This window comes from Argentina silus, assembly GCF_951799395.1.
Source record: "Argentina silus genome assembly, chromosome: 11".
Taxonomy (NCBI): Eukaryota; Metazoa; Chordata; class Actinopteri; order Argentiniformes; family Argentinidae; genus Argentina; species Argentina silus.
Genome location: NC_139665.1, coordinates 16592988 through 16664023, shown reverse-complemented (window position 1 = coordinate 16664023; position 71036 = coordinate 16592988). Strand labels below are relative to the sequence as shown.

The 71036-nt window shown below is 43.4% G+C and overlaps 6 protein-coding genes across 6 annotated transcripts in view; 3 read left to right on the top strand and 3 right to left on the bottom strand.

Moving 5' to 3' along the window:
- Positions 1 to 458, bottom strand: part of rbbp4 (retinoblastoma binding protein 4) — a 4857-nt gene extending 4399 nt beyond the window's left edge. Inside the window, exon 1 of the mRNA XM_083680483.1 lies at positions 347 to 458. Coding sequence (XP_083536609.1) covers positions 347 to 362 — 16 coding nt within the window. The 5' untranslated portion in view covers positions 363 to 458. The remainder of the gene's footprint in view (positions 1 to 346) is intronic.
- A 2444-nt stretch (positions 459 to 2902) lies between these two features.
- On the bottom strand, positions 2903 to 8187 carry ndufv1 (NADH:ubiquinone oxidoreductase core subunit V1). Its single transcript, XM_083680258.1, has 11 exons — positions 8148 to 8187; positions 7020 to 7136; positions 6806 to 6888; positions 6499 to 6669; positions 6091 to 6274; positions 5810 to 5999; positions 5261 to 5473; positions 4420 to 4586; positions 4117 to 4198; positions 3785 to 3930; positions 2903 to 3248 (listed from the first exon to the last, which is right to left on the bottom strand). The coding sequence occupies exons 2-11, from the start codon at positions 7125 to 7127 to the stop codon at positions 3174 to 3176; spliced, it is 1419 nt and encodes a 472-aa protein (XP_083536384.1). The 5' UTR covers positions 7128 to 7136; positions 8148 to 8187; the 3' UTR covers positions 2903 to 3173.
- Positions 8188 to 11458: 3271 nt separating this feature from the next.
- On the bottom strand, positions 11459 to 18920 carry hcn3 (hyperpolarization activated cyclic nucleotide-gated potassium channel 3; the record flags this gene model as incomplete). The annotated part of the gene is made up of 7 exons (XM_083680504.1): positions 18775 to 18920; positions 15976 to 16402; positions 15617 to 15778; positions 15101 to 15319; positions 12447 to 12593; positions 11933 to 12173; positions 11459 to 11643 (listed from the first exon to the last, which is right to left on the bottom strand). The coding sequence occupies exons 1-7, from the start codon at positions 18897 to 18899 to the stop codon at positions 11459 to 11461; spliced, it is 1506 nt and encodes a 501-aa protein (XP_083536630.1). The 5' UTR covers positions 18900 to 18920.
- A 3011-nt stretch (positions 18921 to 21931) lies between these two features.
- On the top strand, positions 21932 to 26328 carry LOC310811602 (uncharacterized protein). The gene is made up of 6 exons (XM_083679814.1): positions 21932 to 21962; positions 22681 to 22836; positions 23111 to 23226; positions 23411 to 23554; positions 24100 to 24222; positions 25036 to 26328. The coding sequence occupies exons 2-6, from the start codon at positions 22725 to 22727 to the stop codon at positions 25642 to 25644; spliced, it is 1104 nt and encodes a 367-aa protein (XP_083535940.1). The 5' UTR covers positions 21932 to 21962; positions 22681 to 22724; the 3' UTR covers positions 25645 to 26328.
- Positions 26329 to 26911: 583 nt separating this feature from the next.
- On the top strand, positions 26912 to 53031 carry kmt2ba (lysine (K)-specific methyltransferase 2Ba; the record flags this gene model as incomplete). The annotated part of the gene is made up of 37 exons (XM_083679820.1): positions 26912 to 27214; positions 29709 to 29775; positions 30117 to 31838; positions 32194 to 32378; positions 32694 to 32789; positions 33108 to 33264; positions 33806 to 34034; positions 34312 to 34376; positions 34556 to 34828; positions 35196 to 35299; positions 36572 to 36682; positions 36816 to 36929; positions 37256 to 37402; positions 37629 to 37721; positions 37905 to 38022; positions 38194 to 38307; positions 38741 to 38925; positions 40400 to 40504; positions 40795 to 40905; positions 41071 to 41147; positions 41445 to 41629; positions 43075 to 43172; positions 43377 to 43511; positions 43722 to 43880; positions 44068 to 44185; positions 44992 to 45070; positions 45265 to 45425; positions 45577 to 45741; positions 45902 to 48404; positions 48631 to 48807; positions 49234 to 49355; positions 49600 to 49731; positions 50068 to 50320; positions 50646 to 50759; positions 50973 to 51056; positions 51189 to 51318; positions 51730 to 53031. The coding sequence occupies 37 exons, from the start codon at positions 26912 to 26914 to the stop codon at positions 52003 to 52005; spliced, it is 9267 nt and encodes a 3088-aa protein (XP_083535946.1). The 3' UTR covers positions 52006 to 53031.
- A 2730-nt stretch (positions 53032 to 55761) lies between these two features.
- Positions 55762 to 57950, top strand: LOC310811606 (trypsin-3-like; the record flags this gene model as incomplete). Its single annotated transcript, XM_083679819.1, has 5 exons — positions 55762 to 55801; positions 55965 to 56127; positions 56490 to 56743; positions 57392 to 57528; positions 57801 to 57950. 5 exons carry the CDS (start codon positions 55762 to 55764, stop codon positions 57948 to 57950), a joined length of 744 nt encoding a protein of 247 aa, XP_083535945.1.
- Between the last annotated feature and the right edge of the window lie 13086 nt (positions 57951 to 71036).

The window sequence follows — 71036 nt, the reverse complement described above, 5'->3', positions numbered from 1 at the left end:
AAATAATATAGCCCAAACATAATCTAGCTTGCTGAATTAAAATATTAGAGCGTCTCAATTTCTGGTTCAAGTACCAGAAGCAAAACTGCCTGTTTTGACAATTCAACCAGCGGATTTATTGACGCATAGCTAGCTAACTTGGAGAACCAGAGGAATGTCACCAGATCGGCATAAAGAATTGTCTTCTGCGTTAGCTAGCATCCATAGCTAGTAGCGGACTGGCAAGCATGCCTTAAATCTTGAGCTAGCTGGTTAGCTACTACTAATCCAGCAAAGCTCTTTTAATTACTAAAACATAGTAGGAAAAAATAAAAAAAATAAAAAAAATAAAATAAAAAAACATTACCTTCCTTGTCTGCCATTGTAGCACAATAGACGGTAAACGCGTAGATAGCAGTTCCAATAAATACTGATAGTTAGCGAGCTAATTAGCTAGCTGATAGACTGACTGCTTTGTGTCTCACTCCAGCACACCGTCCGTGGATACGTTCGCGCCAACCCCGACAGGCAAAGAGGCGTTTCGTTACCAATGACAAAAGACAACACCGCCCATTTCTCTGACAGATTTCAGTTACAGTTGGCAGCCAGTAGAGGGCGACAGTACATGACATTGTGTCACTACAACCATCATTGATGCACTACTGCTGGTCACTACCCCTGTATTTTTCATACCTGGGAAAAGGCTACGCTGACAGTGATTTAAAAAAACACATACAGAACATAAGCATTTAATCCAAATAATCTCAACTGAAACAAACGTGACTGTGCATCTTTAAAAGTACATTCCTATGAAAAAGTACCTGTGCATCTTTAAAAGTACATTCCTATGAAAAAGTATTCTCCCCCTTGCTGATTTTCTCTATTATTGCATATTTGTCACACGAGATGTTTTCAGACATTTAGACTGTATGTGCCAAACAGAATCATGTTCATATACTTTCACACAACACAGTTCAGCTGAATTGAACAAATATATAAACGGGATGATCTTATTTAATCCTATTAGTGACTGTCCTACAGTAATTAAGATGTTAGAGGTTCTTACCAGTGCAAGGACCAGCACCAGGCTCCATTCTGCAATCATTTGGGGACAGGCAAGCAACTGTGGATTCCAATGCAACCTCATCCATAACTTCTGTAGACTGGTGTCCATCATCTGGTGGTCTGTGGGTGGTTTCATTCCTTTTTCTTTTGCTCTTACATCTGATACTCAGAGAACAGTCAGTACAAAACAGTTCATTTGCTCGGTTGACCACAGAAGTTTATAATGTCCCCAAATCAAGTCAAGTGTAAATCACACAGCATGCCTCAAAGGGCTTCACAAGACAATGCAGACATAACAGATACGATCTGTCCAAACTTGAGTAACAGATAATCTTGACAAAAAGATAGTGACATTAAATGACTCACCATACCTTCTATGCACTTTAAGGAATGCTATGTGATCCCAGTGAGCAACAAATCAGGCAAAAGTGACCATATTTACCTCTCAAGTTTTGCATCGCCTTTGTTGGTTTCACACTGGGTTGAGTAGGAAAAGAGAGACGGGACAAAGTCGGGACTGTTGAATTCCATAGATACCTGTCCTGTACAAATAACGTTTATTTTAGTGACTGACAATACCATATTGTGTAAGTCTAGTTAGTCTGAGTTTGCCATAACAGTATTCGTAGGTTAGTTAGGTTTAAGTAATTAAAAGTGATCCCCAATGCGAGTTGATTTGTTAGCTAGTTGTTACAACGCCGGGTAGCACTAACAGTGCCTTCGGAAAGACCTCAGACCCCTTCACTTTTTCCACATTTTCTTGTGTTATAGACTCAATTTAAAATGGATTAAATTTAAAGAATTTGCCATCAATCCACACACAATACCCCTGAATGACAAAGCAAAAACAAGTTTAGAAATTTTAGTAAATTTATTCAAATTGAAATACAGAAATGTACATAAGTACATTGTAATTGATTCCTTGCAAATCAGAGACCCTATAAAAACAAAGATATTAATTCCAAAATTACACGAACTATTATCCTTGTATTACGATGGACTCAACTCAAACTGAGTGATTTGTTGATGACATTGTTGTATTTTAGCTAATTTCAAGTGTCATAGCAAAGGGTCTGAATACTTATGTACATGAGGTATTTCTGTATTTCAACAAATGTATTTGAACAAATTTACTGAAATTAATTCTGGGGTATTGTGTGTGGATTGATGGCAAATTATTTTAATTTAATCAATTTTAAATTGAGTGTATAACACAACAAAATGTGGAAAAAGTTAAGGGGGCTGAATACTTTCCGAAGGCACTGTATGTGGCAGTCTGTTAGCTAGCTAATATTAGCCTAATAGCAAGACAACACAAAATTGAAAAGGTAAGTTAGCTACTAAGCTAGTACGACTCAAACTTGTACATACAGTTATTCTGTAACTTACAAACATATTGTTCGTTAGATATGCATAAAACTCAATAATTGATTTTGTTGTTAAACAGTGATGTGGCTGATTTAGCCTAACTTACCTGATATGAAATGAGCACTGCAAAGTCGGGCATTTTTAATGAGGTTCTCGTTCCAATCTTTTCTTCCGAGGGCTTGCAACCAAAGACGTCTGCGGTTAGCATTAAAATGAGTGTGAGTTGATGGTATTCGGTAAAAATTGAGATCTTTATTAACAGCTTTTCGATTCTGGCATCCCACTGCACAACACGACATGTTTTCGGACTTTCGAACTATTTTTGCAACCGACATGCGCATTTAAACATGCGTGATGTCAGTGTGACGTAGTCAGATAATTCACCCTCAACAGCAATATTGTAACACGCTCCTCGTATCTTCTTCTATCTGTTTTTGTTCTGTTAGATTTCAGACAGATACTGATCACTCAAAACAAAGACACAAGTGGCAACTGATATTATTATTCAATTTTATGGGTCTTAATTGAACAACAATAATAATATATATACAGTACAACCTTTGAATATTAACCTAATTTAGGGTTTATAGACCTTTATTGGCGAGGTCAAACAAGGCAAACACAGGAAGGCAATGGATCACAATGAAGTGACAGTCAACACATTCTTGTTTTAAAATAACAATTTGTGAAGGCAAAGGTCGAGGTGGGATGTGAGACATGAGGCAATACACATGAGGAGAGGAGGTGAAGGAAGGAGTGATTTAGGCCCTGGCTTGCTCCTGCTGGAACTCTGCAATTCGGGTCTCCATCACCGGCCTGAAGTGTCGGATCAATCCCTAAGAAGAGAGGATGGGTGTAAAGAAAACAGAAGGTTATCCAAATATACTACTATTATATAATATCAAACCAATTACAGTTGGTTTAAAGATCCATCCATATCATTCATCAATTAATTGATGACTTATTTGACCATTTTAGAGTAGATGGTGAGTTAATTTGCTTCAATAGGTGAAATCAACAATACACACTCACATCCAACCAGTGTTGGGGGTAAAGAGTTGCACAAGTAATGCATTCTAGTAATACATTACTTCTAAGAATAACAGAGTATGATTTGCAGTTACTGTGTTCAAAGACTAGAGGAAAGTACTAAAGGAAAATCTACACCTTCGCTCATCTGTTACAGGTAGGCCTAAAGTGGCGCTCTGTACTGAATGAACAGAGTGAAAAAAACAAGTAATATAACAAGTAATATGTAATAGATCTCTTTTTCAAGTAATGAATCCCAACACCCAACACATACAGTAACAACAGAACTAAGTGAGGGCTCTCTGTGTGTGCCATGTGCGTGGATGAGTGTGCCTCATGTTACCTGCACAGGCCACGCAGCACCGTCACCCAGGGCACAGATGGTGTGGCCCTCGATCTGCTTGCTGATCTCCCAGATCATGTCAATCTCAGCCGCCCGTGCGTCCCCCTGCACAAAACGCCACATCATTTTGTTCATCCAGTCCACTCCTAAGGACAAGAGAGAGGATTGGTGAGACACGCACATGGGAGTCAGATGATTCATAATAGAAGGGATTTGTTGTCACGGTTTTTTACAGTCCAACTTTTGAATAAAAAAATATTATTATTTGCCATAATAACAGCAAAAAAAGGGGGTGAACTAGAAATATGGAATTGAGACAGTTCCTTCCTTACCCTCCCTACAAGGGGTGCACTGTCCACAGCTCTCGTGTTTGTAGAACTCAATCAGCCGGGCGATGGCTCTGATGACATCTGTCTGCAACGACAACAACATATCTTTCATTCAATTCAATGACTGGAAGCCGACCAGAGAACTTGCCACTGCTAACGAGGATAATTTGGGTTCTCCTACTTTTAAGAATCATTTTCCCATCACTTCTGTATTAATCAGAAATGTTGATTATTATGCATTGTCCCTGTTAAATAAATACAAATATAAAAAATAAAAAAAAGTGTTTCATGAAGCTGATCACTTACAGATTTGTCCATGACAATGAGAGCAGCAGTGCCTAGACCGGTCTGAGCTTGGACGAGACCGTCAAAGTCCATCAGCACCGTGTCACACACCGAGCGTGGGATGAGGGGTGTGGAAGAGCCTCCAGGGATGACGCACAGAAGGTTATCCCAGCCACCACGCACTCCACCTGGGAGAGAGACATTCATGTTTGGTTTGCTGAGCTGAGGTTGCATGCATCTCATCCAGGGGAGGATGGTGGGGGTAGAAATCCAAGGACAGGCTCATTGTAATGCATGGAATGGAATGAGGAATGGTATCAAACTCATGTGGTTGATTCCATTCCATCATTAAAATGAGCCTGTCCTGTCCTAGCTGAGCGCTACCATTCAAATGAAAGGTCTATTTTGGTATTAAATGTGTACGAGGGCTCTCAGATTCAGTGCTTTTATATAAATCACTTTTTGTAGACAGATGTTTGTACACTGGTCAAGAGAGGTCAAGGCTGTAATTATATTTATTTTTTTGCACAGCCACCACCTCCGTCATCGGAGGACCTAAGTACTTTGTTATATATATATATATATATATATACACACATTATTTTTTTACACATTACATTTTTTTCACATGGTAATTTCAGTCCTTTATAGTATATTTGGTATTATTTCTGGTGTACATACTAAGATTTTTTCATTTTAACTGTTTAACAGTTTCATTCTAACCATCACCTGCTCACAGCCCATCCCACCCTCTCTTGGTTTCCTTGTGCCATATATTGTTCAATTGTGCTGTGATCTCTCATGTAGTTCATGAAGCTTTAAATTTGTTTAAAAAAATTGTCATGGCTGTATTTATATGTACCTGCGTGCCTCTCGACGAGCTCCTTGAGTGGGATGGACATCTCTTCCTCCACGGTGCAGGGGGTGTTGACGTGGCCAGAGATGTTGAAGAGTTTTGTGCCTGAGTTTCTCTCTCTGCCAAAGCCCAGGAACCACGAGCCGCCCCGACGGCAGATAGTGGGTGCCACGGATACGGTCTCCACGTTAGCAACGGTTGTCGGGCAGCCAAACACACCTGCATGAGGTCAAAACAGTCAGAACGTTTTGAAAATTATCAATTACAACTAAGTTAGTAAATGTAATTGGATGTTTCAGATCACAGTAGAATTGTTATTTTGTATTTTACAGTTGACCATATTGACAGGTACATTTTTGTGATTTGATCTGTTTCATGTGTGATCATGTGTATTTATTGTTTGTTGCATAAATCATTTATCATTGGAGGATAATAACATTTTCTCATCTAATGCTGTTATCGGAGTACTGCTGTTTCAGCATGTGTTCACATAATGCATGTTCATACATCATGAGGAAGACTCCCTCTGCCCATTACCACCTCAGTTTCACTCACCAACATCAGCAGGGAATGGGGGCTTCAGACGGGGCTTCCCCTGCTTGCCCTCCAGGGACTCGATGAGAGCTGTCTCCTCTCCACAGATGTAGGCACCAGCCCCACGCATCACAAACACGTCAAAGTCATAGCCAGAGTTGCAGGCGTTCCTGCCAATCAGCCCAGCTGCGTAGGCCTCGTTGATGGCCACCTATTGTCAACACAGTGAACGAATCATGAGATTCAAAGCATGCACACACAGTAAAGAATGGGGTTTCTCTATCGATCCAGTTTCCCCTTACCTGCAGGTTGGAGGACTCGTTGTAGAACTCTCCCCTGATGTAGATGTAGGCGGCGCGGGCTCCCATGGCCCTCCCTGCGATCAGGCAGCCCTCCACCAACTTGTGGGGGTCATGACGCATGATCTCTCTGTCCTTGCAAGTTCCAGGCTCTCCCTCATCAGCATTCACCACCAGGTACTTTGGTCTGAAGGACAGATGGAGGAACGATTGGAGATTTTGTTTTAAGGTTCTCTAATCAGGTAACAATTGACTACGGCTGGATTCCAAATCAGCCCCTAACCCCTTTCGCTACATCACTTATCCTGATCCAATCCCTTTCAAATCTACAGGAGTGAATAGAAAGAGAGGCTAGGGAGCGATTTGGAATTCAGCATTTCAGGTGCAATGAGTGGGGCGGGTGTCACTGACCTGCCGTCACTGGGCTTGTTCATGAACCCCCACTTCATGCCGGTGGGGAAGCCAGCTCCGCCCCTCCCACGCAAGCCTGACACCTTGATCTCGTTGAGGATCCAGTCCACTCCCTTTAACATGATCTCCTTCGTCTTGTACCAGTCACCACGACCCAACGCCCCCTTCAGCCTGGGAGAACACAGGGACGAGTGATGGAGCGGAGGGTTAAGTATGACAGCTGAAAATACTAGTACATCACCATTAACAGGCATACACATTATGCGTATGCATTAAAGGTAATGTGAAAAGCAATGGGTGGTCATACTTCCAGTCGTGTCGGCCATACAGGTTGGTAAAAATCCTATCCTGGTCGCTCAGGGGTCCAAACGTTGTCTTCTTTGGCTTTTCCTGATGAGACAACAGAATAAACACTTACATACATTCACAAAATGTTTGGCGATACTGTATGAGCAATCTTTTCATACTTTGAAGTCAACCAGAGAAAAAAAAAAAAAAAGACTTGTGAAGAATCAGCCTACCTGTGCGACTGTGCTGTTGAGTCGTGTGATAGCAGTCACCCCGCCTTGACTCACCACCGCCGGGGCGCGCGTGACTCCGCACACCAACGCCCGAGACAGGGACAGCATCCTGATAGACTGTTTGCACATAATAAGTAAAAAACATAATAAGTGCTTTGCTCGGTCAGAATTATTCGAACCGGTTGTTACCGTACAATTCCTTGCTGTTGGATAACATTCAAGCCATCTGACCACATATAATAAGTAAAAAACATAATAAGTGCTTTGCTCGGTCAGAATTACTCGAACCGGTTGTTACCACACAAGGCCTTGCTGTTGGATAACATTCAAGCCATCTGACCACCCAGTGCCCAGAGAGCCTCATTACAAAAAGCAATGCAACATGACTATTGACGACAGCACCAAAACATTAGGCAAGATGCTGTTATATGACTGGCAAAACCACAAGGAGACCACATATTCATCACATATGATTGAAAGGAACATTTGAGAACAAGGTCCACACTGACAATGCCTATCTTATCTCAGCTCACCAATCCTATTCTATTCAGTTTGGTAACAGCATCTATGCCCAACAGCCAGCTATCATCATAATATCCATATATCAACATTTGCTAAGATTTCACAAGAACTGTTAAGAATAAAAAATAAAAAAAAGTGCAAGACATATAAAACTTCCTCTCTGGATGTTGACCAATGATCTTGCCACTGAAAAATAGTTTGTTGTTCTGCACTTGCCACTATGTTCGCATACAAGATGCTAGGTTAGCAGAGAGAGAACATGTAACACTATAAACTCAATAACACTTTATGGATAACATGTCAAAAAGGGTTTAAAGACAACTGTCAATGTGAAAACACATTCTAGTTAGATCGTTCCCCCCCCCAGCACTGCACTGGCTGGACATTCTGCAAACGTCCCACTGTGACCTCCATATTCACTTGACAAGCTAGCATGCTGCTATTTCTTAGGATATCAATCGGTTTCTGGGTTATAAACAGCATCAGATCTATCAAATTAACTCATGACAATCTCGCCATTTTCGATATGTTTTGTATGAACCAATTATGTTACAATCAAAACCACAACACGCAGATTGTCTTGGTCGCGAAAGTCTGTATCCATACCTTGGTTTAATGTCCCGAGCTTCTGGGTTACAAAATGTTGAACGGAAGCAAATGACTACGCGGCCCGGAAGAAGTCACTGCCAAATTGGTCGTTGGGTTGGTGCCGTAGAGCATATAGTATTCAAAAATCTCTTTCTGAAAATTAATTCATGATATATGGCCAGCATTGGGCACCACTCCCTTCGTGTTCTACAATATTCAAAGCAAGCATTTTTGATTGCAGGCACTTTCCTTTTGTAATAAAGGACAGTCACCACTGTCATAGTAAAACAAAATAATAAATGATTATAAAAAATATAATCATAGTTCTACTGATTCTGTGTGTGTGTGTGTGTGTGTGTGTGTGTGTGTGCGTGTGTCAGTCTGTCCCCGTAGTTCGCAAATTGACTTAAGCTTTTACTCAGTAGGCTCTTTTTTTTTCCACGACTTCTCGCGTCCTCTTTTCCATCCTCTAATCCGATTGGTTTCTAAATCAGTGGGCGGAGTTGAACAGAGGCACTTCATGTCAACCTGTTCCCTGCAGCACTGTACAGAGCAGTTGCCATTCAATGCCCTGGAGTAAACGCATATTTTGTTTTAGTATCTTGATATTGGCAATGTTAAAGGTTTATTTCATTTCGATTGCTTTATTGTGGGAATTCTCACTCTTCTACAGGTGCTCCTGGAACAAGGCTGTTCCTTTTACACCTTAAAAGTGTACATGGTTGCCTGCTTTTTTTTCACTCGTAGGCCTAACGCACCATATGTGACCAAGGTCTTTATGTACTAAAGCATATTAAGCCCGAGAGTTTAATTTGCTGCCATCGAAATCATTACATGACAGAAGCTTATCGATGAATTGATGTCCAAGTTCTGGTATTATTCGCGGTAAGCTATTAGTATCTGTGGACTATTCAGTAAAGTACTCTCTAAAGTAGAGTTGCAGGTGACTCCAGCACACTGTCCTGGTCTAATCAACCAAAAGTCATGGCTGGTGATGGATGATCAAATCAAATCAAACTTTATTTATTTATTCTAGCACATTTCATACACAGAGAGAAAATAAAAAGATAATGAGACAAAACGATAAAAACTATAATAGCCATGGGAGTTAAAACAGTAAAAGCAGAGAACAAGTGAGGGCTGTGGAGACTGTATGGACGGTAGCTAATAAAATACAAATAAAAAAAGGATTCGCTAAAGGAACTAAATGACAAAAAGACTAAAAGCACCGTAAGTAAAAGCAAGGCTAAAAATCGCCACAGTTTCAGTCCCCCTCAGGTTCTCTGGCAGGCTGTCCTTGGCCTCGGAACAGTTAAAAGGCCAGCACCAAAGGACCTGAGGAATCCACTGGGTACATAGCTTAAACGTTTGTCTGTCATGTATTGGGGTGCGTGACCATGAAGTGATTTATAAACCAATAAAATAATTTTATAATTTTATCAATTCATCAATTTATCAAAACAGGCAACCAATGCAAATACTTTTTTCTTTTTTTTGTTTAAAAAAAAAAAGCAATGTTCTTCAAGTGATAAAAATATATTTTAGTCATATTCTTGATATGGGTTTCAAAATGAAGATGAGTCAATGATGGAGATACATCACCTGTGAAAAGAGGCTAGGGTAGAACTGGTTGCCAACTGGTGCATTATTGTGTAAAGCAGGATGGTTGGGAGGATGGATGGTCAGAGGGTAGCATATAGGCATAGACATTCCCAAAAAATTGGTAGAAGGAGGAATAATAGGTATGAAGCAAGCCCACTAATAGTAAGTAGTGTTAAGTATGAGGAAGAACAATAGTTGGGCTTGCTGAAGCCCACTAATAACAATAATAAAAGTAACATATAACAATAACATTATACAATTATTTAAAGATGGTTAGATGCTTGCTGTTCTTTAACCAAGGATTTAACTTTCTGTTTTTATTTATTTATTTTTCCCAGACATTTCAAATGATCTGGAAGTGAGTTTCAGAGATGGACGCCTTTTACAAAGAAGTCTGATTGGGTGCTGTTTCATTTAGTATTCTGCAGTTACCATGTGTAACACCTACAAGTACATGCACTTGGGTACTGTAATGTTTTCACTGTTCCACGAAGGGAAGGTCTGTGCAAGTCTGTGTAAACATTTGAAAATAAGCTTTACATGAGCACACTTGCAAAAACTTTCAAAACGAAGCAAGTCATATTTCTTTAGAATTTCCCAATGGTGATGATTTCTAGGTTTCTTATCTAATATTTTTAATGCACACTTATAAAGAAATTGCAGTGGCTTTGTTGTAGTCTCTCCACCTAGTGACCAACTTGGAATGCAATACAACAGGTGAGAAAATACCATAGCATGCACATACAGTACACCTTGGCTGCATTAGAGGTGAGGCAGTTTCTTAGGAAAGGTTGTCCAAGTTTAATTTATATATATATTTAAACAGAGACATGACTGTTCAAGCCATTGTGCTACATGGGCCATAGCTACATTTAACTTTGCTGTAACCTCTTCTGTAGTTGTGTATATATATAACAGTATCATCGGCATACATTTCCATGGCACACAAGAGGTAGGTAATAAGCTAAGTAGTAGAGGCCCCAAAACAGATCCCTGGGGAACCCATATGGTACAGTTGCAATGAGTGTTTGTTATTTATTCTCATGTGTCATCTTGACATAAATATGTTTCAAACCATCTGAAGCCCCCCCCCCCCCCCCCCCCACGCCGACTATGTACAGTGGTTTGCTCTGAAGCCAAATTGCATAGGATGTAATGGGATTCAAATGATCAATTAGTTGCTCAGCAACTACTCTCTCTGCAACCTTTGAAATGATTGGCATAATGCCAATTGGTCTATAGTTACTAACTGCTACACGATCTCCAGACTTGAAAATGGGACGAACAATGGCTGACTTCGATGCCTGTGGAAATAAACTTTGTTCTATGGATACATCAATCAAACGTGTTATTGGATATGTTAAAATGTTGTTACCTTTCTTGAATAATACATTATCAAACCCATAAGCATCCTTGGCTTTACATTCACTCTGATAGCATTATACTTTACACATGTTTGTAATTTGATGTCTCTTTGTTTAGTTTTTTGTCCGTTTCTACAGTTTCATTGGATCTCTTACAGTAATTTAATTAAATAGATTAAATCTATTTGGACCATGTTTCCAAATCCAAAAACCTTTTACAATATAATCTGTCCCAATGTCACTCCACTGTTGGATGCTCTGTCGGAGGTCCATCTTGTCACATGTGACCATAGGTGTCCCTCCACTGTGCTGCCTGCGTCAGCTCCCCTCTGTGTGCACAGGTCTGTCTGTCTATAGAGGGGTTCAAAAGAGGACCTTGGTGCTTATACGGTCGAGGCGGTCCACAGCCACACTCTCAAAGGCCCTCCTCATCAGTGGGTGCTCCTCCAGGACCTCGTTGAAGTGGTCCGCTCTCAGGGAGTAGAGGCGGCAGTAAGTGTCAGCCCTCACACTGGCCGTCCGACGCCCACGGGTCAGCAGGCAGATCTCTGAGGGAGGAGAGGAGAGGAGACACTCTATCCCATACTAAACACTCACGAGACAGAAACTTTGCACTCTCTGCAAAAAGTTATTTAGGTCTAACAGGCTTGATTAGCCTTTAGAATCAACTGAGAATGGGAGAGTAAAGGCAAGGTGAGAAAAGGTAGAAACATTAGTAGAAAACAGAGGGATGAGAACGGAGAGTAGATAAAAGACAAGAAGAGGGTGTAAAACATTATATATAAGGATTTAGCAGGGAGGGGGGACATTTTCTAGCCCAAGAAGTGAACAGCTCACCCCCAAAGTAGGATCCATCGCTAAGACTGATCTCATTTTTGTCGTGGGGCAGAACGGTGACACAGCCGTGTTGGATAAAGTACATTTTCCGACCCAGGGTACCCTCCCGTACGACAAAGTCCCCGGGCTGGAAGACCTCGAAACGCAGCTTGGTCAGGATCACCGTTACAAAGTGGGGGTCCGTATTAGCGAAAAGGGGCATGTTGGCCACCAGCCCACGACAGTTGAAGCTCACAATCTCCTAATGAGGAGGAGGAATAGAGAGGAATCATTTAGAAAATTATTTCTATGTGAGGTGGAGACATAATGTTGGTAGAATATAGAGGGATAAAATGTTTGTTTGAGTGTGTGTGTGTGTGTGTGTGTGTGCGTGCGTGTGTGTATGTGAGTGTGTGTGTTGGTGTGTGTGTGTGAGTGTGCATATTGGTGTGTGTGTGTGTGTGAGTGTGCATGTTGGTGTATGTGTGTGTGTGAGTGAGAGAGAATGGCGGGGATTGGTATTGAGCAAAGAGACCTCCTTGAGTGGATCGCTGAGTTCTTCCAGGATGCTGTCCTCGTCAAACATCTTGCCCTGAAAGCGGTGCTCATAGTACTCGTGAATCCTCTGCCTCACTTCCGCTGGCAACTTATGGAAAGACATGTACTGCTCCACCTGTTTATACTGAAGACATTTGTTGCAGAAACAATACTGTAAGTGGATCTGTTTAGGAGCATGTTTGTTGTTGAGAATGTGTGTGGCCTCAAATTGGACTAGCCATCTGGCAACTCTGACAAATGGCAGATGGGCCGGTCCCCTTTTGGGCTGGTCTGTCCGTCACATTTAATCTTGATTGTAGGTCAGATTGGATTACCAAATCCGAATCCTTATGCGAATGATCAGAATCTAATTTTTCAGTTTCGAAATAAGATTTAATCCAATCGCATTGTATAAATTGAAATCCGATCAGATAAGTTTTTAAATAATGGGCCCAGGTTATCAAAATTCAAAAAGAAACCAGGATCAGCAGCCTGTATCAAAGGGCTCAACCTTCTGTGTACTCCTGCAATAAACGCATTCCGGGACTTGACTGCCGGTGGTGGGAAGTGCATTTCATGTAAGGTGAACTTGTGATGAACTACTGTACCTTATACAATGCTGCCTGAAAGTTTGTGAACCCTACAGGGATGGTCATTATTTTTGCATAAAATATAAAAATGAACTTATAAAATCTTTATCTAAACCCCAATTCATAATAAAGACATTCCAAATAAAGGACACAAATAAAAAAATATTATATATTTTCATTGTTTATTTAACGAAAGTGGTTTAGTTAACAAAAACTCAGATTTCATGTGTGCAAAAATATGTGAACCTCTTCAGTCAACAGCTTGTGGCACCTCCATTAGCAGCGATAACTTGGAGTAAACATCAGTAATCAGTCTCTGACATCTGTTTTGAGGGATTTTTGCCCACTCCTCCTTCAGGTCCTGCCAAAGCAACTCGATTGGATTTAGGTCAGAACTTTGATTTGGCCAATCCAAAATCTTCTTTCTCCTGAGCCATTCTTTGGTAGATTTTCTTGAATGCTTTGGGTCGTTGTCTTGTTGGATCTTGACATTCCCACCTCCATGCTTGACTGTTGGGATAAGGTTCTTTTGGTGGTAGGCAGTGTTGGGTTTCGCCAAACATAGTGGTTTTGACTGTGACCAAAAAGGTCAATTTTGAACTCATCTGTCCAGAGACTTCCAGAAACCTTCAGGCTTGTCCAGGTGGTCTCCGGCAAAGTTAAGATAAGCAGTTCTTTTTTGACAGCAGAAGCTTCTTCCTAGCAACCTTCCCGTGAATGCCATTTCGATTCAGTGTTCTTATTATTATTGAAGCATGCAGTTACCTGAGATGCAGCAAGGGAGGTCTGCAAATCTCTATATGTTATGTTTGGGTTGGCTTTTACCTGATTTATTATTTTTCTTGTGGCTCTTGGGGATGTTTTGGAAGGGCGTCCACTTCTAGGCCGAGTCGCTGTCATGTTAAATGCGCTCCATTTGTAAATTATTTGCCCCACAGTGGACTGATCTCAAATCTCAAATCTTGTTGAGATGATTTTATAGCCTTCCCCAGCCTGATGTGCTCTCACTACCCTCTTCCTGATGTCTTCTGACATCTCCTTTCCTCTGTGTTTTGCATTCACCTCTATGGGTAACACAAAACTGACCAGGTTTCTTATCTCTATTTATCAGAGTCCCGCCCAAACTATTTCCTAAAATCTCTCATTTTATTGGTTCATTTTGTACCCTATTATTTACCCAACTGATTCTACTTACCTACTTGAGTTAACCAATGCAACTTGGGGTTCACTTATTTTTGCACCTGCACTAATTTCTTTATAATTTAGTTTTTCAACTATACGCATGATTTCCTCTAAACCAACATATGGAATTGGTAAATATAAGCCTGTTATGTCAGATAGAAACGACTGGTTCTGATTAAATAAAGATTTCATGGTAAAAAATAAAAAGATCTATAATTGCACAAGGGGTTCACATACTTACAAGCAGCATGTATACTGTAGGTGAGAGGTGCTAGGGTTCAATATCAGAGAAGGCACAACAACAACATGTGTGTTTTTTACATGTCTGTTGTTTGAAATTGAAAATTGAGCCGGTCTAAAATTGAGCCGGTCTGCGCATGAAACGATCTTTTGTCCCAGTTCGGCTCTGGTCTAAAACAAAGTACATCAAAACATAAGTTCATATGTATGTTTTAAGCATTTGTTCCTGGTTTGATACTGTATAATGTGTATACAGACTGTGCACATTTAGCACAGATAACCACATCCAGTGTCCATAAAAAACCTATGCGGACACATCAGAGTGTGAGTTACTGATTCAAACTTGAGACAAGCGGTGTGTTCAAATGTCCACACTAGCATACCACTTTTAGAACACATGGCCAATATATTGCCTCATATGCTACGACCTAATTAAAAAATAATCATCCCTTTTTCTAGCATTGTGCCTGCCAATGGCACCTAGCATAGATTTTTGCCTATGATGACTGATGTATAGATGATTCACTTACTTCAGACAAATGTACTTCGCTTTGGATAAAAGTAAGTCGCTTTGGATAAAAGTTTAAAATAAAATGGGGTGTGGATATTGGACCACAATCAAGAAGGAATGGATTCCTACCTTATCCTGATACTGGCGGCGGGAGGAGTCTAAGGACTGGACGAGGTTGGTGGCATGGCCCAGGAACATGGCGTAGCAGGTGGCGCCCACTATCATACTCAGGATGGTGAGCCACACGTCCGACAAGCCTTCAGGAGCCTGGGCACCGTATCCTATACACAACATGTGACTCATCGACATGAACACGGCATAGGAGTACTGTAGGTGCCATGTTGAATTCTGGAATAGAGCGAACAAAAGGGTGCATGTTGTGAGACTGGAACTGCAGTAGTAAAGGCATAGAAGTAGAATACTAATTCCCTGAGGTCTTATTGAATAGAAATTATAAGTTAAAGGGATAGTTGTTTTCTTGTTGAAGTTTTAACTGCTTCCTACTGTTTTTAGTACCATTGCTGAATAAAGAAGTAGGATATGAAACTGTGAAGAAAAACTGTAGGATAAACGGAAAACCCCCCTAGGTAAGTCAAATAATAAGGTCATAGTTCACTCTTTTTGAAGTATCACTTTATAACTCACCACCATTTTGTTCTTGGAGACCCAGCAGTTTGAGGGGAAGTCCTGCAGCATGGGCACCATAAACTGTAAACAACCGTCCCAGTGGCACAGCAGCATCATCATGCCAATCAGGTTCACGATACGAACCACCGCACTGGCCAGGTCATAGGTCATGTGGCAGATCTGAAGGAGGGAGACAGTGACAAAGGGGGAATGTGAACAATAGCAATGGAGATTTACATATTGTTACAGTAGCTGTATAAGAGTGAGTGTGTGTGTGTGTGTGTGTGTGTACGTGTTTGTGTGTAAATAAAATTAACACATTTTCCCATATCACTGCCGATATAGCCCAAGGGGGGTCACAACATCCCCTCCCTCACCTCCTCCCACTGGTGGATGTAGCGGATGAGGCGGGACAAGCGCAGGAGGCGCAGCAGGCTGAGGATCTTGGTGAAGCGTACAATGCGCAGGGCGCGGGCCGTGCGGTACACATCGGATGACTCCATCCGTGCCTCCAGGTCCACGATGAGGAAGATGTAGTCGACGGGGATGGAGGAGATGAAGTCGACCAGAAACCAGCTGCAGAGGTAGCGCCGGCGGATCTCCTTCGGGTCCAGGATGATCTGGTCTTCCTCCATGATGCCCGTCCGGAAATTGAGGAACAGGTCGACCAGGAACAGTGTGTCGGAGATGAAGTTGAAGGAGATCCAGGGGATGGTGTTCTGGTCTTCGAAGAAGGTGATGCCCCATGGGAGGATGATCAGGTTGCTCATCATCAGGAGAAGCATCACGATGTCCCAGTAGAACCTATGGTCAGGGTAGGGTGGTGGGAGTGTTCGGAGCAGACAAGGGAAAATTAGTGAGTTAGTTAGTTGGTTAATTAGTCAGTTAGTCAGTCAATCAATCATTCAGTCAGTGTCAGTTAATGAGTTACTTAGTTAGTTGGTTAGTTAATTAGTCAGTTAGTTAGTTAGTTAATTTGTTAATTAGGGAAAGTCTGGAGGAAGGACTTAACCAGTAGTGTCCATCATTACAAAATTCTCTAGTTTCACAGCTTGTAAAGTTACAGTGTCCAGTCTAATAAAACTGATGTCATAAAATCTATGACATCCGCCTTTCAACTGTTCTATTGTAAATGCCCATGTATCTTACGACACCTGCCACTCCATTTGAGTGTCTGTTAAGTGTGAACTAAAGTAACAACTGTTGCAGGATCCCTTGACATGAATAGGAGGTCAAGCAAGCCCATCCAATCAGGAGAGCGATAGGTCGTAGTTCAGTGACCCATTTCTGAGTGCTGACACAGAGAGCCCCTGCTCTTAAAAGAAAGCTAGTAATTTAAAATGCCCATCACTCCAAGTACAGTACCATCAATAAATCACCATCAGATTATCAGCAGAAGCTCTGCATTCATGCAAAGCCACATTGCAGGAAGTATACCTTTGATTTATCAATGGCTGATTGTCTGGTATGCTAAACTCAGGGACATTCATTAAGAGACCTACGCTCATACATACAACATTGATCATTGATGGCCCCATGTTACACAAGCCCTCATTGTTCTACTGTATGGGTCTCCCATTTCTAGGTGTACACTATGTGTTGGGTTTCATTTTTCCAAAGCAATGTCAATCACTTCTGGGTCTCTCTTTGTCCTTCTCTCTCTTTCTTTTCCTCCCTCTCTCTGTCTCTTGTTTTAATTACATCCCACATCCAGAAAACATCCCTCCCATTCAGCCGGTAAGAACAATAGGGGCGGGGGGAGGGGCAGGAAGTGTGTGTGTGTGTGTGTGTTGTGTGTGTGTGTGTGTGTGTGTGTGTTTGTGTGTGTGTGTGTGTGTGTGTGTGTGTGTGTGACAGAGAGAGAGCTCATATCAATGTTTGTGGAGCTTATCTCAAATGTGACCTATTGTGCTACACCACCCGCTCTGAAGTGGGGCTAGAACATAAGGTGTAAGAAGGCAATCCTAATCCCATCCTCATCTGTCTCAGTATTTATGACATTGTAGGGCAAGATTGGAATGGTGGGGACTCTTGTTGGCAATAATCTCTCAGCATGGATTTATCTCTACTGTCTGGCATTATCCTATATATAGCGCTAGAAAATGTTGAAATTGTATGGTATTTATAGCTTCAACCAAACTGGCTTTGCAAAGATAATGTTCCATGAAAAAAAGCGTTTAGTCAACATTCTCTATAAGGAAAAACATCAGAATGGAACAGAATAATTTCCGTCATTCCTTCTGACATTCCTGCATGGGTGCTAGGGGGAGTTTCCAGATCGGGTGAGAGACAATGGCAGACGATAGCACTGGTAATCCAGATGATCTAACTCAATACAGTATACTGTATCACTAATCAAATCCCCTTCATCTCCTTATCATGTTCCATCCACACGGTATGACACCAGCTGCTGTATTACAGGCTGCCCTTGGAGAACCAAGCCGGGTTACCCTCTAGTCTCTCACCATACGTAGGTATGTGTGCAGATCGTGTGTTTCTGATGTCACCTCAGTCATTGTGTCTCATCTTGAGAAAGGCTATGGCCGAGACGTCTACCTGTCCTGTCCACCACCACTGTTTGGCATAGAATAAAGGATATTTGATATTTATTTTTTGCCAGTCAGCCTTCAGTTCTGCTTGAGGTACAGTAGCTTGGTTGCAGCAATTAGTTGATAGTTATTTTCTTATTGTATCTATGTCTTGTCTGTTGCTGTACGTCATTGGATGTTGTTTGTTTTACTATAGAGGGCCACATCAGAAAGAAGTGTTTTTTGTAATGCTTTCATGTGCTTATGCTGTATGTATATTTTAAATCCCAAATAAAAATCAATCAATCAATCAAACTACTAAATCAATTGTGGAGGAATGAGAGGGTACTGGCTTTGTTGCATGTTGCGGTATTATGTACAGTAGGCTATGGTTCTAATTGGAACCAGAATCTCGAATCATACTGGCCTCCAACAAGTGACTTCACACAAGGGCCTCTTTTTTTCAGATGTTATTCTGTATTATGTGTTATACTGTATTTGGTGTTTTCAAGAAATGTGAGTAAGAATTTCATTCAACTGCCATACACTCCCCTGTATCCAAGTACATATGAAAATAAAACTTTTCACCTCTCATTCCTCCTCGACATTCATCCCTCTCCCACGCCCACTCCCTCTACTTCGGGGTACCTGAAGTCGCTGTAGGGGTGGATGATCCACACTCCAAAGGACTTGACCCTGTCCTGTTCATCAGTTACCCCCTTGTGACTGCCGAATATGCGCAGGGAGAACTTGTTGACCCCAGGCTGAAACATCGGCCCAAATTGCCTCTGGAAGTAGGTGGCCTGGTCCGTGTCCTCCGGGTCCTCTGGCTCTGGCATCTGAGACTCATCAGGGATCAGATTTGGATTATCCCCTTTGGTGCATGTGGTGGTGGTGGTGGTGGTGATGAAGGTGGTGGTTGCATCTTCTTCTGCTGACACCACTAGGCCCTTGGGGTCGGCAGTCTGGTGGTCATTGTGGGCATTGACCAGGGAGCACAGTCTTTTTGTAACGTCGCCCCCCAGACTTCTAGTGGACGACTGTCCCAACCTAGAGAAGCAGAAACTCCCTCTTCTGTGTTGCTGCTTGGGCTCTCCGTTGACCGTGGCTGGGCTCTCCTGTACACCTCTCTGCCCATCAGTAGGACTAGTAGGACTTGTCATCTTTAGGCCTACACTTAATATGAAATGAAATAGGAAACCTATACCTTCACTTCACCAGCAGCGGAATGACAGGTGTTGTCAGTATCATATTTTTCAGAAAGACTTTTGTTAAATATATCTTTTTATCTGTTTTGTAAATGTAATACAACATTGCCAATGAGAAAAGTATTGTGAATCTCATTAGACCTACCTGTATCCAGGACCAAATGCCAAACAAAAAGACCTATAGCTCAATCCGCAATTACAAATAATAATAAAGATTCAAAGCCCCTGTATTTAGGTTCGATAACTTTCAAAACTCCGTCGGTAGACTGAGAAGCAATATACCTTTCGTGTCTTCCACAAAATAAATCTTCCTGGAGAGATGTGCCTATGTATTCACCCATACATTCTGATTGGGTTCATTTGAACTCCTTCTTAAAAGTCCCAACAAGTAGTACGTCAAGCTTCAGAAGTAGAAAAATATATATATTGTATATATATGTAAAAAAAAAAGAAAAGAAAAGAAAAAAAAAGAAAGAAAAAGAGCTGTGCACGCGACGTTTCTTTCTTGCGCTTTAGCGCTGCGGTGAACGCAAATAAATAGCTTACATACAGTAGATAAAGGTCCTATAATCGGCTTGTCATGACGGCGGCGTTCCTCATCCTGTTACTATGGAATGTCCTACTCTCTCGAGACTCGCGAAGGGGGAGGTATGATGGGCACGTGTCAGATTGCCAATCGAAGGTTTGTGAAATGTTCCAAATTTGACAGGAGAGCCAAAACAAAACATTGATTCTGAGCCGATTGTACTGTGACGAGTCTTTGTTTATACACTATATTTCATGAAGCCCTTTGTATTGATATAGGCTCATTTTGGCTCTAATTGTCACTTAGACCTGCGCACCAAGCCCTTGCTATACACCTGTTGGAGGTGAGAGACAGCAGATGACTCCATATATGACAAGGAGATGAAGAACTTCATCAAAGCAAAAATAGGGAGGATTTCTCTACATGTTGAATTGACTGTAGGCCTACATAGCCTGAACATAAATATCAATAGCACACCAATATTATAAATTGCCATGTAAAAGAATAGCTCTATCAATAAAGCAAATTAGCTATATATCTTGTGTGTGTCGTGTTGTGTGTGTATGTGCGTGCGTGTGTATGCATGCGCCTTTCAAAATAACTGCTGCTCAGTATTATTGTTCTGTAAACCATAGCGGTGCTCTCCCCTGGTCAATTTACTATCCAGTGACCAGGTCAGTTTCCTATCCATCCTGTCTGTATGGTATCATGTTGCTGGATTATTAGTCCCCTTTTCTGTGAAGTGCAGGTGTCATGTTCTCATGTACAAGAGTGACTCAGACACTTTAATTGTCTCATTGAGGTGCAGTAACAAGGTAATTTGCTGATTGGGTCTCCCGCAGTGGCACGTTTTGTTAAATGCACAAAAAGGTACCACTTTGAAGAGGTGCATTTGGAAACTATTTGAATAATTATGTCCATTTATTGTAACAAAAGTCGTCCTGTTATCTCCAGCAATGGTTGAGTAGAATGAGTGAAAAACTCATTTAGAAAAAAATAGAAATCCAGAATTTGAGACATATCATTTTTGAGAGAACAGAGCTATTCCAGTAGTTCGTTTTAGTTTAGTTAATTCATTGCACAGAAAAATAGAGAAAACCTAAATACATAGAGAAAACAAACAAAATATTGTAGCCTAATTGCATGGGTGGATGAAGAAACCCATAGGATTATAACAGAGCCTCTTCAAAACACAAATTACACAATTACAAATATACATAAAACATTAGGGAACACACAAATACAGATTGGTTCGATTTGATATATCATCCTAGGTGATTCCACCAGCATCCAGGTAAAGCAAGCTGATTCCTTGTGATCGATCAAATAGCTAAACCTGTATCAAATTTCGTCCTACTATGTGTATCCTACCTCTCCACCTGTCTCTCGCATCCTCTGAGGTTTTAATTACCATGGAGACTGAGTCAGGTAAATGACAAAGGGGAATAATACCTGTTGGGCCTATTGATGTGCTGCTGGGTATGATTTTGAAAAATAGACTTTTGTTCTGAAAGTTAGAGTTATCTGACAATTAATTGTGAGAGTGGTGCACTTTTACAAGTAGGCCTATGATTTATGAATGGTGACGTCTCACGACACCTCAAACCAATGAAATACCTGGCGGAGTTTAAAAAAAACATAATTCTGTTTGTCTTCAGGTTTTCTTCCACATAACAGCAGGCAACCATTCTATGGGCATGTGGGGGATTGTTCTTGGAATGTAACATCCAATGAAATTGCGAGCACATTCTCCCATCGCTCTGTCCAGTTCAATACAAGCTAGATCGGCTTCGTAAAATTCTCCAGACCTCCAAAGGAGGCGTGAGAACGTAACTTGAAGGTATGATTACGCGAGGCTAGAGAGAGAGTTAACCACCTACAAACTTGTGACGGGGGTGGAAGTGGAACCCTAACCATAACCTAACCCTGAACCAAACTCTAACCATCTTTTAATCAATTCGGAAATTCAACATCGGTTTGCTGGTCAGACAACAACCACTAGGAGGCGGTAAAGGAGTATGGAATTACCACGGATACGGTCAATGTCACGTGACGTGGGTCTAGCGTTCACAACTACTTCAATTCGTCGGACGCTTTCAAAGGTAACGGCTACATCAGGAATTTGTTTACATATCTTACATTGCATGGCCTTCCGTTTTCATTCATACTATCGCCAAATTAGTCAAATAACCCTTACATGGACACCAAATGCAACAGCAATTAGAGGTTGTTTTTTAAATCCCTGATGTAGAAAATTCCTCTGCTTCCAATTTCAGACTCCATCATCATGCCCCCCTCCTCTTTGTCAACCTTGTTTTGTCTGCATTGCCTGAATAAAGTTTCTATCTATTCAATATAGCTAGCTAGCCATCTAATGTTTGCGTTGCATTCTGAGTTGTTTTCAATGTATTTCTGTCTGAATTAGTACCTCGAAACGTTGAATCATGTTTGCTAACTAGCTTAGCTGTCCAGTCAAGGTTTCGCCATAGCAAAGCCCGCGCCACAGGCTCCAGCAGCAGCTGTGCATCTGTAATCTAATTAATCACTTCACTTGCAAAATAATGAACCAGCCGCGTTTTTTTCCTATGCTTTTCAAATACCCACAAGTTCAAATTGGTTTAAATTGTATTCTAAGACAGGCAGATCAGTCTTACTTGGTAACCAGACTAAATCTTACGGCATTTTACATAAATTAACACAGTGAAAATGTTTTATTTCTGCAACGATATAGACTATGCCTATTTGATTGGCCATACAGTTTGTTCAAAATTCCTTGTATGTACAGTAATTACATCAGATGCCTATATTTTTGTTTTGCAGCCCTGTGGGTGTGTTTGCGTGGCTGGAAGGATTCACATGTCAATATGGAACTGGGACTGTTGAACATAGAGCAGGTGGTCGTTGGGGAAGAAATGATGACCAGCACCATAGAGACCATCAAACAGGAGCCTGTGACTGCCCCCCCTCTGCAACCCTGTAAACATACATTTGATCTTATACATTTCACACATCTCACTGTGGTTAATGATATGAGAAATATTTCATGTTGATAATAACTGCATGATGGTATTTGTATTTTTACTTACACCAGTGATTCACTTCAAATTCACTCCCTATTATGGGTAGAGTACACACACACTATGCTACAGAACACACTTACTTACTTTCTGTGAACCCAATCAGCTGTTGTAGTATTTCTGTCCAAAATGTAATATTGTTGACCTTTGAACCTCCTCTCCTCTCCCTGTAGATCAGCATGACAGCCTGCAGTGTTTCCAGTGCTTCATCACATTCTGTAACTCCAAGGCCAAGGAGAGGCACATGAGGAAAAGCCACCGTGAGGAGTACAAGCAGCAGCTCCAGCAGGTACGAAACAGCAGAGAAAAGTACTACTGCATGAACATGTTTCTGCGTGTAGACTGATGCATTGCATTTGAGTCAATGAAGTGACACTCTTATGCAGGGCGACTTAGAACACCTGCTGCAGTAAGGCCGGTAGCTATAACTATGAATGTACACAACCAACCTCACACACTTTGTTCATTTGCAGACTGACACGTTGTTCACCTGTTATGTGTGTGACCGGGACTTCTCATCCTCTGATGAGCTGACGCGGCACCAGGCCGTACACAGCCAGGAGGACAAGCCCTTCCGCTGCCCCTACTGCCAAGGAAGCTTCCGTACCTTCTCTGAGGTGAGATAACAGGGTTGAGGTTAATGCAGGTGCTCTGTAGTGTGTCATGTTATGGAACTAGATCACTAGCATAATGATGTAAGCATGCAGGATGTTTGAAACCATCAATCTTACTAGCCCATGTGCACATCATCTGCTGCATGTTTATATAGATACTTAGCTCGGTAGTCTATCCTATGTCATACCTTAGTTATTAACAGGGCCCCAATTTGCTTAAGCAAATAGTGGTGAACCGATCTAAATACCTAACAACTCAGAATACTCTACAGCATGATTTTGAATCAATGTTTTTGAGTTTTAGTAAAGAGTCTGAAAATGCATTGCACATCATCCAAATGCTAGTTGACGTATTGAAAACGCCCCATTGGATTATGTCTATTAGAAATATTATGCTAATGAAGATGGCCGACTTTTCTCACTTCTTTTGCACATTTTTGTTCATGCCAATGAGTGCCTGCACAGTGTTTATTTCCTACTTGGTGGTCTGGGTCTCTTTAGATTTGTTTTAATTTAACTGTCTGTTTGTTGTTGATGTCTGTTATCAGCTGACAATCCACCGGCGCCAACTGTGCACGGAGCGCTCCAGTGTCTGTAAGGAGTGTGGCATGGTTTTCCGGGGGCCCGCCCAGCTACGCACACATCGCCTCACCCGACACCCCCAGCCTGAGGTGTGTAGTATTGCACATTACGTAATACAAATTACATTTGTAGTTTGCTGAGGGATTTGTGATTTTAAGTTTCGCTAGGCTATACTTTTACTTCTACTTGAATACATTTTGAATAGAATAGAGAGGGAAAATTATTGTTTTAGCTGACACAATACCCTACACATACACACATACATGATGCCTTGCTCAAGGGCACATCGGGCATTGGTTGGCAACTTGAATAGTAATGCCAGCAACCCCCCAATCTCCGGCTTACATCCAGCCCTACCTCACCTACCCAGCATTGGGGATCAAACCAGCGGCCCCGGTTTACTTGCCCGCCTCTAACCGAGTGGGTACCTGCCACAACAAACATACTTTTTTTCCCAGTTACCTTTTACTACTTCTCCGCTACTTTTTCTCCTCTGTGGGCATTGGATGGTGGTGAAACCTAAATTATATGCACAGGGTGTGGATGCTATCGTCTTTATAGTCCAAAATCACTTAATGGCCATTTGTTTGAAATGCAAGGCGATTTGTAGATCAGGAATTCTGTCCAGTGACTTGCTCAGGGCCACACTCCTGAACACCCCTCACAAAAACTATGCAGTCTGGCCAACTACATAGGTATTAATCTCCCCCCCCTATTGACATTGCACATCACAGGGGTTAACCAGGCCCAGTTTAGAAGAAACCAAATAGAATAATCCGTTCTATCATTTCATTAGACATGACTCAACCTTTTCATCTAATTTCATTAGGCTGCTGCTGAACGCCACAGTAATGACTCAAGCTTGCTATTGTCTCTGTGACTCTCCCAACCTCTGCCCCCAGACCCTGGAGGAATCTGCCGATGACGACACACACACCCACCGATGCGCCAAGTGTGCCCGTCGGTTCAAGACTGAGCAGGAGCTTGTGCAGCACCAGGAGAAATTTGCAGGTGACCAGCATTGCGATGCGAAACCCCAGCCCAAACGGCGTGGCCGCCCACCCAAGAATCCGGTTGATGTTGTCTTAACGCATTTTGACGAAGAGCCAGAAAATGGAGAGAAGAGCGCAGAGGAGGCGGGAGAGGAGGAATCGGAGGTAAAAGGAGGGAAACGGAGGGGGCGGCCCCCTAAATCGCAGGAGGAGGCCCTCAAGATTCCGTGCCCTGAAGCTGATTGTGACCTCATATTCCCCTCTCTTACCCTTCTTCGCACTCACAAGAAGGAGAAGCATGGCCGGGCTCCGCCCCCTCGCAAGGCTAACCAGTGCACGGAGTGTGAGGAGAGCTATGCCCGGCCGGAGCAGCTCAAAGCCCACATGACCAGGGCTCACGGCTCCGGCCGACACACCTGTCCCACTTGCGGCAAGAGCTTTGGTCGCGAGAGCAACCTGAAGGCACACGAGAAGACCCACACTGAGGGAGAAGAGCCGACAGAGAAGGGAAAGAGATAATATGGGGAAAGGGAATGATGTCATCATGGACAGTTTATGTACTGTAATTTAAGGAATTATGTTATGAACAGAAATTTCTGGTCTGGGGAGAAAGGGTTGTGGATGTGGGCAGAATTATGTCCATGTTCAAGTTAAGGGGTTTGGAGTTTGGGAAATACCATTATGCAAGGCACTCTGTTGGATCATTGGCGTGTTCCAGGTTGGTTATTTTTAAGTGCTTTTAGAAAAACAACACTATTGACTGTAAATTAACTCCTATACTGATGTTCTTCATCATGAATGGCAATTTCTCCTCAGCTTAATGCAGTGAGGTTCTGTTTTTGGTTTTTCATATTGCCTGTATTTCATTTTGATTTTTTTTTTTATATTCATCTTCAGAATGTAGAGATAGTTTACCATTTTGCCTCATACATGTATGTAGGGAAATATGTTTAACTTATGATCATATTTAGTTTTTTCAATGTATGATATCAATGGGTTTGATGATTTATCGTTTCACTTATAATCTAGGCTTGAGGTTTTTTTTCATCTTTTTTGGATATCATATAAAGTTTAACAATAATGTGAATGGTCCTGAGCATCCTGTAATCTGCAGGATTTCATTGCTTTGTAATCATGTGGTTGTGTCTTTTTGTGCTTCCATAATAATTAAATAAAAATGGCATAAAACTAAGATGTCATGTAACAGAAAGAGTGTGTAATTGATGTTATTGAAGATTGGGGGTTTTAACCTATTAGGTTGACACCTCTGACCCTGTGTGCTTTCAACGTTTTTGTATTTTTAAAATACATTTTAAATCTATAAATCAGCGAGGGTTCCACCAAACCCATTGACATACACACCAGTATAGTCGGGTTCAACGCACTGATCTGTTATTAGAGCATTCTCAAGTTTGTGAGATGTATTACCATAAAAGACAAGTTGCCTTCAGTCAATTTCATGTTAAACAAAGACACACACTGTACGATTGTTTTATACGGAGTAAATAACACACACACATTTTACATACTGGAAAATATAACAAATATTTTATTTGATGGGGTAGCGGAGCAGAATGTGTCAAAATTGTTGGGGTTGTTTACCATTTTCTAAAATTCAATGCTGTTGTATTAGGGTACGGTATGACCCGCTCCTCAAAACTCAAACTCGTATTCCCATGATGCAACAGTAGCTACTTCCTTCCTATCTCGCGCCTTTCCATCTTGTTTCACCACCACCAGCGCTACGGCCACAGCATTATCGTTGTTGTTGTAGTAGTGGTGAATAATGGCGGCAGCGGGAGGGGGATTATCATCTCCCGCTAATGTCGCGGGCTCTAACACCGCGGCCCCTGCCCGGGCTCGGTTCCCGGGTCGGCCATGGACATCTCGTGGCCGGCTACGGTTGGAGAAACGTCCGCAGCAGGGAAGGCTCGGCTCGGAAGGCGGAGAGGTAGTCACTAGAGGCCCTAGGCCCATCAACATTGGACTAACGTTGAGCGAGGACCCGTCTCTGCTGCGCTTAATCGGGATTGCTGAGAAACATAGGCGCCAGAGAGAGGCGGGTTTCTACTCAAGCGGGAGTGAGGAGGTGAGTTTCTAAATCCTGCACTGTCGACCCTCACAAACCAGCTATCAGTGTGTCGAAATAAAAAACAATTTACGAATGAGGTGCAGCTTCCGCTGCGCTATTATTCACTTCTATGAGAGAATCAGAAGATCTCACATGCATGTAGGCTAGCTATGTGTTTCCATGTTAGTTTGCTAGACAACCAGCTGGTTCATATTCAAACTAGCTTGCGAGCTAAACCACAGTCCTCAGTCGAAAATTATCTGTCTAGCCTGACTCGAGAACTGAATCCCATACTGGCTTTGCCGGGGTCTTTAATTATTGTTTGTGTAGCGGGTAAATTGGCGGTTGTCAGACAGTGTTACCTTGGATACAAGTTTGTTGTATGGCAATTATATTACTGCTAGCTATGATATTTTGTTCAGCTTGAAACACGGTCAACCCCTTGGCATCTCGTAGTTATAGTTCGTAGCTAATACGAGCTGTACGATTATTTCCTGGTCGCGTGTCGCTTGACAGCTCAATGTTTAGAACGTCAGTGCATCATTTGGACTGGTGGCACAGAAACGTTCTCGAGACGTTCCACCTGCTTGATCGCAGATCCATAGAGTGTTCTGCTTTACCTGTGTGAGTCTGTGTCAAGACATGAGTACAGCAGCCAATTTTCCAACAAAAAAATTAACATTATTTGAGGCTATAACAGAGATGTTATAGAGGTAGCTTTATTGCTTGGCTAATATGTACTGTAAATTGTGGTTGACACTGTGAAGAACATATGGTTATTATATTGGTTATATAAGAATTATATGTAAGTACAACACAGAATTAATGGTGAACAGTTTTTTTCTTTGAAATTAGAGGATGCCTAGTTGGATGAGTTATAACTTCACAAGCTGTCAATAGAACATTGAAATAGAATAATGTCATGCATACAGTCAGACATAATTGTCTGATATTGTTGCACACATTCTGCTAAGCAGTTTTAAAGAATTACCAGGCATCAATGCAATTGATCACCATCTCCTTTCTTTCTCATCACCTGCCCTACTGCATGTTATCATCACATGACTTGGCAGTTGACCTTAATAGCTCATTGAGGTCTGTTAGACATTAGATGATCCTCTATGTTGTGATTTCACATTGCTCGATCCACTCTGGATCCCATGATCAGGCTGTACTACTGATGCAATCATTTGGAATGCCATAGAGTGACATATAAGGCTTTTCTTGAGTCGGTGGGCACAACAGGACTGCTCTACACTCACCTGATCTGGCATAGTGCAGTAGAATGTTGGAGTTGCATCATTCTGAATGAGATTCTAGAATCTTGAGCCTGAAGATGGATGTGAGTATGTCGGAGTGAATGTGCCTGCTGTTTCGATGCCCTATGCTGGTTATGCCATTGGCAGTAGAGTGGGTTGTAAATTGCTTAGGAAAAGTGAAATGGAGATCCTCAGTTGTAACTTAAATATGAGGTCTTATTAATGATCATTCTTCATCAGTGATCATGATGGGTGCTAGTCTTTATAATGAACTCTGACTTAGATTCCTTTGAAGGACCATTCTAATCATGCTCAACCTCCAGCAGCACTAAGCCTTGTCTACAATGAGGAGGGGTCAAATGTCACCGTGCCTGTGTGCATTTGAAGAGGATTTCATCACTTTTCTTAACTGAGACTTTGATTTGAAACTTTGATATGCTCAATCAGCACCATAATGTTAAAACATAATCGTTTTTACTGCTGCTAATTCATCATATCCCATTTTCTGAGACTGTTAGTCTCATTTTCAATAAAGTTATTGACGATTCAATCTACGTTATGACAGGGAGGTATAGGCTACTTCCACTCACACTTACTTTTATTTTTTTGTAGTTTCATTGCCACACTTCACTGCATAGAACTGGGGTGAACTGCATGGTGGCTGCACTCACAGATAGTTTTGTCTGTGCTAATTTTAGTAGACTAAGCTGGCTGCAATCTTAGTCTAGAAAATGTTATTGTTTTTTGTTTTACTGGTCCCCAATCTGACTTGCTGAATGTTGTGGAGAATGTATCAGATGTTGCAAATTGGGGGTTGACCAGCATTGAACACACTGCGTTATAATGTAGGCGAGAGCTAGAAGTGGGCTTTGTAATGAAAGTTACATATATGTTATACTGTTATCGCCACACTCCTTATTGTAACCTGATAATCTGTTAAACGTGTTCAATGTGATGGTTTGTAACCAGATAGTGACAGGGGGACCACTGGGTTTAATCTAATCCCACTCATACACCCACAGACACCCACAGACAGTGGTTTGTTAATTTTCATGTTATACTGACTGACTGTGACTGGTTATATGTGCTATGTCTTATGTAGGCTATGGATCTGATCATTGATCACTGGTATCTTTAAGAGATCTGCTCTACTTTGTATACTCACCTTTGTGTGTATCATTTTTGCATGTCATAAGCTTGTTACACTGCTGAAAATTGTGTTGTATTCTTAACCTGTTGTTTCTTTTTCTAAGGATGACAAATTCACCGGGTTTGGGACTGATTTACGGTCCTTACATTCACCGCACAAGGCCTCTGGAAGTAAGTAGACTCCACTTCCTCTATTTCTATTAATCTGCTTTCATGTGGTGCTCCACTGCTTCCACATCGTTGTTTATGTGTTGGAAATGAATACATTGTAATACGCTATGAAAGTCCATACATCACAAACTGCAGAATGTAAACATAACTGGAGACGGACATCACATTTGTGATTGCTAGCAAAAGTGTTATTGTCAATCTGGTACTAACTAACTAGCTAACTTTCTTTTGCTAGCAATCATAACGATGAAACCTGTCTCCAAAAATGATGAGTTTTGATTACATTCTGCAGTTTCTGAGTCTTTTTATAGCGTATTGTAATTTCCCTATAACTTTTCCAGGCAGTCTTCTCCAGTTGTCATTACTGAACCAAGAGAAGCCTCCCCCAGCCCCAGACCTGAAGACTGTCACAGTGAACCTTGTCAGAAGCAGAGGAAAGGGCTCAGAAATTGACCTTGAGGGTCAGGGGAAAAATTTGGGGACGCCCAAGATAGATGTCAAACTGGCAGATGAGAAGGTAGCCCCCAGTCCAGGGGGTAGTTCTACAAGGAAGCAGCATACTGAGACAGAGAAGAAAGGCGAGGCTGGTACAAAGTCTCATGGCTCAGGTTCAAAGAGTGGAAGCACAATGGAGTCACCTTCGACAGTCAGAAAGGGGAGCAGGCAAGACCAAACAACCAAGGGCAGCAGAAGCTCCGACAAGGGGGCCAACTCAGCCCAACGTGATTCCAGAGGTAACAAGCAGGGCAAACTAGTGTGGACCCTGACGGTGGTTAAGGGCAAAGGGAAGGGTTGTAAGGGGAAAGGGTCTCGTGAAGCATCAGAGGATGCTGAGACGGATCAGGCTGAGACGGATCAGGCTGAGACGGATCAGGCTGAGACGGATCAAGCTGAGACGGATCAAGCTGAGACGGATCAAGCTGAGACGGATCAAGCTGAGACTGATCAAGCTGAGCCACAGAGGTCTGCGAAAAGGAGGAGAGGATCCCATCAAGAGGGCGTGACCACAGATATCCACGATGCCACTCAGGGAGTAGCCTTGTCCCCTAATTCTGTGAACAAGCAGCAGAGGAAAAAGGCGTCCAAGGGCATGGGTGGCTCCCCGGAGGCTGGAGCTGAGGCTGGAGCCGAGACGGGACAGGAGCCAGCAATGCCTCTCGACGGAAGGGTGGGGGTTGCCCGTAGAAGTCAGTCGTTTACCAATAGAAGGCGCAAGTCATTATTTGGCCACAGGAGGAAGCCCAGTGACCTTAAGAGGCCGGGCCAGACAGACCCTAATCTAAAACGTGTCCGGCGGAAGTTTGTCTTTTACACCTACGAGCCACAGGTGAAGGAGGAGGGACGGGAACAGCCATTGCAGGTGGAGAGCACCACCAAGACAGAGGGCGACTCTAGCCTGACTCCTGGTGGAGAGGTCCAGCAGGGTGTCAGTACCTCCTCCACACCCGTGTTGAGTGCCAGGTCTTCCCGTGTTATCAAGGCACCCAAGAGGTTCCTTGACGATGAGGTTATATCCTGGCCAAGGTCCTCCCCGAAAAAGGGGCAGTCATGTAAGACCCAGGACAACCAGAAAGAGGAGGAAGCCATGAATGTGTTGTTTTTTGATCCAGATAATGATTTGGACTCACCCCAAACTGAAGACCATGACTTCAAGCCTGAAGTTGACACCCCAACTGGTAAAAGGCGTGGGAGGAATAAAGCCGGTCTATCCTCTTCTACCCTCTCCCTGAAGAAAACCTCCAAACTCAGCCCGGGCTCTTCCCACCTTAAGGTCTATGAGAAACTCAAAAAGCTTACCTCCAAATTCGCCCAGCAAAAGAAAGACCCTTCTAGTGCTCAGGGTGGAGAAGGAGAAGAATCCGAAGAGGACCCAAGTTTGACCTCGCCAGTAAGGAAGAGAAGGAGATCCAAGATCACTATGGAGGACCTGAACTCTCCAGGGGTGGTGAGGAAACTGGCGGTGCTTGTCCGTGGTGCTGCCGCTGCCAACGCAGCAGCATCCCAAATCACCTTGAATGAGGGGGAGGAGGTGGAGGGAGATAACGAAATGGAAAATGTCCAAAGTAAGCACTTGCATCTTTCATATCTGGGAATTACTGTTGTTTTAACATTCCAGAAAATTATTTTGATTGCTGTGTTGTTATGATATTATGTTTTACTTTGATATGTAGTCATGCTTGAGGAATATTGCATATTGCCTAATGATCCAGCTTTAGTTTATGTCTTTGGGTCATTTGAGTACATATTCTCAGATAATTTAGGTTGTACTACTTAATGAACCATGTGAGTGATTATGCCTATGTAATTACAATTAGGAATTACTGTAAGTCTCTCATGTAGTGACAGCTCTTCTGCCAGTATGTTAGAGCACTTTAAGTCATTCAGACTTAAGAGCTAACTCTTGATTCCTTTTCCCAGGAGATTCTACTCAATTAGCTGAGAACGAGGCTGAGGTTGATGGCAATGGGGTGTTAGTGGACCAGGGGGGAATAAGCCATCGGATCAACCTCACCAGAGCCAACAGGAAGATGTTACACCTGCTGAAGAGAGCCAAGGTCCAGCTCATTAAGATCGACCAGCAGAAACAGCTCAAGTCATCGCAGGTGAGAATCCGTGAATCAGGCCATGTTCCAATATCCACACCTGAATGAATGAAGCAATGTATTGACCTTGCATTGTAGTGTAGATATTGAGACAGAGCCACTGACCCTGTTTTAGCTGATTTGAGTTTAGCAGTAGTTAAGATAGTCAATGCTGTATTCTTACTGTTGCATATTTTTTGTCTAGTAGGTGGCTGAATTCGATGGAATTGGTAGGATTAAAGCAAATGTTGATTATTAGCCTGCCTTGTAACATGGCCATGGAACTAAACAGTAAATGTTGTTATGACTTAATTGTTACACACCTGTCTCATTCAGCTACTGTCCGGATCGTTGAAGGTGGGGTCCAGAGAAATAGCAGGGGGTAGGAGGAGGAGGGGATTCAGGGGAGCAACCAAAGATGTCACTGCTCAGGTACGTGTGTGTGTGTGTGTGTGTGTGTGTGTGTGTGTGTGTGTGTGTGTGTGTGTGTGTGTGTGTGTGTGTGTGTGTGTGTGTGTGTGTGTGTGGGGTTACTGAGGTGCAGGAGGATGTGGTTGTACTATTTTAGTGGACTACAAAATTATTTGTTGGCTACTGTTCATTATTTACATGGATTTGGTAGCAGCTTTTTCTGAATTACAAGGTGTAAATAACAAAGCACACTGATGCTTCGGTTGCATGTATAGTCTTTTTTTGTGTGGAGTTTAATCTTCATTAGTATGTCATCCTATTTCATTCTGTCACCCATAGGAGCGACTACTAGGTGGTCCACGGATCAAGCATGTGTGTCGTGCCGCTGCGGTGGCATTGGGGCAGCCTCGTGCCATGGTGTCTGATGACATCCCCAGGCTCAGCGCTCTGCCCCTCCACGAGAGGGAGGGAATAACCCCATCGCCAGCCGCAGAAGGTGGGTACACTCCTTACCTCGATGCAACTGCCTTACTCCTCTAAACATCCACTCAAGTTGTCATGGCAACTGAACCTGTTCTTAATTCACTTACCTGTGTGCATAACGGTTAGATGGAATGAATAGATCCAATTAGAGAACTGTTGCAGAAAAAGCATTAGCGAGGAAAGCAGCCGCAATCTGCCTTTAAGATATTTACTTCATGTTAAAGGTACAGTATGTAACATTGAAGCTTTCTAAAAGCTCCCTAATGGTTGTTATGACTATGTTTAATCAGTAGCATCTACTAGGTAATGGTGGCTGCCTCCTCGAATTGTGCGCGAATGCAGAAAAACAACAGCTAATGTCAGCAAGTCCATTTCGAGGGGGTTATATCATTGTTAGTGAGGATGTTGATGTTACTGTTGGAACTTCGAACTGAATTTCGCCATGATTGCAAGACGTGGCAGATATCCAAACGTACGGATAGCCCTGCTCCATGATAGTGACCTTGTGAGATCTTTGTATCTTCCCTCTGCCGCCCCCCTCTTTCTCTCACTAGATGTTGCAGACCCCTCTGACCAGGACAGCGTGGGCTCGCTGGAACTGAAGCCGATAAGGATTCGCAAGTTCAAAAGGAGGCCGGGCGGTGGTGATTTTGGGCCTGGCGGTCGCGCCCGCCGGTGTTTGAATTGCAAGGGCTGCTACCAAGAGGAGGACTGCGGCAGATGCAGCAACTGCCTGGATAAGCCCAAGTTTGGAGGGCCCAACACCAAACGCCAATGCTGCATGTACGTTGCCTCGAATTTAGTTTGATTCTCCTACTTACTTACTCGTAGATGCACATTTAAAGTGATGCTCCAGACTATTTACATCTTACATTTGCTTGGCACTTGGATTTTATACAGTCACCTACCTCAAGACAGGGTTTTTATGTGCGTGTGTCACTTCTTCAGATGCAGCTTTTGTTCAGCTTGTTTTATTACTTTTGTTGTACTTTTTAGATTTTTTTTTTTTTAATATTACAAACCATATTGAAATACTATGTTTCTTTCCCCATCTCACCAGCTTAAAGAGGTGTGCTCGGATTGAGTCGCTCAAAGCAAGTCGCACAAACACCAGGCCGTACAAAGGTATGCAATTGTGCTTTTATTTAGGGTTTAACCATTAACTGCTTTAACCATTGTCACTCCCCACGTAGAGTAGACTACCTCTTGTTACATGGACTGTAAACCTCAGCACCACATGCTGGAACCAGCTGATTTTATTTAGCCCATAGAATTGTTTCATGACATGGGTTTCTGGTGCGCAGTCCAGGTAAAGCGTCACAGGTCGTCGACGGGCGGCCATCTCTCTACCGATGAGGAGGGGGAGGAGGAGTGGGGGGGAGGAGGAGGAGAAGAGGAGGGGTTGACCCCAATGACCCACTCAGACTTCCGAAGTCCTTCCACCAGGAAGCAGCCGAGAAGGAACGTAACGCCACGGTCCTACAGCAGCCTGCTGAAGGACTCTGACTCCGACACGGACACGGCTGGGGAGTCCATGATCAAGAAGCCCACCGCCATCCCTCCCGCCAGCCGCCACGGTAGGAAGCACCTGACAGCTGTATTAGGGATCAGTGGAGGTAGAAATCGGAGGACAGCTCATTATAATGCATGGAACGGAATGAACGGAATCTTATTCCGGTCCATGCATTACAATGAGCCCGTCCTCCGATTTCTACTTCCACCAGCCTCCACTGTTAAGGATTCTGTTGTATTAGCTTCTGTTTTGAAAGTTTAAAATGTATAGACTAGTCAAAGCAGCTCCTGACTCACCAGTTGAGTTGTTGTACTGTATTGCTGCCTGGCTTCAGTGTGGAAAATGGAGGACAATGCACATTGTACCTCAGAGTATCAGTGTAACAAGAGCCTTGGCGATTGAACTTTTAAATCCGTCTGTTTCCCTGGCAGATCCTGTGCCCTTTGAAGCCCCCCCAGTTCCCCCCTCAGAGGAGGTGCCCTGTGAAGTGATAAAGCACCGCAAAGCTGGCCCGGGTAGACGCAAAATTGACAAGGTAATGACCCACAGAAATCTCTGCCTGCCAAATATTGAACTCACTCTAACCAATTCTAACACACTCTATCCTCATCCTCTATGTGCAGGAGTGGGCAGCTCCTGTGACAGACAAATATGCTCTGCTAAAAGTCAAAATATTAAAATATAAATATTATATATATTGTGACTGCCAATGGCCCCTGGTCTGAGCATTGATTACTTTATCTTATGCTGACTGATGGATAGATGATTCACTTACTTACGGTAAACAAATGTATTTGTTGTAAGTCGCTTTGGATAAAGGTGTCTGCTAAATGCCATAAATGTAAATGTAAAAATGTGAAATGTGCACTGTTCTTAACCTAGTTCTGTGAAAGTCGTAACCTGAAGTCAAATGCTAATGTTACAAGTAAATGTGTCTCATGATCGTCTTGGAAAAGCTTATCCCTTTGACCATACCGTAATTGCTAATGCATGAATTAATACTGTATGAATGTTCTGTATGTAGGTGGTTAACGATTTCTCTGGAATCTTTTTTTTTTCTCACTTTTTTCATATCTTATAGTCTTAGTTTAATCAAATTGCATGACTCTCTCCCCTTGCTGCTCTCTACAGCCATAACATGATTTCTCATAACTTTACAGTGCACAACTTTATTTCCTCACTTGTACAATTACTTGCTGGTGGAAATTTCTCTCCTTTCTCTCCAAGGTTGAACTCTTTCAGCCCCCTCCTAACTCTGACTCCAAGGTTAAACTCTTTCAGCCCCCTCCCTCACTCTGATTCCTCACAGTGGTTTCTCCAAGATGGTGGTGTCGGTGGCTCTCCTTCCCTCTTGTCTTTCCCCTCTCCATGCTGCTTCTTGCTGCTTAGCATGTGATTGTGGTCTGTGGTCGTGGTGTAATGCTGGTCCTCCCCCACCCCTCTTGCTTTTTGGCTTCAGCAGTCCCCCCCTTCACAGGCACAGGAGGAGGCTGAGGAGGAGGAGCGCCCCCCTCCTGAGCTAATCACAGGGGGCCACACAGCTAAAGATCATTCCGGGAGCCCATCATTACAGTTTCGTCGGCGGCTGCAACTGCGCCTGAAGCGGCTGCCCCAGTGTTTGGTGCAGTCGATGCTGCAGTCCCCGATTCTGCCCCCCCAGTCAGGGGAAACTGGCAGTGAGGTGCAAGAGGACGTGGAGAGGCGGGAGGAAGAGGAGGAGTCTTCGCAGCAAGAGGAGGGGACTGTTAAAGATGGGGTGCAGCACGATCCCAGAACTGATCCCCTTCGCTATGTCATTCGTTCCCAGAATTCGGCAGAACACCCGGCGCTGTCGAGCGTCCTGTCAACACTAGCCAACGGATTCCTGCAAAAAGCGCCGCCGTTGCAGACCACACACAAGATCCGCGTCGACTTCAAGGTGAGGATGTCACTCACACTCACTCACACACTCACTCACATTCACAATCACACTCACACAAACTGTCTTTGTACCGTTTTGCAGTGTTTCTCTTACTCACTCTTTCCCATCCTTCTCTTTCGTTCCGTCTCAGGAGGACTGTGCTGTCCAGAACGTGTGGTTGATGGGCGGTCTGAGTATCCTCACCTCCGTCCCAGTCACCCCTCAGCCTGTGTGTCTGCTCTGCGCCAGTAAAGGACAACATGAGGTACTGAAAGCACCTGTCAATCCGGGCTAGATTAACCAATCAAATTGGTATAAAGCCGGGACAACAGTTCTTTCCAATCCAAGACGCTGGAATCACGGCTGCTTAATTTCCATTTTCTGAGATACATTCTTCCTGAATGGAACAAATATCTTTTAAAATGTATTTTGCATTATGAAAAGAGCTGACTAGCCTGTTAGTAGCCTGGAGTCTAACAAGTGTGTTGTTGTTACTCTCTGCACAGGAAGCTGTTTAAATCCAACAGAAGTTGCAGAATGCACCTTTAATCTGCTGTTTTGATAATAACGACCAGTCTAAACCCCCTCCAGATGATCTTCTGCCAGGTGTGCTGTGAGCCCTTTCACAGCTTCTGCCTCTGGCCTGACGAGCGGCCTCAGGAGGAGAACAAGGAGAATTGGTGTTGCCGCCGCTGCAAGTTCTGCCACGTGTGCGGCCGCAAGAGCAAGAACACCAAGGTGTGCAGCCCAGCTGGGTCTCCAGTTCAAGTGACATTCTATGATTCTGTTATATGATTCTATTCTATGATTCTATTATATTATTCTGTTCTATAATTCTATTATATTATTCTATTCTATGATTCTATTATATGATTCTGTTCTATGGTTCTATTCTATGATTCTATTGACCATTTTCCAACCCCACTTTCACACTTTAAATTGAACGGCCTGTTTCTTCCTATAGCCTGTATTGCAGTGCAGAAGATGCCAGAATTGCTACCACCCCTCTTGTCTGGGACCAACCTACCCTAAGCCCATGAACTGTCTCCTGCCCTGGGTAAGATCTGGCGTTTATAATAGAATATTATTTTATAGTGTTCAAGACTTTATTTTATGGTGTATAAGATTCAATAGTACTTCTGTTTCTGGTCTATTTCTCCATATTTCCCCTGTCTTTCCTGAGCATCACAACGGTCCCTATTCCAACTATGTTTCTGCATCTTCGCTCTGCTTGTCCCAGGTGTGTATGACGTGCATCCGGTGTAAAAGCTGCGGTGTGACCCCAGGGAAGACGTGGGACATGAACTGGAACCATGAGCAGGACCTCTGCCCAGACTGCAGCGTCCAACACAAAAAAGGTAGCTATGGGAACACGTACATGTTGTACAACCAAGGTTAGGTAAGACTGTTTGAATAACAACAGGGTTTGAATTACAGCGGGCGCACTGATAACAAATCAGGGATAAGCCATCAACCCATTACATTAGAATTGCAGTATGAAAGTGGTGTCTTTGTTCTGTGTTTTCCAGGTAACTTCTGCACCGTGTGCTTCAAGTGCTATGAGGAGGACAGTCGTGACAGCCAGATGATGCAGTGTTCCAAGTGCAGCCATTGGGTGCACTCAAAATGTGAAGGACTCTCAGGTAGGTGCCAATCACAGCTCACCTACCTCAGAACTGCCCTTTGTATGAAACCTCCTTAACATTAGTTTCATCGAGGCAGTACGCTATCATGTATTTCTCAAAAATGTTTTGCTGTAGTATTTTCTCTTTGGAGGACTGCTTATATTGAAACAAGTACTTGTCGTCGTAGCCCGTTGACTAGGGGTTGAGAAACACTGCAGTATGTGCAAAGGAAGATGTCTTATTACATGTATATTATATTATTTGTATGTATTATACAGTAACAACTACACACAAAAAAGTACATATGGATTCTAGGACCAAACAAAAGCATTTCACGATAACATCACCAAAAACAGCTGATGCCCTCTACGCCTCCATGGTATCAGAATTCCATAAACGGGTTCACCAAGATCGTAAACATATCATGTTATCTTGCCTTGTCTTGTTCCAGATGACCTGTATGAGATCTTGTCTGGCCTGCCGGAGGGTGTTGTGTTCTGCTGCACGCCATGCAGCCAGTCTGAGCCCAGCGGCTGGAAGGGAGAGCTACAGGACAGGCTGAAGGCTGGGCTAGAGGAGGTGCTGGCTAACCTTCTCTCCTCCTCCAGCACCCAGCATCTCATCACCTGTAGCGAGGTAAGGAGTCATACAGTGTATAGAGTCATATACAAAGTCATATACAGAGTCGAAGATACAGTGCCTTCAGTAAGTGTTAACTCCCCTGGACATTTTCCAAATTTTACAGTTACAACCTTAATTAAATCGATTTTAAAGTCGGTTGTAAAACAGCAAAATGTGGAAAAACTCCAGGGGAGTGAGATGACTGGCACTGTAAATTTTCAATGGCCAAACACTCTGCATATGGTTTGGCCACCATCGCTGTCTTGTTGGCGTGACACTCTGAGGCTGTGTCCTCTGACTCAGATTAAGCCCACTAAAAAGCATCTTCAATGGCGAGTCTCTTTTGAAGGTGATTTAGTCTTAATAGGCTTAATCTGTGTCCAGGGAGGAAACAGACCCCCCAAAACTCTTGATCTTGCTCTGTCACAATGTAGTTCCCTATTGCAATGTAGTTTGGCATCACTGAAACATTGTCTATCTGTTCCAATAACCGCACTAGCATACTACACATTCTAAGAGGTATGCTAGTGTGAACATTAGAAGACATAGGGGTGGTTTCCCAGACACACATTAAACCTAGTCTTGGATTAAATCACACTTTCAATGGTAATTTTCCATTGAAGATGCTTTTTTAGTCTAGGACTAGTCTTGGGCCCAATACCAATACACCCCTTGCCCCTACCACTTAGCCCTACTCCTCCGTTTTGCGCGTTCACACATAGGGGTAGGGTGTCCTGATTCTTGTTAGGATAGAAGGGTAGGGCGAAGTGGTAGGGCTACATGGCCCTCCACACTGAGGTTTTTCAGAGGCACACTCAAAACCGAGTGTTATGAGAAATCTCCCAGAATGCCTTGCGAATCATCAGCAAGATGGTGGCGAACGCTGCAGAACCAACAAAAGAAAATCAAAAATGTAAGTATTTTGTTTGTTAATAAAAAAATTAAAATGATGATAACCATCATATTATCTTAGTCGTTTTAATGTATTATAGACGTTTCTTTATAACAAGCATAACAAAAAAATCGCTAGTATGCTGATGTCTCTAGCTAGCTAGCTAACATTACAACATTGTTTTAAGGCAGATTTGAGCATGACAGTCCCGCATTTTGACATATTTCCATGTCGCATTTTCCCCCTTTGATGGCATATGAAGCTGAAGACGGCATTGTGAGATTCTAAATGTCCGGCAACAAACTCGTCGCGTCTGTTTACGTAAACGCTATTGACGACTACTGATGACGTATCAGGGTCTTGTCCCATTTCATAGGGGAAGATTTCAACCACTACCCCTTGTAACTGTTCCGAGGGGCAAGTCGAAAAACGAGGGGCACTCGAAAAAGAGGGGTAGGGGTAAAAATAAGTAATGGGATTGGGCCTTAATCTAGGTCCAGGAAACCGCCCCTATTATTTTTTTTACTGTCCTGTTTTCTAATGTCCTCCTTGACAACAGTCTCCATCACTTTTCGCGGTACTTTGTGTGTTCTATAGTGTGAGGATTCCAGCGAACCAGATGCTCTCAGGGACCAACAACTGCCCGTCTGCGATTTACATGCTGTGGGAAAGAAGTTTGAAGAAGGCCAGTACACTTCACTGGTGAGATCCCTTAATCCTTTATATATACACAGGAAAAATAAACCTCATAAAAGCAGTTAGGGAGGAGAGATTAGTCTAATAGGTGTTTACCTCTGTGGATATCAATGTTCTATTGTGAATCAGACTACATACAGTATATGCCTCTAAACATTTGAGACAATAATTTGCTTACCAATAATTTGCTTATAACCCATGCCCTGCTAATTGAGCCACACAGGACCATCGGATTGATTGATGTGTTTTAGATATTTCCTCCTCTGACACATTTTCTTGCCCCGTTGTCCAAACAGAAAGCATTCCATGAGGATGTTGTCCTGGTGATGAGGATGTGGCTGAAGGAGGAGGAGTGTCTCCCCGAGGACCAGCGGCTCACCACTCTGGCCAGGTCTCACTACCTGAAGGTGAGGCAGCCATTCCTTCAAACTGTATTATATTATATGGCAAGAAAAGGACGGAAACTTGATCTCTTCAAAGATGTTTAATTGCTGGTGCGTTTCGGAGCAACCTCCTTCGTCAAAGTATAGTGTCACATGACAACAGCACAGTACACTGTTATTTCCTTGCAGATGCTGGAGGAGGTTTTCAGTTGGTTTCATAGCCAGGATCTGAAAATCTGGGATCCGCTCTCCAAAGAATTCCCGAGGTAAATACAAGGGATATATTTAGCAAATGCTTTTATCCAAAGCGAATTATGGTACAGTGAGTACATACGTTTTTGTATACATAATCCCAGCGGGAATTGAACCCACAGGACCATTGGATTGATTGTTTTAGATATTTCCTCCGTTGAAACAAGATAAAGAATCCTTTGTAAAGAGTCCTTTATAAACCAATTATGGAATAATAGTTTGCTTTGAAAGATATTACTAGCTAGCTAGCATGGAAGTAAACCAAACAAAGTTGCTGATCAAGTCTCACGCATCCCACCCGTCTTTTTCAGTGGTATGCTCCCTGAGGCTGTTCTCCCTCCCTCTATGGAGCATAGCTATGCACAGTGGCTGGAGAGAACATACCATTGCAGTAGGCGGGCAGGTAGCCTCCAACACAGTGACACCACCACACTCCCATCCTCAGTCACCAGCTGTCAGCCGGGGGCACAGGAGGGCCTCCCCCTCAAAACACAAGGTATGGGTGTTGTCACTCACTCTCTACTACCTATTACCTGGTCACAAAGGCAGACCTTCTCCTCCATTCACCATCCCGAGGAAAGGAGGTTTTCCAGATACGGATTAAGCCATGTCCGGGAGCAAATCGCACAAATACAGTAGTTGGGTATTAAATCAAGAAATGCATTGGTTGTTTTTCACCAACAAACTATACACAATGCTTTTTGGTCTAGGAATAGGCCTAATTTGTGTCTGGGAAACCAGCCCCAAGATTTTTAGATTAGATTAGATTCAACTTTATTGTCATTGTGCAGAGTACAAGTACAGAGACAACGAAATGCAGTTAGCATCTAACCAGAAGTGCAAAAAAAGCAGAAAAGTGCAATGTGAACAATATATACAGGTAGTGCAGTATAAGCAGTATATGAGCAGTATAAGTAGTGCAGTATAAGCAAAATATGTATTAACAGTAACATTATAAGCAGAATAAATATAGAATGCAGTATGAACAGTATAAGCAGCATATGAGCTGTATAAGTAGTGCAGTATAAGCAGTATATGTATTAACAGTAACATTATAAGCAGAATAAATATAGAATACAGTATGAACAGTATAAGCAGTATATGAGCAGTATAAGTGGTGCAGTATATGTATTAACAGTAACATTATAAGCAGAATAAATATAGAATACAGTATGAACAGTATAAGCAGTATATGAGCAGTATAAGTGGTGCAGTATAAGCAGTATATGTATTAACAGTAACATTATAAGTAGAGTAAATAAGCAGAATAAATATGGAATGCAGTATAAACAGATATGTACAGTATGTACAGATATGTGCAGTGTATTAACAGTAGCATTATAAGATTAGTAAAAAAATAAGGGTATGTGCATTATGAACAGTATAGACAGATATGTACAGAAGAGAAGTAGTATATAGTATAAGAGCAGTGTGTATAAGTGAAGATACAGTATGTACAGTTTATAGGAATGCTATAGGGTAAGAGTAGTACAATTGTCCGGGGGGGGGGGGGGGTGTAGGGGTTAGTTGGTAGGTTGTCACCTAGGTGCAGAGTTGGAGTTCAGTAGGGTGACAGCCGCAGGGAAGAAGCTTCCTCTGAACCTGCTGGTTCGGGTACGGAGAGACCTGTAGCGCCTCCCGGAGGGGAGTGGGGTGAACAGTCTGTGGTTGGGGTGAGAACTGTCCTTGACGATGCTGCGTGCCTCATGCAAGTATCGCTTGCCCTGGACAGCCTCAATGGAGGGGAGTGAGGAACCGGTGATGCGTTGGGCAGTTTTAGTGTGTATAGATTGAGGACAGATTTTTACCTTACAATACCTTTGAATTTAACATTGTGGATATTTGGTTTCATGATACATTTGTAACCCTGCATGGTAATTATCACATTTCAAAATAACCATTAGGCCCAGTGTATTTGATTACTTGTTCTACCTTGTATAGGTATCACAGATGCTCTAACTGGGGTCCAGGAGCCCAGCTGGACCAAAGATGAGAGGCAATGTTCACTCTGCCAACAATGTGGAGATGCTACACCAAACGTGAGTCCCTTTGCACCCTTCACAGTACTGTGTCTACTACAGAAATGATGGCAGCTTCGACAGACGGCCCAGAGTTAATTACATTACCTACTAGACCTTTTTGTAATTTAGCAGACCCTCTCATCCAGAGTGACTAACAACAAATCCATTCACCTAAAGTAAGTAAAACCCACTTGACTTGTGATCCACTCTGTGTCCCTGTAGGACGCGGGCCGGCTGCTCTACCTGGGCCAGAACGAGTGGGCCCACGTCAACTGCTGCCTGTGGTCTGCTGAGGTGTACGAAGACAACAGCGCCCTGCTGCAAGTGCACAGTGCCGTCTCAAGGGGGCGCCACCTGGTAAAAAAAAACAAAAATAAAAACACAAGTTCACCACTTCTCAAAGCTTGGATGAATCAGTAGACTGACTTCTGTTTCAACTTGTAACCCTTTCGAGTATTTACATTAAGTTGCATGGCATTACATTAAACTACTTAGGGAGTTTTCCCACTAGTTATGGCCCCCCCCCCACTTCTTTCTTTCATTCACTCACTCTGTTCTTCCGCACAGCGTTGTGAGCGGTGTGGCCAGTATGGGGCTACAGTGGGCTGCTGTCTCTCCTCCTGTCAGAGTAACTATCACTTCATGTGTGCCCGCGCCCGCAACTGTGTGTTCCAAGTGGATAGGAAGGTCTTCTGCTTCAAGCACCGGGACCTCATCAGTGGCAAGGTATGTCTTATGATAAACACATGCGCTTTCACACACAAGCACACACACAAGCACACACAAACATAGTTCTCATTCCAAACGTCAGCTCCACTTTCACAAGGACGTGTCAGTAGCGCACACCTTGAGGCTTATCTTGTAGTTTTATATGAGACTCAAGATTTACGTTCCATTTTCACCCCATTTCCAGATGGTGTCTGGTAACAGGTTTGAAATCCTCCGGCGGGTCTACGTGGACTTTGAGGGCATCAACCTCCGCAAGAAGTTTCTTACTGGCCTTGAGCCAGAATCTATAAATATGACGATCGGTGAGTATGTGGGGCTCCGTGGTTTTCAAACAGTTAATATGAGGTTAAAGTATAGATTCTCAGCTTTTATTTAAGGGTATTTGTGTACATATTGGTTTCACCATTTAGAAATTACAACACTTTTAATACATAGTCCCCCTATTTCAGGCCACCAAGAGTTATATGTGTGTGTATACACTCACTGAGCACTTTACTAGGAACACTATTCTCATACTGGGTAGGGCCTCCCCTTGCTCTCAAAACAGCCTCAATTCATCGTGGCATTGATTCCACAAGATATTGGAAACATTCCTTTGAGATTCTGGTCCTTGATGACATGATTGCATCACGCAATTCCTGCAGATTTTTCAGGTGCTCTTTCAAGCTGTGAATCTCCCGTTCTACCACATCCCAAAGGTGTTCTATTGGATTCAGATCCGGTGACTGGGAAGGCCACTGAAGAACATTGAAATCATTGTCATGTTCATAAAACCAGTTTGAGACAAGTTTTGCTTTGTGACATGGTTGATTGGTATTAACGGGCCCAAAGTGTGCCAAGAAAACATTCCCCACACCATTACACCACCTCCACCATGAGAAGGTGTACAGGTGTTCCAAATAAAGTGCTTGGTGAGTGTGTGTGTGTGTGTGTATATATGTATGTGTGTGTGTATATATGTATGTGTGTGTGTGTGTGTGTGTGTGTATATATATATATATATATATATATGTATGTATGTGTGTGTGTGTGTGTGTATTGCCATCAATAATTCCCTATTGTGAATGTAATGATCTGAAACCATCCATCTTCCTCTGTATCCATCCAGGCTCTCTGCAGATCAACAGACTGGGTGTGCTTAATGAACTATCAGCAAATGGCGCAAGACTCTATCCAGTGGGTTATCAGTAAGTGACCTTAACCTTCAATACCGGCCATCAACATCATCCATTTGGATTCCTTTAATCTCTGTTAGGATAATGAATGTGCTCATGTTTTTTTATTGTCATGTCTGACATGCATAGATTAAATACCGAGAATGACTAACATTTAACCTCTATATATCACTCATTCTCTCTCTATTCTCCCACCCTTCGTCCAGGTGCTCTCGTTTGTATTGGAGCACAGTGGACCCCCGGCGGCGCTGTAAGTACACCTGTAAGGTGACAGAGGTGTGTAGTCCACTCCCAGGGAAGCTAGGAGAGCATAAGTGGGACCAGGGAGAGAACCACACCATCGCTCACAGCCCAAACCACTACAAAGGTACGCAAAGACATCGCTGCATAGGGAACTTTTGATCTTTGCCACAATCAACTATAGAATCTCACCCAAGGCCAGTGTAATTTCTGTAGTTGAATGCAATTAATGATTGTGTTTGTGTTCGATTGTGTTTGTTTGTTTGTTTGTTTCTCAGAAACAGAGGCTCCAGAGGCTGTAATGAGCCCCCCACCCATTGAGGTTCCTCCAAGCACCCCATCGCCACTTTCAAAACCGGAACCTGGGGCTGGACCCAAACCCTCTGGTTACACACAAACCAGGAGACCAGCATGCAGAGCATCTCGACCCCTTCCTTCTCCAGGTAAAGACCATAAACCATTTCCTTACTTTCCAGCCCGTGTTTCTGAGCGCAATATCGATATCTGCTATAAGACTTATGTCCTTTAATTCAGTTAACAATGACATATTCTTATTTCTTCATTATCCTTTAATAATCTCCTCTCCTCTCCTCTCCCCTCCAGGAAACGCAGTGTCCAAATCCCACCACATTCTGACCATCAGAGATCTGGAGGAGACCCGTCGGCCGCGCCGTCTATCATCCCATAGTCGCCACAGCTCCTCCTCCCCCACCGAACCTCCCGTTGGACCAATGACCCTCCGTTCAGGGGGAACCCTCCATCCCCGATCCCTGCCCTTCAGCTCCCCACCCAGAGACGATGAAATCTTACCGATTCCCTCCCCATGCCGTCGGGGACGAAGCGCCGCTGTGTCCTCAAGCTGGGGCACCCCGCCCCACTCGTTCCCCTCCAGTGTTACCTCAGACCTCTCCCCGCGGCGTGACGGTGCAAGCAGTCCCCCACCCGCCCTCCCCCTCCTGTCTGACAGCCACTCCCCCGGGATCAGACTGCCATTTAAAATCACCACACCAGTGTCTGCCGAGGTGCCCCATGACTTCCTAGCCACCACTGAGCCGGAGGATGCAGTGGTGGTGCCAGCCAACGGGATCATGCTGCCCCCTGGTGGCCTGGATGAAGACACAGTCCCTCTGGAGTTGCCCCTCGCCCTGTTCGATGTGGATGCAGATGTGGCTGTGGCGTCTGTGCTGAACGCCAAGCTGGAGTTTGACGAGGCCTTGCTGAACGAGAACGTGGCGCTGCACTGTGGATCGCAGACAGAAGGCCAAGGGGAGGGGGAGGATGAGGGGGAGGGGGTGCAAGGAGAGGACACCCAGGGCGACACCCAGGGCGAGGGGGTGGACATGGACTCCAATAAAACTGCAGTATTCACCAAAGCCATGACCTCTAAAGAGGACTTGGACCACGGCTCCTCCGATGAAGACCTGGATCATTACTTGAAGTTCTCTCGCACAGTAGTGGTCTGTGAGGCGTCAAAGGACTCGGGACAGGCAGGTGGTCTCCCCCCTCCTCCTCCGACCTCCCAGTCCATCTCACAACTGGACGGGGCTGGCAACGGGTCTGAGAGCGACGATAGCGAGGCGGCAGGCGATGAGGAAGCTCAGGAACTGGGGAAAAGCAGGGACGCAGTTCAGGATGCAGAAGAGCATTCCGACGCTGACAGTCAAGCTAATGAAGATATAACCCCTGCTGGTGTGTCTCCTGCTAGGGAGAGACTAGAGTCAGAATCAGAGGCAGTGTCATCGTCATCACCTGTATTTGAAACGTGTGATCCAAACAATGAAGTTTCAGTTCAAGAGGAGGTTCTAATGGATTCTGAGTCAACAGAAGCCCAAAATGAGGTTATTTTGGATCCCGCCAGCGGCCATTTTATTTCCGCTGATGACGGCTCCATAGTGTACCTCAATAACGCGGGTCTCGACAAGGATGATAGTGACTCATCAACAGATTCACTCATGGGAGTGGACGACCTGGGAGACCCAGACTACGAACCGGAGACCTCACCGAAAAAGATTCCAACAAAGACCACACCAAAAACCCCTCTGAAAAATATGACAATTCTCCAACATGCACCTGTGAGCTTGAGATCCATCTCACCCAAACCTGCACCACAGCCCAAAGTCATCACAGTGTCCATACCCCCTGGCCCTGTTTTGCCTTTGAATGTAGCGTCCACCTCCCCTTCCATCTCATTCCGTACCATCCCACAGACAGTCACAGTAACCTCCTCCCCCATAGTAATCAATGGCTTGAACTCTGTACCATTGCAGGCTGAAGCCACAAGGGGGCGAGCTATCGCTATCCGCCTCGGCACCCCCAAGCAAGCACCTCAGCAGCATATAGTTATCTCATCTCAGGTCGGTGCTTCCAACTCAGCGCAAGCCCCATCCACACCCCCGCAGGTGCTGCTAGTCAACCGTCAAGGTCAGATATTGATCAAAAACCCAGCAACCAACACCTACCAGGCAGTCAGCACCAGCTCCCCGTCCTACAACCGCATCAGCCAGATTGCCAAGATGATCCACAGCAGTAACGCCATACCACGTGCTGTCCCCCGCGTCATAGTCACGCCTGCTACATCAGCGCCACGAACCAGTATCAGCCCAGCTGCGCACATTGTAACCTATAAGAACAGGCCCCTGCAGAGTTTGCCCTCGGACGGTCGAGTCTTTGTCAGAACAGTCCCCATGAATAGTGGATGGAGAACTGCTGGGGTCAACTGTGTCGCTGTGCCCGCCTCGGCCACATTGACAAGTGGTCAGGGAGACATGGCCCAAGCTATAATCGACCGGGCCATGGCGACCCACCGGGAGCCCGCACGGACGTTGCCCAACATCCTGACCCCGCGGACACAGCCTAACGTGCTGAGTCCCTCCCAGTTCCGTGTCCACCCCTTCCTGAACAAGCTCCAGTCCCCAGTGGCTATCTCGGTGACATCTAGCGGGCTCCTCAGTCATGAACTTGACAGTGCGACCACGTCGCGCTCCCAGGTCCGTGTCAAGAGGGTGTCCTCGGTCTCTGAGCGGCCAGGCGGGGGCAGGAAAAAATGCAGGACGGATTTCATAGAGCAGACACTCCCTAGTGCCCCAGATGACCTGGATGGGAGCAGGTATGGAAATGTGTTTAATAATGGTGACATGACTTCTAGTTTTCTACTGTTATTGTTGCCATGATATTTCTACTCGTGTTATTGTTTTTTTGTTTGTTTTTTTGCTGTAAAGTGCATGTGAACGGTGGACTTCAGTTTTTATGAAACATGCAGATAAAGTCTGATCGATTGATTCACTTTGACTGAATGAGTGAAAAGTGAGTCACTGTGTTCTATCTCTCTACAGAGCTGGAGGCGTTCGGATTAAAGCACCAACAGTGAAAGAGATACTGGACCTGGACCAGGAGAGGGCTCAGGAGAAGGCTCAGGAGAAGGCTCAGGAGAAGGCTCAGGAGAAGGTTCCGGAGACACTTCAGGAGAAGGTGGAGCCAAAGTTTAAGCTACCAGAGCCTGAGAAGATCAGGTTAGTCCTCTTTAAACAAAACCTTTTTAAATATAGACCAACTGTCTTGCTGATGGTTTATTTGTGTAAAATATATTTTAAAAATGTCTGTGAGGAGGACACATTCCGTCCTGCTCCTTCTAAATGCACATACAGTACCAGTCAAAAGTTTGGACACACCTTGCCAAGAGTGTGCAAAGCTGTCATCAAAGCAAAAGGTGGCTACTTTGAAGAATCTAAAATATAAACCATATTCTGGTTTGTTTAACACTTTTTTTTTGTTTACTAGATAATTCCATATGTGTTCCTTCATAGTTTTTGATGTCATGTACAATGTAGAAAATAATAAAAAATAAAGAAAAACCATTGAATGAAGTTGTCCAAACTTTTGACTGGTACTGTATTTCCATCAATGTTTATTCATACATTCTATAATATGTTCTGCAGACCACAACCTCCCATGGACCGCCCGCCACCCAGCGCGCGGGGTAATGGCAGCATCTCCGGTAAAACCCACGTGTGGGTCAGCGCTCGCCATGGAGACCTCTCTGACTGGGGTCCTTACTCTGGTGAGGCATCCTTACACTCAGCTAATACCTCTCTTACTTATTTTATGCACTTTGAGATTATTCTTGCATACTAACAACTGATGTTATTTTAATGGTTTTGTCTGTAACTGTGTGCTGCTGTTTTGCCCAGTTTCTCTTGTAATAAACATATCATAAAACAGTTTGAATAGTAGTTGTAAGGATGAGGATGTTCAAGAAGTACAAGAGCTGCTGTCCTAAATTATAGTTTCTGTCCTCCTGTCAGGTTTGAGCTCAGACGAGGAGGCACCACCACCTAAGCAGGAGAAGGACAGTCCAGTCTACATGAACCAGCCCCACCTGCGCTTTGAGATCACCAGCGATGACGGCTTCAGGGTACAGGCAGACAACTTAGAGGGTGAGACTTTTTTTGACTGTAGACATTACTTTAAAACCTGATATAGGCATTGCATTATTGTTATCCATTCATGGGGAAACTCTACTAGAGGAGTAACACAACCACTATGTGAGATGTCAACATATACACATACTTGTCATGTTGGATGCTATGGTACCTGGGGAGGCAATTGGTTACTTGCCAGAATCCGGGGCACACTCAGATGAGATTCCGCAGTCAGCCAGTCCAAGTGGGTGATGGTTGTTCAGAGGGTGACAAATAATAATATATAACACAGAATCCCCAAAAATATGTCCAACTCAACATAAGAATAATCTCTCTTCCCCCCTCCCTCAGTTGCGTGGCGGGCGGTGATCGACGGCGTCCTGGAGGCCCGAGCAGGCTTCCGTCTGAAACAGCTGCCCCTGAGCGGGATGACGGGAGCACGCGTTCTGGGCGTGCTTCACGATGCTGTGATCTTCCTGCTGGAGCAGCTGCAGGGAGCGGCGAGCTGCAAGGGCCACCGCTTCCGCTTCCACAGCTACGACTACCACGAGGAGGAGCTGCCCCTTAACCCCAGCGGCTGCGCCCGCGCCGAGGTCTACTCTCGGTAAGATCCCCAAACCCAGGGACTGGGAATGTTAGGCCTCTGAATGTCTGTTTTATACTGGAGCTGCCATCTTGGCCGGGTCCAGGTTGTGAAAGAGGTCCTCGGACCACAATGGGAGTTCCTGCTAAAATAATAATTTGAATAAATCTTCTGCATTTCTATAAACATTGATGTATGTGCATTTTACCTGTTGAGGAAACCTAGTAAAGGTAAAGGCTAACGAAGGACAGGTCTTCACAATGGCCTTGTTTACCTTTAGTATTTTTCTGTAAGCAGATTCCCAACCCTTTTACCAACGGTCTCCTCTGCTCTATCCCCTTTTTAGGAAGTCAACCTTTGACATGTTCAACTTCCTGGCCTCGCAACACAGGCAGCTACCTGATGCCATCACAATGCCATGTGATGAGGAGGACGATGATGTCCCGCTGAAATCCAGCAGGTAAGACCATTGCCTCAGAGTTATGCTCAAATTAGTTTTTTTAAACATTATTAGTTTTTTACTTACTTACTTCGACTTAGTAATGAAGGCCACCTACTGAATGAACCACTTCCATCCCTATCTGTCCTCTGCCGTCATTTCAAGCTTTAGCTTTTTACCTGATTGATGATAAACGTTTTAACCTTCTGTATCCTCTGTGTCCCTCTCCCATAGGCGAGCCACCAGCACAGAGCTGCCCATGGCCATGAGGTTCAGACACCTGGAGAAAACCTCCAAGGAAGCAGTGGGAGTCTACAGGTAACTAAACACTTTGATTGAAAAAATACCAAACATATTATTATTATTATTATTAACCAATTATTTCACTATTTTCATGACTATAGTACTATTCTGTTCTGTAGGCCCTTTAATCACAATCTCTCATCCTAGGTCTGCCATTCACGGACGTGGCCTGTTCTGCAAAAGGAACATCGATGCTGGGGAGATGGTGATCGAGTATGCAGGCAACGTCATCCGTGCCGTTCTGACAGACAAGCGAGAGAAATACTATGACAGCAAGGTTGGTTAATGACGGTCAACTATAATGATAATAATTATCAGCTTAATCCCTCGTGCAGGATGTGGTTGTGTTTTAAATTTTAAGTTGGATAAAGAGTATGTTCGTACCTGTCATTTTTGTTCTTAAAAGTACAAAATGTGTAGCTTTAAAAGAAAGCATACTGGTATTCTTAACAAAACAAAATACAAATAATAACATTTTGGACAACAGACCTTTGTCAGAGCTGTTGAATATATTATATATTATTATTATTATAATATATAATATAATATTATTCAGTCACTCAACTTTATTTATACTTGGTCTCTCTTGTCAAAGTGATTCAATATTTCAATGAAGCAAAAACAAACCTCCAAGCTTAGAATTTTAGCCCATACCTAAACCCTCCTTCTCTTCCCATTTCCTCCTCAGGGTATCGGGTGCTACATGTTCCGCATCGACGACTTTGACGTGGTGGACGCCACCATGCATGGGAACGCGGCGCGTTTCATCAACCACTCGTGCGAGCCCAACTGCTACTCGCGCGTGATCCACGTGGACACCCGGAAGCACATCGTCATCTTCGCCCTGAGGAAGATCTACCGCGGGGAGGAGCTCACCTACGACTACAAGTTCCCCATCGAGGACGCCAGCAACAAGCTGCACTGCAACTGCAGCACGCGGAGATGCAGGCGCTTCCTCAACTAGAACCAGCTAGACTAGCCCAACGGCAACAACTCAACAACTGTTGGGACTACTTGAATTGATAAGAGGGAGATTAGACAACAGGGGGGGCAAATGCATTTATATGGCCATAGGAGTAGGGTTTGCCGATTACACAAAGAATTGATCGATCGAAACCCTTCTTCGTAGTTAGTTTAATTTAAAAACTGGCGCATGGTGCACATTTAATGCTGTTATACCTTGTTCTCTTCTGAGCCTCTCCCTCCTTTGACACAGAAACCAAATGATTGAACCGTATGCTAGAGTAACATATCTGGTATGAAGAATGCACAGTATTTTGTGACAAAATGGCTACCGCCACAGGTATTCACAACGAAATGCTGTTCATTCAGACCTCAGTCGTGTATAAAGGACACTAATGACATTACAACCATCTCATACAACCAACTATCTTGGTTTCCTACAATTTGAATCAGTTGCCAATCGGCCTCTTGCTGGAATAGTGGCTAAATAAGAAGTAGTTATTATATGTTAGAGGTGGGGGTTAAGTAAACAAACTCCATTTCAGTTGGTCCTCTGTCACATGACTGAAGAAGGATTGTTGACTCTTTAAGACTCTTAAAGATGGGTTGTTGTCTGTGCTACTGCAGCTGTGAAAATACAAGGCTACTCTGGAGGGGACGAGAAATTGATTTTAGCACCTTACTTTCAATGGCCATAAGCGCTTGCATTGTTGTACATAGTAGACTAGGCAAGTCTGACATGTTTTTCTGAAGATAAACAAATGCGCTTTTGTATAATTGACCCATGCTACCACCTCCCATAGACATTTTAGAGCAGCTATATTTTAAGTGTCAGTGACCAGGTAATGGAGACCATTATAACCATGACTCTTATGAGCAGGGGACAGGTTGAGGTTGTGGTTGTGGTTGTTTTCTTTTTGTTGTATTTATGAAGGTGCTGGTGAAAGAAATGTCCAAAACGTTGCTTTCACCTACGTATGTTTTTAATACAAATTGCTTTGTGATTAAACTTTTCATCTACCCCTTCTTTCATTTCTCCGTGTACTTGAAATTAGAATGTCATGCTTAGATCAGTGAAAATGGATATAATATTTATCCTAAAGCAGCTTTGCCCTAGAAAGCAATTAAGAAATGATGAAAACATTTTTAGTCTGCTGGGTATACACTTTTCTTTTGTTTTTTCTTTATTATTGTTTGTGCAGTTTTGTTCATGCTTTTCAAGACCTGTGAGGGTTGAGCTTTGTGGTGTGGCCCCCTCCCTATCATTTTAAAACCCTACATATGTATTATTGTATATTGGAATAAATGAATAATCAAAATGCTAATGAAAATAAATGAATATGATGTGTTACCCACTAGAGGGACATGAAGCTAACAGTAGCTGGCTGCAGCCTCTGTTAGATTTGTCTTCCTTTATCGTCCTAGTTTTTTTTTTCTCTGTTTATTTTTCCCTCCACTTACCTGACTGTGACCACTCCTCTCCCCTGTCTCTCGCGGGTGAACTACCTCAAGTGGCTCACGATGACATAATCGAAAGAGGATAACGTTTGGTCTCCATCATGTGCTGTGCTGGCTCGTGTGTGTGTGTGCGCGTGCAACCCTCTCTTTCCACACTCAGCTGGCCTATGCATGCAACAAAGGACACTATCTACATGTTTTGGGTTTTAGTTGGGGGGGGTTTGGTAGGGTCTCTCCTGAGTGTTGACTAAATGCAGTGTGTGTTACTGGCGTAGGATTGTTTTAATATATTTAAAATTAAAATCTGTAACTGCGTGATAAACATGGCTCTGTTACCGTGACACAAAGAGAACCTTTGTATGTACATAGTTGTATACACAAATTTTAAATCTGTTTAAATTTTTTCTACGCACTTTTTTTATTTATGATGTTCTTGGCTTAATAAAGATGTTGAGAGGTTTGAATAAATACTGTGGCATTTTCTTGTGGTTGTCAAGTATAGTCCATTTATAAAGTGCATAGAGACCTCAGCTTATTATGGGTCTCAATTAATGAAGAATGCACTTACAGTAGTGCCTCTGTTTTTTGGACATTTTGAACTTGGTAAGCAGTTGTTTTCAAGTTCATTGATCAGGTGTCAGTCATGTCTGCTCGTTGAGCTTCATCGATTACTTACAATCAGCACACATACTGAACCGAGACAAACATGGATGCTTACCTAACAGTTGTGCACTTTGATATTTGAACCAAGAGGTCCAAACTACTCATGTCCACATATAATCAGGTTCGACTACACTGCACTGCACATTCTTCTGTGAAGAAGACCGAGCAGAGTTAGTACAATCCACTACTTGGACATCATAGACATCTCACAATGAACAAGCTGGTGCTACATATTGCTGTGCTTAGCATTGTCCTCTACTATGGTAAGAATGCTGAGAGCTGAGATGTGTGTGTGTGTGTGTGCAATTTTTTCTCCTACTAAAAACAGTTGCCAATCAAATATGAATAAATATGAATTGCAACTTTCCTTTTGTTACATATGTTCCCTTGTCCTAGGAGTGGAGGGTTTCCGCATTGCAAGGCAGGCATCTGATCTGACTGCAACGTTCTGGGATGCCTGGGACCGAACTTTTCAAACAATAGTCGATGTTGTTGGAAAAGATCGCTTTGAGTGAGTACTTCATAACTGTCAAGTGAATAAGAGCAAGAGATGGATGTAAAGGTTGTTTAATCTTTTAATTGTTTTGCTTGTTCATTGTCCTAATTGTGTGTCTTTTGTTATAATACATTTTTGAAAAAGCTGCTTATTTGTCACTAAAATACAGCACGTCAGTAGAGGGAGTGACATTTGATCTCGAGAAGATAAACATTTTGTGGATGCCCCTTGTCTCTTTCAGTACTGCCCGTCATGAGGTGATCAAGGCTTATAGTGATTTTGATGGATTCCTACACAGCTTTGTGGAAAGATCCTCCTAAACCCTACCAGGAGCCCAGACTTCAGACTCAGTTTTATTGTCAATGTAATCTCAGAACCCAGAATCTCATCTGATTAAGTGAGACTTCTGCCCATGCCAACGTGTTTGTGTTGACACACATTTTGGAAATATAAATTTGTATGAAACGAGGGAGAGGGTGGGGCTTGATGTTTAATCATGTTTACATTATTAGGAACCAAGAATAAAGAAACCCAGATACAGTTAAGCTGAAGAAACCCTAAGAAATCTGAATCTGTGTTATCCTGTGTCCTTTTTTTACTTAAATTGTTTTATGTTTGCATACAGACCTCATGTTTACATCCAATAGAAGCAGTCTTTGACTGCACAATATCTTGTGGAGTAATTTAAATTCAGGCTCAGTCTACATGTTGTTACACAAATCCAGACTTACTACACAGGCACTTTTTCCACTAATCTCAAACTCCCTGGACATATTATCTCACTGGGGCCTCAGCCTCCAACATTTTACAAAACTGCTGAAAACAACTGAACAAATAGAACACATCTGATAGAGGTACCTATAGCTACTGTATAACCAGGGAGGTTGTCATAATTGTTTGATTTCAAACTGTTGGAGTTAAATTACGACACAATTCTTCCTCTTTCCAATGTTTATCAAGGGCACTGTATTGCATAAGGTAGTAGGTCGATGTCATGGTTTCTGGAGACATGTGGCCTATTCCCAGATGTTTTTTCCTTTACAAACACCCTGTCAAAAAGGAGATAGCAGGGAGATGGAGTGACATGGAAAATAAAAGGGCCTTATGTTGGTTGTGTGAGTCACCTGTACAAACTCAGACATGAAGGTCCTGATTCTCTTGGCTGTGCTTGGAGCAGCATGTAAGTGACTCTAACTAGTCTACCTATATCTATATCGACTGGTGTATGCTCATACTTACACTGTTTTCATGTTATGTTATACTTGAAGGATGGAATATGCTCCTATGATCTTTATACAGTGTAATTATTGAACTCCACACCGTATCCAAACCATTTGTTTCAGTCGCTGCCCCTGTGGAGGAGAGCGGTGAGAAGGTTGTCGGGGGGTACGAGTGCCCCAGTCACTCTGTACCCTACCAGGTGTCTCTGAACGCTGGCTACCACTTCTGTGGTGGATCCCTCATCTCTAGCCAGTGGGTGGTGTCTGCTGCCCACTGCTACATGTTGTAAGTGTTGAATGTGCTTTAGTGAACTGATGCACTGTGTGCACTGATGCTACTGTAGAATAGGATATAACCTTATTTTTCCAAGGGGGAACTTTAAGGAATTTATCATTATCATACAAGTAGGCATGGTTGTTGTGTAAATATGTAAAAACAAATATCTCACAATGTTTGGAAATGATCTCAACCTTTATTAGCCCGGTAAGACATAACAAGCTGATAATTCAGGGGGTGAGCAATGTACTTTGCTTTTCATTAATGTTTCATAATGAAGGAATTCTTACAACTCCCCCCCCCCCCCCCCCACACACACACACACACACACACATACACACACACACACACACACCTCCTCACCCCTCCAGTCATCTCCAGGTCCGTCTGGGAGAGCACAACATCGGCGTAAACGCGGGCACCGAGCAGTTCATTGACGCTGCCTTGCTGATCAGGCACCCGTACTTCAACAGCTACAACCTGGACAACGACATCATGCTGATCAAGCTGAGCCGCCCTGCCACCCTCAACTACTACGTCCAGACAGTGGCCCTGCCCTCCCGCTGCCCTCTGGCCGGCGAGTACTGCATGGTGTCCGGCTGGGGCAACACCATCACAAACGGAAGTGAGTCAGCGGGACTTGGGAGGGGAACTGAGGAGGGGAACGGCCTGGCTCTGAGAGGCTTGTGCTAAGGTCTTGTGATGTGGGGTTTGACATCAGCAAAGGGGGAGGACTCTAGTATATGTATATGCCACTCTTGAGAGGCTTGTGCTAGGGTTCCGTGATGGGGCTAGGGGGGGCTAGAAGGGTGTGGGATTTGATATTGGCACAAGTTAATGACTGTTTATAAACTGTCATGAAGTCAACAGAACATGGGAGTGCAACTAAGAGGGAATTAGAGGGGTGTTGGGCTTTGACAATTCTCCACCCTTTTTCTAGATGATGTGTACACTTGTGCACTCCTCCATATTTAAAAAGGATAGGTTTTGTGTAAAGAGCATTGGGCTCCTACTGCAATCCTATGCTTTTGAATCAATGTGGGGGAGTTCACACTTCAGGGAAAGAGGGTGGAGAATTGGGACGCAAATAATGACTGCAGCTCTGGTATAGTCATAAAACGTGATGTAAGCTTTATGTGGTTGAGTGTGAATAACATTACAAGCTGTCTTGAGTTGACTCGGCTACACGTAACCATGGACTTCAACATACAGTGATGTTAAATTAAAACTGTGAGTCTGACACAGCACAGTGACTAGTGTATCTGCCTTTCAGACAACTACCCTGATAGGCTGCAGTGCCTGAGGCAGCCCATCATCGATCACAGAATCTGCCAAAGTGCCTACCCCCATCTGTTTACTGACAACATGGTATGCTCCGGGTTCATGCAAGGAGGAGCCAGCAGCTGCCAGGTTAGTTCGGCTAAACCACTGAGAAAAAGGGGTGGAGGGGTGATGTAGGAATGTTTGACCTCTACCACTCTCAGCCTTTCCCTTTTGATCATAGGAAGTGATTCTTGTTGTTCCCCTATAACATCTTCTATCCCGTTTTTCTCACTTGTGAATATTCATCCATCTATATTTCTCTCACATCATCATTCTTAAACATTAACTCCCTCACCTGACTACAGTGTATTGGCTATAATTCTAACCTTTATCTCATCCCCCTTTTCTCTGTATATCAGGGTGACTCCGGTGGCCCCCTGGTGTGTAGTGGACAGTTGCAGGGTGTGGTGTCCTGGGGTTATGATTGTGCCATGCAGAATTTCCCCAGCGTCTATGTCCGTGTCTGCCAGTACAATAGCTGGATCATCAACACCATAAACAACAACTAAACACACACACACACACACACACACACACACACACACACACACACACACACACACAGGCTAATGATCACACTGACAAGCGATCAGTTTATCAAACTTTTATGTGCTGCACACATCTGGTCAATAATATGCATTTGGGCCATACATCGAACAGAGTTAGTAGTACACCCAGGACCTCCGACCTCAAAGGAACTATATACACACACACACACACACACACACACACACACACACACACACACACACATATACTATGGATCGTATGGATGGACGTATGGATCTTACAGTATATTGAAGATGAACATGAAAACAACTGATTGCAATAAACTGGTACAGCATGATAGGCAGTGAGTGAGCAGACATTGCTGGGGGTGTCCCATTTTCTCATCTTTTGGTTTCATAACAGTTGCTGACAGGGCAATAGTTCTCCTCTTAGCTGATAATGTTAGTATCTCCTTATTTCAGAAATTCCATTACTATGCTCAAAGAGACCTCTCATCAGAGAACTGTACAGCATGTTTTCTTGACAGTCCTCTCAGGTACTGTATAGTACAGTCAAAAATAAGGAAAAGGCGTGCTGAACTCTCAAAAACGTTCTGACTAATGTGTCTTTCAGTGCTGTATAGCTCAAGGTTGTTCGAATAATTAAATAATACGACCAGCCCTCTCAAATATAGATTTTCTTATTTTTCTATATTTGAGAGTGCTGGCAATATTATAGTACAGACCTTCACAGCCTTAATGGCTTTATGCTTAGATACTGAAGAGCATAGAATTCATATTGAAATTCAACCACATACAGTGGGGGGAATTCAAGAGCCACTGAATGTTTCTTGAATGGGTTTTTATTGAATTATTGAAATTACATCTTTATGAAATGAACTGAGTGCGGTTTCTAAAGTCATAATAATACCGGAGCTGAGCCATTCAAAGCATACACGTCATTGAGATATGCAACTAATTTCTTGTTTCCTTGCATGCCTTTAGCAGGAAAACATGCTGCTGGCAAAACAGGAGACGGAAAACATGAAACAACAATTGATTCTACTCTTTCATCGAACGTCTCATAAACTTCACTGCTTCTTGTTTGCTGAAGCAACCTGTAGTTAAAGAAAAGAACGCCTAAAGTATGTAAATCCGTATACAGAAGAGACAAACTGAGAGAAGATCACTGGCAGTGGAGGCTAGTGGAGGTAGAAATCGGAGGACGGGCTCATTGTAATGCATGGAATGGAATAGGGAATGGTATCAGTGTCCACCCATTCTGGAACTTTTAATTTGCCAGACCTAACAGAAATTATAATACAGCAATCATATAACCATCAGCCTATACAGAAAATTAGGCATTTTCATGTTGATTCAATTGGTAATGAGCATCAATTCATCAGGTGATTTTTTTTTTCTCAATGTAATAAACTTTCAAATATACGCTACATGCTAGGATATATCATGCTACTGTACGAAAAAGCAGCAATTATGATCATGAGTGACGTTTGTTTGCCAAATGTGCCTTGCAATACATAAATATAAACACTTTTTTTTGTTAAACTACTCGAGGGGTATACTAAAGGAGTTAGCGAGCTAACTTTAGCTCCAACTCGGGATTTGGGCAAAGTTAGCTCGCTAACTCCCTTAGTTCACTCTTAAATTACTTTGCAATGGACATTTGGCAAGCTTGATGCCCGTAAAACCACCCGATGAACCATAATCAAAGAGAGTGAAAGAAGGATTTTAATACAAACTGTGTCTCTTGGCGGGGTCATTTTTATTTCGATACATGACAAAGTCTCCGACCCTTATCTGTCCATAGCACTTGCATCGGAGGATGCTATCCGGCTAATAATAGCGAAGCTCAGCAGCTTACTTTTTGAGAAAGCTAGACAGCGCGCGGACAAACTCCTGCTGGTTGACGTCTTTCACCGTGACACCTGGCATCTAGCATGTCAAATTGAAAATGCTTGTGAGACAGAGACACAAAAGAGACCACTGATTCTGCATACAAATAACTGAGGAGGAGGAGGAGGAGGCTGCAAGCAGCGGAACGTGCCGAACTGCGGCATTATTCTGACGGAGGAGGGTAAGCTATAGTTGATGCAGAGCATTCAAAGATATGGAATATTCCGTGATAAAAACACTGCACTAGTAGGCCCACTGTACACATCACATCATATGCAATGCAATGGCTACACATTTTTTTATTGTAATTAATTTGTTATTTCTACTCAATTGACGACCTAAAATTACAAATACCATGTGTACTATCGTGTCCAGTGTGGTCGAAAGGGTTATGATTACAGCTCAGCTCACACGGTGAGTGTAGCACACATAAAATATGTTTGTGTTTTTTTTTTAGACCGCCCTCAGTTGGAGTGGCTCAACCTATTATGGGCCTCTAAGCAAAACATGTCGAGGCCCCCCACACCTGCAACCCCCCCCCCCCCCCCCTCCCCTTCCAAGACATTATAGAAATAACTGTGTATGCCTACAATGTAGACATTTAACTAAATAAATACAAATGATTGAATACAGTAATATAATGGGCTGGCTTATTAGTCTAAAGAAACGTCTTCATTTGCTTTTTTGGGTTAGGGTTAAAAACGTTTTGGGGGAACTGTTCAAAAGGAAGTATCTGAATGACAACCAACACATTTACTATACCCCCCCAAACCCTAACCCTAACCCCCCCCCCCCCCCCCCCCCCCCCCCAAAAAAAAAAAAGTGTAGTGTAGGGAGGGGGCGTAGTCTCGTATAGGGAGAAACGGTAGGCTTCTGCTAACAAATATGCTAAACTATTTATGATTATATGGATGTATCTTGCATATTTGTATTTGTACCTGGCATCTGTTCTGCTGACATCATCATAACATATACATGCTTGTAGGAGTATTCATTGTTTACACTTGCTGCTAGAGAGATAAGGAAAGAGGATGAATATCTTTATATATATATATATATATATATATATATATATATATATATATATATATAAAATCTTTTTAGGGCATTTCTGCTTTTATTGGGATATAGACAGTAGAGTGATTGACAGGAAGGATGGGTGAGAGAGAGGACGAATGACATGCAAGATATGTCGAGGGTCGGAATCAAACCAGGAACCTTGCGATTATGTGGTATGCGCATTAGTGTGCTACGCCACTAAGCGACCCTGAATATTTATTTTTAAGGGATGTGATGTGATGTTATACCAGTAGAGGGCAAGCATGTTCCTAGAATATGCATCTTCTCTCCCCTTCTTTTCCTCAGCTACCACTCCTCCCAAAATACCTATGAACTGTGCTTTAGTGCCTCTTGGGAGAATATCGATACCAACCAGATAGACCTCGAAACATATGGAGGATCAGCAAGCTCATACTCCCACCATAACCTTAAACAGGTATACTTACAGTACATTTCATATGGCCTTAGATCAGTGCTGAGTGACATTGTGCATCATCAGACTTGCCAGCACTGGATGATTGACAGTGCGGCGGAATGGATTTCTGGTGGCAGATGTGTCACTTAGTTTGAACAACTCAGAGAAGCGGCTTCCCACACATTCTCAAATATATAGATTTTCTCGTTTTGTTACATATAGATTGGTAGAAGTTGAGCTTCTCCTATGCTCATGGGTGTCCCCAAGGGGAATTTATCTGGCTCGCAGGTGCAGGTTGTCCTTGGACAAGGGGGCTACTTTATCTGTATTAGCAGTGAAGTGTTTCTAATGGAATCGTTCACCTCTGGTGGAAATGTGGTTAGGCTTTAGCTGTAGGGAGGGAGGGACGGCTCCTTAACCAAGGTGACAGAGAATTTAGCACGCGCCTCCCTTGACCTCTTGTGACCTGCCCTCCATCTCCCACGACAACTCACTGTACCGGCTGTAGGCCTACCTGAATTCAGCTTTACCGTGCATACTGTACCTGCGTTGATGTCTGGGGCTGTTCAAAAGGTATAAACCTTGTGCTTTGTTAGTATGAAATAAAGCATTGTGGAATTTATTGGTAATGGAAATAGCTAGTTGCGGTCAAGACAACAATGCATAGTTGCCAGGGGCTTACAGTATGAACATAGCTAGAGAGGGCTGAGTGACATTCGTGTGTCTTCACTTCATTGTTTTGTGGTGAAATATGGGGTGGGACTGGTTTAGGGAGACGGTACTGAACATGGCCTATTGTCTGTTATACATTCCTCTACTGTCAATGTCTGTAATTTACTGTTAGTAATATACTGTTATAATAACTGTTATAATATGCTAGTAATATTATGTATCTTCAGTCAGACATGTTTTTGTTCTTTTCCTTTAGTTTTATGTTTGTATTACGCTTCTGTGGCAACATAAAGTTAGAATAGCAGTTAGGCCTAAACTAAAGTAAACTGTAGCCTAAATTATCCATAAATGCCTTTTATTACTCCAATACAAAACTGGTTTTCATAAAAGAAAAGGCTCAATAAACACATTTTGTATGAATGCATCATTATACTTTTGCAGGAGTTGTAGTCATAGTCAGAGAGCACATAGATAAGACAATTGTCTTGATAAACAGCCTTTGTTTGTTTTGGTGCTTATAGTTTGCACTTAGTTATAGTACTAAATAAACTTTCAGTCGTGATTAGTGATGGATTAGGCTTAATCTATAGAGTATAGCTTGTTCGCTTTGCTCTGCTTTGGTTGTGAATACTCTGTGTCATTGCTTGCTGAGGTAACATATGTTTGTTTAACTTAATACCTACTTAAACACACATAAATACATAGGACGTCTGACTGCAGAACCAGACATGGCAAAGACAAGCATATGGATTACAACAAGGTGTTGCCAAAGACAAATCCACAGGAGAAACTATACATTTCACTGGAATTAAACAAATAGATTAGATGACAATGGCATAAATGAATCATGATGCATGATGATGGTTATGATCATTATTATGCAGATGAAAATAAGCATTTTAGTCAATGTTTATTGTTTATGTTGTTTTACAGTTGTTACAGAGTACTATCCATGCAGTTTTCCATGAGAAAATGTTTGGAATCCTGAAGTTTCAGCTCTTTTTACTGTTTTGATGATTTCCTCCCCCATAATAAGATCCTGTTTCTTCTTTATGTGCCATTGCCTCTGGCTTACCAGTGTGTACAAAACATCTAATCGAATTTAAGATCCACAGTATTAAGTAACAAAGACGAATCTGATTATTTTTAAAAGTACACACACACGCAGGCAGGCAGGCAGGCACGCACACACATTCACGCACACACAGCCACCCTCAGCTCTGAATCAGCCCTTCTAAGCCTCTTCCCCTCCCCCCTCTCTACATCTCTCTCCCCTTTTTGTCCCCCTCGCCCTCTCCTTTTCTCTCCCTCCCACTCTCTTGCTTTTAGCCTGCAAGCACTATTTCAAGCCTCTGTCTCGAAGAGAGAGACAGGCAGAGACACACAGACAGAGGGAGAGAGAGACAGGCAGAGACACACAGACAGAGGGAGAGAGAGACAGGCAGAGACACACAGACAGAGGGAGAGAGAGAGAGCAAGAAAGAGGGAAAGGGGAGGGGAGGCAGACAGGATTTAGAGTTCAAGTGCACGTGTAGAAAATGGACTGAATAAAAGGGAGAGAGAGCAGAAAGGAAACAACGAGAAAGGGAGGCAAAGAGAAGCTGGAGACAAAGCGTTCTCGCTTTTTCTCTCTCTCTTTCTCTCTTTCTCTCTCTCTCTTTTAGAGAGAAGGTATTAGCCAAGGAATGAGGAGAAAAATTAAAGTACAAAAATCGAACGCCAGGAGAGTGAGGAAAAAAATGTATTCCAGCCCCCTCCCCTTCCCTCTCCCCACCGACACACTCCTCCTCTTCCCTCCCTCCTGGATATTTCTCCATGAACCCCCAGTCTCTCTCCTGCTAGCTCTCCCTTCTCTCCCCTCCCACCTCTTCACACACCACACACACGGACTGACTCCTTGTCTCACACGCGCTTCATATCCACTTTCGCCAGAGACCGCAGCAAGCTAAGTGCTCTGTTTTTTTTTGTTGCATTTTTTATTTGCATTGCTTGCTTTTGGTTTTTCCCTCATGTAGGCTACAGAGAGAGGAGACCTGCTATAGCCCTTCTCTGCAGAACGCCCCTGAAAACACAGGCCCTGGATTGTCCCTGCATCAGATTGCATGCTCCCAATCAATTTTTGCATTTACTCCTCCCTGTACTTTCTTTGCTTTTAATACCGTTTTTTTTTTTCTTCACATTTTTGTCGCCCGCTAACTTCAATTCTGAACTTGGTGCATATCCTCTCATTTTTCCACATGTCGAATCTGGAAGAGGGGGATGAAGAAAGGAAGAGAACGGTCGCTGAATGGACAGATGAAGGGGACAGCAGAAAAAATAATGAGAAAATGGAGAGCATGTTCTGTGGCAGAGCGAAAGAGAGAGAGAGAGAGGTAGGAGAGAATGTACCGGCACCAGCAAGAAAAACGGGAGAGAGAGAGAAGGGGGAACCGTAGGGGTGAGAGAAGGAAGGAGGGACGGCTGTATAGGAATTGCCAAAATCGCGGGAAAAGGGGGAAAAAAAAGAGAAAGAGAAAAAGAGAAGGAACTGGATTCATCTCCAAAAGTGGGCTGATGCTTTCTGTTTGCTTTTGTGTTTTTTTGTACTTTCACTTTTTCGTCATTTTTAATCATTCCTTCAACCTCCCTCTCTGCCCCTCGCCTGTGAGTATCTGTACATATCCATTTTCCTCACCATACACTCATCCTTTCTCTCTTTCATTCTCTCAGATTCTCCTTTCTCCCGCCCTCCCCATGCCCCACTCCATTTTTCCAACTCTTTTCTTTTTGTTTGAAAAATGTGTTCCCTAGGATCCTAATCCCCCCATCCTGGCCGTCTATCCTTTCTCTCCATTTCTCCCTCTCTCCCTCTCTCCCCACCTCTGCTGTTCTGTAATGTGTGTTATATCTTGTATGCTGTCCTCAGTGCCTCTCCCTGTAGGATTACCCTTAGTCACACCTTTAGATGTGTTTTTTTTTAGAAGGGGGGGGGGTGTGTGTGTGGGGGGGGGGGACTGCATCAGAGCATCCAGTTTTAGGGGCCCAGACATGGGTAGCCAGAGGAGAGAGAGGGAGAGGGAGGAGTATGGGTGTGGGGGGTGTGTGGGGCGGGGGGTGGGGGGGTTGGAGTGAGGGGTGCCGGTGGGTTACTCTTATTTGATTCCCTACGCATGCGTGGGGTTGGGCCGATCATATTTCATTCCCGTTGTATATTGATGCCGTGTATCAAAATTATGCTGCAGTGATGTTGTGAGTTTATAAAATGTAACAGATTGATGAAGGGCATGGGGGCTGCATAACTGATGGGACCCAGGTTTGTTCCTTTTTAGGGTTACAATATGGGGTGGTGGTAGATAGAGTTATGGGGTCGCCCCTTCTCTCTTTCCGTTATACGCTCCTCCCATCTTTTTCCAACTTTTATCCCGTCTTCCATCCGTTCATCCGGGTACCCCTTGATCTGCCTGTCTGCCTATGTAAAGACAATCCCTACAAATCGAGATGTGGTTCGGTGTCATCCATACATTTTGGTAAATTGATGACTGTTTCCGCACACTATTCGGATAGACTACATTTGTGAAATGATCTTATCTAAACTTTTTGGGCAATGCGTATCGTTTGATGTGGTGATATGGCTGGCAGAGAGAAAGCGATAGGCTTGGTATGAATTCTACACAGTGCTATAGCAACATTACGCTAGTGTGAAGATAGAGAGATAGTAAATGACTGGAACCCTACATGTTATATCATGTTAGGCAATGACACGTCTCATTATCTGATATGTTGTTGTCGGTTAGAAAAGGGCCAGATCTGTATGTCCAGTACCCAGCCGGTAATCTGTCTGACTGTATGTCCAGTACATAAATGTCCTTTCTCTCCGGCTACAATATCAGCCTCAGATACCTTCCCTGTTTCCTTTCCCTTTCCTCCCTGTGTTATGTGCCTCCCTATTCTGTGTGTGATTTATAAAGGTTCCCCTTATCTCCCTGATATCGCTGTATCTCGCTCTGCCTTTGTGCACAATCTGTATCTATGGCTGAGATTTGTCTACCGTTTCTACAGTTGCCAGTGGTGTACATGCATCTTTGTGTATGTCATGATGTGTGTGTGTGTGTGTGTGTGTGTGTGTGTGTGTGTGTGTGTGTGTGTGTGTATGTAAAGAAATGAGCTTTCAACCGCTTTTGGAATTGCACTGACCAGAACGGTGTGCTATATTCCGGCATCTTGTTTTTTTTCAAAACCGGTGCACAATACTGTCCCAATGGCTGTGAATAGTATAAGTGATCCTATTATTACAGCAGTGTAAGCAGTTGTCTGTCTAAATGAAGTGTTGCCTATCTAAATGTACCTTCTTGTACTGCTACGTTATTGCCATGTTCCTTGCTCTTTTGTTCAAAAGTATTCTGCAGCTATGCGTCAAGGACACGTGCGCCCCTCAGATCTTAGACACCTCGCTACGACTTTGGACTTTAGTAAGTGAGTGACAATACTGTGACTTCTCATTTTGAGAAGTTAGCCGTGGGATTACTTTACGTGATATAATGATTTGATTAATTCACGGTATTAGTAATTTCATTTATTCGGTGAACATGTTTAAAGTCTAGTGATACATTGCGGGATATGGTCCTTTGTTTAGTGGCATCCCAGCCTTGACCCCTCCATGACCTCCCTTATGCCGTTCAAAGAGAGAAGGGGGGAAACTCTTTGATGTCAAAGTTCGTGTGAGGCAGACGTCTGGTTTTCAACAACAGATGAGGCAGCGGAAGGAGAAAAATAAATCCCCAACGCAATGCAATACGCCTGTTTGATTCAAATCCACCAGAGTCAAATCTCCTGAGATTTCCCTCAACGAACTGCTTTGATTTCAGTCCTGAAGAGAGCCGATGGTAAAGCCAGTGTATTGGGTCCCCAGTGTTATGAAATATTACTCAGACCGACAGACCCGGTGTTATGTAATCTTACGTAACACTGACGGCGGCTCAGCCTGGTGGGGGTGTAGGCTCGTGATCAGTGGTAGGGAACTAGGCCTACAGTATATGGGTCTGCTCATCGCATGGACGGACTCAATGGCCTGATCGACACTCGTAGATACCTGTGATTTCAGTTGGAGGACACAGGGATTCAATATGCCTATGCCTCAGACGAGGGTGACATAAGATCAGAATGTTGTAGAATAGCCTACTCAGCTAGCAACAAAAAATCTGATTTTATTAATTCCATGAAATCATACAGTGGACGTTACAGCATACTGTACTGATGTGGGGAATTTGGTTAAAAATTTATATTTTCAGGATATAGGCCTAGACATTGGCATCCCCAGCTCATGTAATATGCCCACCGTGTTATGGAATAGAACAAATATGTTGCATACTGTGTGGCTTTGTTCTTTGGCTCCATCATCTCCATCTCTTAGTATATCATGGTTCTAGAATCCCGGCGTTCTTCTGCCAGTTCCATTGTTCGACACATATATTGTGTTCTTCATCCATAATAGATGAAATTCCACCGCAGCACACATTAACTGATCATACAGACGTCAGGAATTCCCATGCAGACCGGCAATAGATCTATGAAGTTGACCTTGATGCTTTTCGTTTTGAGAAAATAGTTAATGATAAACTGCTGGCATATTTTTGAAACCTCCAGTGAGATTGTTTCTCTAAAGGGTAGAAATAATATATCTATAGAATAATAGACAGACAGATCTGCGGACATAAAGTTGGACATGCAGTACATATGAAAGGCATACATAGGTAGACATACAGTACAGACTGGGAAACACACAGGTGGAACGATGAAACAATAGATTGCATAAACAGGCAAGAAAAAATACAAATATAGAGAAGGCATACCGCTCTTAAAGAAAAAGAGAATGAAAACCGGATGGTTACAGTGACACAATAGAGCGGTTAGGGTTCGGGTTAGGGTTAGGGTTAGGGTTAATTAAAACATGACAAACATCTGATGACGTCAAAACTTACGGACAGGATATCCTTTTCTCTTTTTCAGACTTCACCTGCCGAACATGGCCACTCCCTCTCAATCTGAGACGTGAAATGTACAGGTGAGAAGACGTTTACATTTCTATCGTAAAGATAATCCACACTGAACTACAGATCATTCATCATATTTTATTTAGGCGTATTTTATGTGATCAGAATGTGTGTAGAACTAGGTACCCTATTGGTCAGCTTTCTTTCTTCAAACACCCAGTGAGTGAGGAGAACTTGGTCAGCCGAACAGGTCGAAACATTGATTTCCCACCAGCGCAATTGAATTACTCCCTGAGTCATCCCATTATGATTCACTTTAAGGACAGTGTTCCATCGTAGCCACGGTATATAAAAAACACACTGATCCTAAAGCTAAAGTATGTAAAAGCACACCGATCATTTGGTTTTTACAGAGTTAGAGGTGTACAGTAGGTTTTATCATGTTGTATTTGAATGTTGTACCATGGGGTTGCAAGTTTGGCTTTTCACCTAAGCTCCAAATAAGATACACGTGGTGTGGTTGCCATTTAATCACGCCCTGATCCCCCAGTATTGTAGAAAGAGAATGGCTGGGCCTTGTGGGGAAAGCAGAGGGGTTATAAAGAAGATCTTGTGGCTTAGCTTTCGCCTAGCTTTTGAGAAGCTTTACGTTACATTTTAGTCTTTGTGTTGATGTCATGGCCCCACCCCTAGCAGGAGAATAAGAGCTACTGTGCATTCTGCCCAGGCAGCACAATAGGGCACTTCATATCCTGATATTGTCACAATGTGTTTTTGCAGCACCATATGCACACACACGCACGGTGGGTTGCCTGCGGCTCAGCTCAATGATTCACTTGGTTAATGCTGTGTTCTGTACTGTACGTAACCTGCCCGATAGGTCCGTTCTTGTTTAGTGTGTTTGTGTAGAGATTTGTAGAAAGACTCGCTCCAACTGTTCTGAATGCCCAAGACTTCATGTCAACTGAGGTGTTTGAATGCAGTGTCGGTTTAGTTTTTTCAGCGGTGGTTTATCAGATACATATCAGATACATGTGGTGTACATGTTGTTATTTGACAGGTATACACTGCAGTGCAAGTTAGTTTAGCGTGTGTACTGTACCAGACCTGGGTGAAATGTAGACTGTATGTCAAATACTTGAGAGTAATTGAGTTGTGCTTGGTTTTTTGGGGACTATTACATTGGTTCAAGTGTACCAGGAAAACAAAATCATGTGCAGTTCAAGTACTTGGCTTAGGAGACAGGTCAGGTTTGTAGAGTACTAATTAAGCTGGTTATGGTTAGTGTTTGGTGGAGTACATGTTGGCGGGGCAGCACGGTGTCAGCGAGGCCCGTGTGTGTAACCTGCTCCAGCAGTCCAACATGGCGGCATGGCGTGGGTTAATGTCTGTGGACCGGAGGAATGTGTCCTGGTCGACGGGGAGAATTCCTCAGTCCTGCGTGAGTAGGTCACAGCGCTGACAAGAGCCTGCCTCTTATTTTAGCACGCGCCCTCCCACCCTCCCTCTCGCTCTTTCTCCTTCTCTTTTCCCCCTCTTTCTTGCCCCTCTCTCTTTCATGAGTAGTCTACAGTATATCTCACTCTGTGTCCTTCACTCACTCCTGTTTCTCTGTCTTACTTTTTCCTTTTTTTTTTTTCACTCATTCTCTGCTCTTTGTCTCCACCCCCTCTATTTACATTTTCTCTCCTCTAAAATGTTTATCCCTTTATCTTTATACTCTCTCTATCTTTCTTTTCTCATTGTTATTCCTACTATATCCTTGTTCTCTCTCTTTCTCTTTCTCTCTCTCTCTCTCTCTCTCTCTCTCTCTCTGTCTCTCTCTCTCTTTCTTCAGCACATGAAGTTCAATCCCTGAGGTGCTGGGGGTTGGGTGAAACCGGGAAAGATACAGAGACTGTGTGTGTGTGTGTGTGTGTGTGTGTGTGTGTGTGTGTGTGTGTGTGTGTATGTGTGTGTGTGTGTGTGTGTGTGTGTCTGTGTGTGTCTGTGTGTGTGTGTGTGCCAGTGCGTGTGTGTGTGCTTGTGTGTCTCTCCCTGTGCGTTGCATGCTTGTTATTAATGCAGTGCAGTGCATAGTGTGCCTGGTGCTGCTGGTCATGTATGATTTATAAGGTTTGTTCCATAATGGGCTGTAGGGCATATGAGCTGTCTGTGTTCCTGAGTGAAGTAATCCACAGCTGTGATTCACTCCTTTTCTGTAACCCCCCACTATCTCCCATCGTGATTGGTTGATGTATTGTGAGTGACAGACACAAAAGATAGACCCTCAGGTAAACTGATGTTCCTTCTTCTGGCAGATGGGGGATTTTACACACTCTGAAACTCACACTTGCTTGCTGAATGAAGAGCACATTTCTCCACTGCATAGATGTAGGCCATGCATGCAGAGTCTCGTACTTCATGCAAATTAAGCTATTATTAACATATATATATATATATATATATATATATATATATATATATATGTGTATGTTACATTTCTTTTGGCAGGGAAGTCACATTGAGTCACACGATTTTTCAAGTGATTAGTGCTCGTGAAGCAGTTTGTGGCAGTTTAGATGTTCATTCCAGTGTGTTTTCTTTTGTGTGTGCCGTTAGTGGCAATGAGGTGGATGTGTTTATTTGCTCAGGAGTGTGTGTGTGTGTGTGTGTGTGTGTGTGTGTGTGTGTGTGTGTGTGTGTGTGTGTGTGTGTGTGTGTGTGTGTGTGTGTGTGTGTGTGTGTGTGTGTGTGCGCGCGCGCGCGCGCATACGTGTGTGTTTGACAGTGAGAGGAGTGTCAGACAGTGAAGGGAGGTGAGACGTGGGTAATAGGACGGAGTGATTGATGATGTCACTGACAGCAGCGCCTCCGCTCTTCCGCCAGCCCCTGACCATGGCTCTAGGGTGGCGGTACCGGCATGCAGAGACCCCTGGGTAACAAACGTCACAGTGCATCAGAGACACGGAGGCAAGACAGAGAGGCTAGAGGATAGAACATTGCTCCAGGGGACAGACGGGGAGGGGGGGTTGAGAGAGAGAGAGAGAGAAGGGGGTGTGTGTGTGTGTGTGTGGGGGGGGGGGGGGGCGGAGAGGC

What these genes read in the sequence shown, in the direction of transcription:
- ndufv1 (XM_083680258.1), bottom strand. Translation starts at nt 7,127, where the DNA reads ATGCTGTCCCTGTCTCGGGCGTTGGTGTGCGGAGTCACGCGCGCCCCG. An exon ending in GCTCGTCGAGAGGCACGCAG is followed by an intron (nt 4,587 to 5,260) that starts GTACATATAAAT and finishes TCTCTCTCCCAG; the next exon opens with GTGGAGTGCGTGGTGGCTGG. An exon ending in TCATTGTCATGGACAAATCT is followed by an intron (nt 4,199 to 4,419) that starts GTAAGTGATCAG and finishes TTGTCGTTGCAG; the next exon opens with ACAGATGTCATCAGAGCCAT.
- LOC310811602 (XM_083679814.1), top strand. Translation starts at nt 22,725, where the DNA reads ATGGAACTGGGACTGTTGAACATAGAGCAGGTGGTCGTTGGGGAAGAA. An exon ending in TGCCCCCCCTCTGCAACCCT is followed by an intron (nt 22,837 to 23,110) that starts GTAAACATACAT and finishes CTCTCCCTGTAG; the next exon opens with ATCAGCATGACAGCCTGCAG. An exon ending in GCTTCCGTACCTTCTCTGAG is followed by an intron (nt 23,555 to 24,099) that starts GTGAGATAACAG and finishes GTCTGTTATCAG; the next exon opens with CTGACAATCCACCGGCGCCA.